The sequence below is a fragment of the Hibiscus syriacus genome, unplaced genomic scaffold (genome assembly GCF_006381635.1).
Source record: "Hibiscus syriacus cultivar Baekdansim isolate YM2019G1 unplaced genomic scaffold, ASM638163v2 tig00110890_pilon, whole genome shotgun sequence".
Lineage (NCBI taxonomy): Eukaryota > Viridiplantae > Streptophyta > Magnoliopsida > Malvales > Malvaceae > Hibiscus > Hibiscus syriacus.
The window spans coordinates 14557856-14629944 of record NW_024062900.1 but is presented as its reverse complement, the minus strand read 5'-3'; the positions used below and the strand labels follow the sequence as shown (position 1 = coordinate 14629944).

Below are 72089 nucleotides of genomic sequence, written 5' to 3'. Positions count from 1 at the left end.
GTAGTGAACGTATCTTGAACTAATACATGGTGATGATGAACAAATTTTCTCTTAGATAAGTGAAACTAGTATTGAACTTTCTAAGATAATGTAAACTCATAACACACAATTAACCCCTTTATCCACCAAAGTCCTTGATGTGTCAGATTTATATACATGTGTATATTTGGCCATCTTACCTCTGGATTCTAGTAAGTGTATTAGAAAAATGACCCAATTTTTTTCATAGAAGGTGACTAATCCTTCTCACTTACGTAGGTTAACTCACCAGATTTATCTCAACATAAACTACCCTAATATCGAGCTATGAAATAATTAAGAGCCTTTTAGAACATCTCAACCTCTCATAGGTTATGGTGATTTTCTTCAAGTTCATTATAAATGAACCACCTATACTATGGGATATTAAATCATTAAAAATAAATATTCAACCTCATTAATCGATGAATTCAATATGTCATTCTCATTAGGACCATCCAAACTCTTGGATTTGAATTCGTTAAGAGTTTTCATAAAACTCAACCTTTTCAGCAGTAAGTTCATCTTGTCTTTCTCAATTAGGACTACCCGCTCAATACTGGGTTACGAACTTATTAAGAATAAATATTCAACCAAATTTTGTAAATTGATCAAGTCATTCTCACTAAGACCACCCAAAACTTAGGTTATGAATTTATTAAGAGCAATCAAGCTTATCATGTGCACTCATAATATGTATGTACATTATTCGTCATAGGGATAGGTAGGTAGAAATGTACACTACGAGTCTTTCCGTGGTTTCGTTTGACCACATTGAACTTAGATAATTAAGTTGGGTATCCACCATGAATTCCTTAACCAATGTGCTTTAAACTTATCCCTTTCGACGAATTTATGACCAGTTTCCTGCTTAACCCTTTGGTAAGTGGATCTTCTAGGTTCATTTTCTACTTCACATACTATAAAGAGAGTACTCCATTCCTTATTAAGTGTATAACCGATTCATTTCTTATATGAATGTGTATTTTCTTATCATTGTAAGCTTGGTTCTTAGCCATACATATCGCAGATTGTGAATCACACAGTAAGGAGACTAGAGGAGTCAATCTTCCCTATAATGGAATTCCAACTAATAAATTTCTGAGCCGTTCAGCTTCTTGCCCAGCTAAATCAAGAGCTATAAACTCTGACTCCATAGTGGAACGAGCAATACATGTTTTCTTCGTTGATTTCCACGAGATCGATGCTCCACCTAAAGTAAACACATACCTTCTCGTAGAGCTTACCTCATCATTACCAGAAACCTAGTTAACATCACAATATCCTTCTAAAAATGCAGTATAGCCAATAAACTCAAGTTTCCAATCCATCGTACCCTTAAGATAATTAAGTAATCATCGAAGAGCAACCCAATGTTTACCACTTGAATTATGAGTTATCTACTAAGTCTGCTCACAACGTAGGAAATATTAGGCCTAGTATAACTCATTAAGAACATTAGGCTTTCAATTATTTTAGCATATTCGGTTTGGGAAACATTACTTCCTTTATTTTTAAAGAGATGCATGCTAGGGTCATAAGGGGTTCGAACTGGGACGACATCAAAACTGTCAAACTTCTTTAACATTTTCTCAATGTAATGTGTTTGATTTAAAGAAAATCCCTTTTCAATTTTGGTAACTTTAACCCTAAGATTACATCGGCTTCTCCCAAATCGGTCATATTAAATTTAGTAGACAAAAAATTCTTTGTTTTGTTAATGGACTCAATGTTAGTTCTGAAAATCAATATATCATCAACATATAAACTTATGATGACGCAATTAGTACTAAACATCCTCGAATACACGCATGCATCCAAACTATTCACAACAAACCAAAACTCAGGATAGTTTTGTGAAATTTGTCATATCACTGTTTAAGAGCTTGCTTCAGGCCATAAAGTGACCTTTTCAGTCTATACACTTTGCCTTCCATGCCAGGCGCCTCGAAGCCAAGAGGTTGCTCCATATAGATTTCCTCATCTAGATCTCCAATCAGAAATACAATTTTTACATCCATTTGATGTAAATCCCTCTCGGGTTAACTTCTCCAATTTTAATGAGATTTTAGCTTTCAAAAAGTTTAGGGGTTAACTTCTCTTTTGGTTCTTCCTCATTCATCATTCTTTAAAAAACACCCCATGTTACACCTTAATGGGCTCTATACATGCCCAACTACTCTATATTTGGACATGAGTTTCTCACAAGCTTAATGGATTCATCTAAATCACTCTCGGGTTAGCCCAAAACTTTTAACCCAAAAATCAAGGCGTTACACAAGAAAACTCAAAAAAATATTAGAAAAACAACCGTTTACCTTTCGTTTTAGGCCTTAGATCGAGAAATTATTTGGTCAAAACTTTCACTGGTAGGTGGGGAACAACATATTTTGACGAGGGCTTAGGATTAACGGTGACGAGAGATATATTCTTTGGCTTCTTTTGTTAGATCTAAGGCTTTGGAGTTATTTTAGGATAAAAGTAGTTTGAGTTTAGAAAAAAGATGAACACTCCAATGGGTTTAGATCTTTTCCAGCCACCATCGATGGTGGTAGCCAACACCGATGAACGACAATCGATCAGGTTGTATCTATCCCAGATGAGACAGAGAAGAGAGTTATGTTATTTTTTACGACTTAAGAGTGAAAATAAGGGTAAATTACGTCGTTCCTCACTAAACTTTACTTTCTCTTCTATTTTACTTGGCGTACTTTCAATTTTTCTATTTTACTCACTAAACTTTACATGTTGAATCATTTTACTAACTCTGTAATTAACTCTATGACGGTGTGATGACATATAATTTTTATTATTATTTAATATAAATAATTGAAAATATAAAGGGTAAATTACACCGTTCCTCACTGAACTTTACTCTCGCTCCTATTTAGCTCACCTAACTATAAAATAAAAACAGAAGTTGGTTGGATGCCACCATCGGCTCCGTCGGCCACCATTGACAGTCGTAGATGGGGGTCGTTCGGTCTTAAATTTTATGGGTCAATTCGCCTCGACACCTTAAGTATGAATCCAACCTCTATTTTGTCAGAACTTTCTCTGAAGTCCATGAATTGGAGATTAAAAATGAGGAAGTTGAAACATTTAAATCAAAATTCACAGATTTTGGGACATTTTCCGGTGAAACAACCACCGGATTTGGACTCAAGGGGTCGAGACGAACCGACCCATGAATTTTGAGATCGAACGACCATCATCAACGATGGTAAACGATAGCCGGAATGAAAAATGATGTGGTGGCCGCTAGCGGAAACAAGTCATCTTATTTGCAATGTAGAGAAAAAATAGGAGAAAGAAGAGGATTCAAAACGACGGTGTTTTGGTGTATATTTGAGTTTTTCAAAACGATGTTGTTTTGATACTTGTGTCATGTCATAAAACCTTTGAAAAGTTAACAACAGATTGAGCAAAATGATTCAACCTGTAAAGTTCAATGAGCAAAATAGAAAAATTGAAAGTCGATGAGTAAAATAGGAGAGAAAATAAAGTTCAGTGATGAACGATGTAATTTACCCTACAAATAAAGACTTCGGCTTAATTTAGTCTTAATTCTTTGCTTATATATGTAACTCTAAGCAACATAGTTTAGGGTCGAAAGTTGTGTGTTTAGTGCCTGGTCCATTTATTTATGGAGGGTCTCATGTTTTGTATGATTTTCATTTCAATCATTAGAGAATTTTCTTCTTATATTGAGCCTATAATTTATCAATGCTTGCAGTTTAGTCTTGTTTATTTGATCGTTCTCATGTTATGATATCCATACATTGGATGCATCAATTTGATAATTTTTGTTTTGTTTTGTATATTGTTCATGATTCCAATACTAGTGTCATATAGCATTTATTCTCTCTTCATTGAGTCTTTTGGGTGTGCTTAGATTATTATTTTGCCATGTTCTCTTTTTTTACGTACTTAATTTATGCATTCATATCCTGAATCATGTTAACCCCATTTTTTTTGTTACAAACGAGAACTTAAAACCCTATGGGGAACGAAACACCCCTTATGTCCGCCTCCAATAATTTAGAAACTTCTGAAGTTGGGGAGTCAGAGACAACAAGTTCTTCCTCAAGGGAGCATCCCATTTTCCAAAGCACATCGACACAGAAGTTGCCTTCACGGTAGGTACGCTGGAATTTTACAAACCAGTTACGATCTCTAAGACTTTGGATATTTTCAATGGTAGTTCCCAAGGGGTGTAAGAAGCAATCGCCACTTTCAATAAATCGAACAACCGCTTTAGCGTCCACTTCGTACACGATGGAACTATAGCTATACTTCCAAGCAAGCGATAACCCAGTTCATATAGCAAGAAATTCCGCTGCCATGCTTGTGCATATTTCCAAGTGAGCCGCAAATCCCAAAATCCAAAACCCGACTTCGTTTTTTATAATGACGCCTGCCCTTGCAGCACTCGGGTTCCCTTGACTAGCCCCGTCTGTATTAATGTTCAAAAAGCCGCTGCTCGGAGGAACCCAAACAACCAACAAAGAAGATTTTGAGCTCCCTGTTACATTTTTATTCACGCTGGAGAGCTCCTTACTGGATGCTGCAATGGTTCACCAAAGTCTGGCCTCATCATAAGAGTAATCATCAGGTTCAAATATCTTTTGCATCGCTCAATCCAGAGATTCCAAATAGTGCAGGAGAAGCGAATAACCCACAAGCGAGAATTAACCGAAGTATTCAAGTTATCGAACATCCAAGGTTGCATATCTTGGACAAAGAAAGCACCCGGTCTCGGTACTTCAACACTTCGATTCTATTTTAGGTTGCCTGTATTATGAAATTGATGCTGCTTTATGTCTTTTATGTTAGTTAATTACCAGTCACGTATTACGTTACAATTATTGGATTATTTATCTTTTTTATTATAAAATTATTTACCTTATTTTAATATATGTTTATATATTAAATACTTTCAACTATCATATTAATATGTATATATTTTACGTTTTTTAAAGATTCAATATTCATAAATTTTAAAAAGATATTTATGCTAGTATATATTATAATTTCTTTCATCGAATAAATTCAAGAATATTTATCATATAATGATCATGAAAAGTCTCTTAATAATGGTTGTATGATTTAATATGACCATTCAAATGAAAAATAAATTTGGAATGAATCGAGTCTCTTTAATACGAATAGCTCGTAAAATTATAAGATGAATAATTATTTTTTAAAACAAAATTTATTTAATATTAAACACGCATTAATTCCTTGATATCATGCCTATATGCTTTATTTGATTATTTGGTGTTTTAATACGTGCTTACGACCACATCATTCCATTTTCAAGAATAAAAAATGGTGACGTTGTTTTATCAAAATCATGGTTTTCAGAACCGGACCGGTTAGCGAACCGGTCATGCTATCGATTCACTGGTTCAACCGGTCGAACCAGTCAAACCGGTCGGAAGAACTGGACGACGTCATAATTATTTAAAAAATTAAATAAAAATACCAAACATATTTAATAAAAAATAATTTTGTATATCACAAGTCATATTCAAAGCAAGTCATGCCATATATGAGTTAAAAACCATAAAATCAAGTGAAACAAAATGATTCAAATTAACTACAACATAATATTTAAGGTAAAACATATTAAATAATAAATATAATTATATAACTATAATTAAAAAATAAATTTGGAGCTAAAAAATCATAACAAAATGATATTGTTTGGTTTAATTTTTTTAAAAAAAATAATCTTGCATGGCTAAGAAACATAGAAGAACATCCCAAAAGTCTAAAAAGTAAAAATATGAGAACAAAACAATCCCACATGGCTAAGAAACATAGAAGAGCATCTCAACTAACTTCTATAAATAATAGAGGTAATTTGACATTCAAAATCATGAAGCCTTTTGGTGAGCATAGAGTGAACTATTCTTTCACTTCAATCAAGCTCGAATTTTATTCTTCAATCGAGCTTCTAAATTTTTTTTGAGTTCAAGCCTTTTCGAGTTCAAGTTTCAATATTATATTTCGAGTTCGAGTTGAACTTGATAATTTTTAGTTCGTGAGTTTGAGTCGAGTTGAGCTTACTTTTAAAGTTTGAGTCGAGCTTAGCAATAATCGAGTTCGACTTGGCTCGTAACAAACGACGTCGTTTGGTTTAATTTAAAAAAAAAAAAACAAAATTGGCGGTTTTTTTCCGATTTTCAGTCGGTTTGGTTTGAACGGTTCAACAGTTCTGGCCGGTTCACTAGTAGCGGCTCAACCGGTTTAGTTTGAACCGGACTAGGCAACGGTTCTCGGTTGAGCCGGCCGGTCCGGTCCGATTTTCAAAACAATGATCAAAATGGATGGGATAGTTTTCTTAAGAGCAGGCGGATGTGCGAATCCCATTGGTCCTTTTTAAAATAAAATAACATCATTATTTTAAACAAATCAATCAACGTTTAATAATATGGTCATATTTTAAATTTGGATTCGAATTCACAACATATAATTAATTAGGTATTAATTTTGGGTGTTGTGGGGTGTTAATCCTTCCCCATATGTAACAAACTTTCAAACCATTTTAAAAAATGAGTTTATGGTTAAACACAAACTAGTTTTTGTCTTTTAAAAGATTTTCTTAAATTTCTTTAAAAAAATATTTTTATGTATTCAACCAACCTAATCAAAAGGACGACGACGACTTTAAATTGACAAAAAAATTAAATTTTATAAAATAAGTCAAGAACATTGGTTTTTCCATTTAAAAATAAACTTATGAAAGAAAAAGATTACGAAAGTTTAGTAACTTCATTGGGGACTTAAAGAGTAAAACCATTAATTATTTATATGTTATCATAATGATAGAAATTATGCATTGGAGTTCATATTTAGTTTATAATCTTTTGTTTATTATGCATCTGTTTATGTAAATATTTGTACTAATGTGTAAAATCATGTTTTCAGTTTAGTCAAATCTCTTTTCGAAAGTGTTTATGTTTTTGTTTATTTTGTCGAAGGTTTGTAAGTTTCTTCTCACACACAACACATGTATTTTCATAACATAAACTCTATACATGATCTCCATCCCAATTAAATGGGGGTGAATGCTTTGCTCTCGTAAGAATTTATTCTTCGCATAAGCCTTAGCAAGTAACCTTTGAGGTACACATGCCTTATACCTTTGTAGTAATTTATTCATCGTATGTGTATAGGTAAATGTATCTCCTCGAATTGTACAAACCTATAATGGAGGAGAATCAAAGCTTTGCCTGGCCTAAAGGGACATTAACAAGGATAATTCGAGTACAATTTTGTATAATTTTATCTCATATGATATTTGATTTAGTCATTGTTTTTTTTAAATCATATTGTAGGAAGGACAATTAATTAACACACAAATAGATATTAAAAAACGTTTTGAATGATCCCTATAACTTTTAATATTTACAATTTAATCTCTAAACTTTTAAAAAATTTAAAATCGATCCCTAATCGTCATCAAAGTATAACATTATAAGGGTAAATTACACAAATGGTTCCCCTACTATAGGATAATTCTTTACTGAGTCCTTCGACTATTAAAAGTAACAAAATGGTCCCATGACTATAGAGAGCTTCTTTGTTGAGTCCTTTGACTATTAAAAATTATAAAATGATCACCGACTATTCATTATGTTCCAAACTCATCATTTTTTGTTCAAAAGTTAACGATCATCTGAACACCGACTAAGATATGATAGTCTTTTGATATTATGATATTATATTTTATCATATCTTAGTGAGCAGGTTAACGTCCAACTCAGACTTCCTTTAATTTTTTAATAGAAAATAACATGTCTGGAATATAATGAATAGTTGATTGATCATTTTGTAACTTTTAATAGTCGAGAGACTTAAGAAAACAACTCTTTATAGTCACGAAACTATTTTATAACTTTTAATAGTCGAGGGACTCAACAAAATGATATTTTATTGTCACTGGACCATATGTGCACTTTACTCTTGGTATAATGAGGAGGGGTATGTTTAAAATGAATCATTAAATGTATGTTTAATAATGTATGATGCTTATTTGGAAGCTTTCTAATTTTGTATTTGACATAATGCAACAAAATAACCCTAAAGTTTAAAAGTAGTGTCAAATATACTGTTATCATTTTTTGACACATTTTTCCACTCAATGTTTAATTTAGGGTCAAAAATCACCCTCAGTGGATGGAAACTGTGTTGAGTTAATCGATCGGATGAATCGGCCAAGAGGGGTGAATTGGTAATAAAAATTTCAGTAGAAGCTTTTACAGAAAATTTAAAATATTTGCACAGCGATTTAGAGTGATTCAACTTTCTCAACCAAAGTCTACGTCCACTACCTTAGCTATCCACACTAAGGATTTTCCACAAATTCTCTAATTTGTCTTTCTTTTGAGGACAAAGAGTAACCTTAGAACTCCCTCAAGAATTATACCCCAAATTCTTGAGAACAATCTCTCCCAAAGAGAATAATACAAATTTCGCAAACTTACAGAAAAACCTCACTAGGCAAGATGTTTGCACAATTCTAGAACAAAGTAAGAACACTCAAGAATGAATACAATTGAGTACAAATAGTGTTCTTGAAAGCAAAATGAATTTCGAATGGAAATAGGATTGAAAATGCTCAAACTTGAGGATTGATGCTTTCTCTTTGATTCTCTTTCAATTCTTGTTTTTTCTTTTATATCAATGGCTCCTGAGCTTGTTTAAATATACGTTGGATTGATTCTAAACGTTGGAGATCATTGGTGAAGTCAATAGAGTCGTTTTTGTATGTTTCCCATTTAAAACATCTGTTGGGAGCGTACGTGTATTAGTACACTATCAAGGTGTATCGGTACACACAGTGTAAAATTCAAATATTTCGACCGTTAGTTGACCTAGTGTATCGGTACATCCCAGGTGTATCAGTACACTAATTACATTCGATGTTTCTCGGAGCCAGGAATGTATCGATACATTGGATGTGTATCGGTACACTAATTACATTCCAAATATGGGGTGTATTGGTACATATAGGAGTGTATCGTTACATCCCTTTGTAAAAATTATTTTTGGCCCGATTATGGTTCGAAATACTTTGTAAAAATTGTTTTAAGATTAAAACACAATTTTACACTTAAGTAAGGATTAAAATTATCATTTGAAAACTTGGAGTAATATTTTTTTATATTCGAATAATTTAATTGAATATTATTTTCAAATCGAATATAAAATCTTAAAATTCATTTATACTTTATTTGTTATATCAAAACATCAAAATGTTTTCAACAATCTCTCATTTTTTGATATAACAAAACATTTTAGTAATTTTAAGATTTTCATTTTAAAAATCATTTTTGAAATCAATTTTGAAAAATTACTCCCCCTTACTTTATTCTTCCCCTTTTTGTTAAATCAAAAAGATTCTATGAAAAACGTTTTTAAACAAGTTTTTAAGAAAATAGTCAATTGATTTAAATAGCTTAAGCTGCTAAGATCACAATCAAGAGAAAGATTAGACATTAGTTCTTAAACAATATTCATAAATGTGTAATGGTAATTGGTCATAATATGTCTAAAATGTGAATGATGCATATTTTATCATGAAAAATAAGTTCAAATAACATTCAACCAAACCAAAAACCAACAATTAAATCCAAATAACCATCGTATATATAAACATCCAAACATCCAAATCACACAAATCCAAAACATTCAAAATGTTTTAATAATAAGTTCAAATTCAACCTATGAAAACTAAGCAAGAAAATGTCTAATCATACGTAGGTGGATTGGGAGGAGGAAAATGTGCTCGCATAGCAGCCATGTCAAGTGTAAGCGCATGTAGTCTTTCGTTAATAGCTTCTTTATTAGCACGCATCTCCCGTTGAATCTCTAATTGTTGAGCTCTCATAGCGGTTAACTGGGACTCTATGAATGCAAACCTCAAATCAAATATCTCCATGAACAATTAAAAGTATGAAGGCATTTGGATCTCTTGCTGGACCAGCTCATCCTTGGCTAGGTTGACGAGATCATCGAAATCCCGAAGAAGATCTTCAAGTTCTGGATCGTCATCAGTCGGTGCCGGTACTGCTCGTGAAGAACTAGCACCGATGTTTTCTGGGTTGATCGAACCAATTGATCTTTATCCCTGGACCATCCCAATTTACGCAAGGTTTTGAAATTTATTTGGCTTTTAAGAGGGATGGTTGCATCAAGCTAACCCCTAAACTCATATTTAATAAACAAATTACTAAGAAGACAACCGTAAACTAAGGTTTCAATGTATTTAGAAGGAACGTTGTTTACGGTTTCAACTAACTCAACGAAAATGATTTGTGGCAAATTTATTTTCTTATTATGTTGGATACAATGTATCCACCATAAATCTAAGGCTTTGAGGGTGGAGTATCTACCTCCGGATGGTCTAAACCGCCAAGAGATGAATAATGCTCGTGGTGAGTTAATAATGTACTCTTAGTTGCCTTGGCTCTATAACGGGTAGCCACAATTTCTTTTTCGTTACCTAAACTGGCGTTATCTAAACCGAATGTCCTAGCAATTTAGTCAGAGTCAATATGAATTTATTGGCTTAAAAGATAAGACCAAATACTGACACTGGCAGTTTGATACTCGTTTTGGACACAAACCGCATTGGAATAGAAAATTCAGACGAGTTGGTGATAAACGACAGGTTTAAGCTGAGAACGTTTATCAAATTTCCAAGATCGGAGGGTTGAAAGATATTCAAAATTCATATCGATCTTGGCTTGGATTAAGGGATATGCTCTTCCCGGATTCTATATGACTCGAATAGGTTAAGAAACCTATGGTAGAGATTTTCTCGACGGTTAGGTTCGTTAAAACATGAATTTAGGATAGTAATTTCGGGAGCGTTTGGGTTTGGATTTTGAGATAGAATAGGAGGTCGATTTGGTGGTTGGTTTGACCGACTAGTCGATGACCTAGGGTGTTTAGACATGATTATAAATCGAAAAGGATAAGGATACCTGCAATTTGAAAACACATGTATGTAACAATATCAATCCCAAAACTCAATATGAGTCCTCAATATTTAAGGTTCTCTAAAATTAATCCTAATGGGCAATTTTGAAAACTATTTTGAAAAACAATGTTTGAAAAATCAAAATATGTATAGTTTTCATGAAAACAACATAATTAAATCAAAACAACAATTTTAAAATCAAAATCATTTTTTTATTTCAAAAATTAAGAAAGATGTTGAAAAATATAGTGTTTTTTATTAAATTAGTTGTAAAATCTAGTTTAGAAACATAATATAAGCAATGCCCGATATCTATTTCGAACTAGAACTAACTAAAACTAGTTCTATGTTCAAAAATCAATAAAATAGTTTTTAGAAAAGTTTACCTTGAAAATTTGAGATTGAGTGGAATATGTTGTTGTTTGCACGAATTTGTTGATGCTAGCAGGATTAGAAGTTGAAGAAAGAGTGAAATCCAATTTAAAAACGCCGATTTTGAGCAAAATGGAGAATTGGTGTGAAGAGGGGTAAAATAGCGGAGTGTTTTGGTGTTAAGGGTTTTGATAAAAATGTTATTTTTTAAGGATTTAAACCCAAAACCCGAAGGGTGTATCGGCACACTTGTGAGTGTACCGATACATATTCAAGGAATGTATAGGTACACATTCATAGTTGTTGAAAACATTTTGATGTTTCGATATAACAAACTAAGTTTAAATGAATTTTAAGATTTTACAAATGATTTTCTAAAGTGTATTTTGATATAATTATTCGACTATCAAAATATTACTCCAAGTCTTTCAAAGTTCAATTTCAATCCTTACTAATGTGTAAAATTATGTTTTATACTTAAAATATTTTTGAAACAAATTTTCACAAAGTATTTCGAACAAAAAAAGAGCCTAAAATAAATTTTTTAGGTAAGTGTACTGATGCATGAATCAATGCATCGATGCACCCTTGTTTTAATTGAACATCGAATGGATTTTGTGTAACGATGCATATACCATGCATCGATGCACTTCATATATATATATTAAAACATCGAATTGATTTTATGCACCGATGCACAAGCCATGCATCGATGCACCCAGGCTTTTTTAAAACATCGAATCATATTTATGCATCGATGCACTATCAGTGTATCGATGCACTAAGGCTTGTTTAAAACATCGAATGTATTTTATGCATCGATACACCCTCAATGTACCGATGCACTAAGTCTTCCAATGGTCAAAATATTTTAATTTTACACATAGTGTACCGAAGCGCTAGCCTTATGCATCGATGCACCAGACGCTCCCACTGATTTTATTAATTATTTTCACACAATAACTACTCCATTGACTCCATTAATCATCCCCAACGTTCAGAATCAATTGAAGGAGTATTTAAACAAGCTTAGAAGCCATTGATCAATAATAAGAAACAACAATCAACAAGAATCAAGAGAGAATCAAAGAGAAAGCATCAAACCTCAAGTTTGAGCATTTTCAAGCCTATTCCATTCAGTATTCATTTTTGCTTTCAAGAACACTTATTGTTCTCAATTGTATTATTCTTGAGTATTCTTTCTTTGTTCTAAAATGTTGCAAACATCTTGCATTGTGAGGATTTTCTTGTAAGTTTGCAAAATTTGTATTGTTCTCTTTGGGAGAGAGTGTTCTCAAGAATTTGGGGTATAATTCTTGAGGGATTTGTAAGGTTACTCTTTGTCCTCAAAAGAAAGATAAATTAGTGAATTTGTGGAAAATCCTTAGTGTGGATAGCTAAGGTAGTGGACGTAGACTTTGGTTGAGAAAGTCGAACCACTCTAAATCACTGTGCAAATATTTTCAATTTTCTGCAAAAGCTTCCACCGAAATTTTTATTGGCAATTCACCCCCCTCTTGGCTTATTCCATCGATCGATTAACTCAATAATTGGTATCAGAGTCTCACTCATTTGAAGGTTTAATCACCTCTTGAGTCGATTCGGGAAGAGTTACATCGATAATCAAGTCATCAATGGCCTCCACTTTAAACTCCGACTTCGGTCTTGATTCATTTACCGTTAACAAACCTCATTTCTTCAATAGAGCTAATTATGCTTATTCGAAGAATAGAATGATGTATTTCATTCAAGAAAATGACATGGGAGCATGGAATATTATAGAAAACGGATACTTCAAACCTTTCACTCATCCAAGATATTGGAGTGAAGGAGAAACAAGAATGTTCCAGCTCAACTCCAAAGTCATCCATATTATCTTTTGTGCTCTTGGACCGGATGAATACGGGAGAGTTTCATCTTTTACAACCACCAAGGAAATATGGGACAAACTACAAGTCACTCATGAAGGCACAGATGAGGTAAAAGAATCTTAAATTAGTCTTTAACTCATAGCTATGAAAATTTCAGGATGAAACCGGATGAAGATATCAAAGCTATGACGGATAGATTTTCCACGATTTTCAATGGTCTCAAATCATATGGAGAGATCATTCCAAATGAAAAACTTGTGAGGAAGTTGATTTACTCACTTCCAAGATCGTGGCAATAAAAAAAGATGGCTATCATCGAGGCTAAGAACTTAAAGTCCTTAACCCTTGAAGAACTAATCGGTTCACTCCTCACTCATGAAATGATGCTTCAAGATGAGGTAGACCTCAATAAGACTGATGAGATACCAAAGGAGAAGGAGAAGGAGTAGAAGAATAATGTTAGAGTTGCTCTCAAATCCACAAAAGATGAGAGTGATTCGGATGAAGATGACGATGACGAGGAAATGGTATTATTTGCCAAACGTTTCAGAAAATTAATGAGGCCCAACCGAGGAAGAAAGTTCAAATGAAATGAAGGCTTCAAAACTGAACCAAAGGAGAAGGACCTGATCATTTGTTACGAATGCAAAAAGCCGGGGCATGTCAAATACGATTGCCCTCAATTAAATAAAAAAGGGTCATTCCAAGAAGAAGCACAAGGCTCATGTGGCAATATGGAGCGATGAAGAAGGTTCCGATGAAGTGGAACAAGAAGTAGCAAACTTGTGCTTGATGGCATTCGGGGAAGATTCTCAAGTAACCTCTAGCTCATTTAATTTTGAAGATTATTCGTTTGATGAGCTATTAGAGGAATATAATGGGTTGGCTTCGAATTATGAGAAATTATTTTTAAAATATAAAAATGATATTTTGAAATTGAAAAATGAAAATAATCTTATATCCAAGACCAATAATGATCTTGAAAGTAAAATAAAAAATTTGCAAGTCAAACTAGAAGAATTTGAAAAGAAAAATTTTGATTTGCAAAATTTACTTTCAAAGGTCAATGATGATCATCAAAAGCAAATTGATGATCTTAAAGCTTCTTTTGATAAAGTTGGAACAAAACATTTTGAAAATGGAGAAAATTCAAAATCCAACTTTGTTAAAAAAAGTTTTAAAAACTACAATCATAGAGGTCCCCGAAAAATCTATAATGGAAAAATCGTTAGAAGTATATGGGTTCCTAAAGAACTCATTACTACTAAAGATAAGGATATCCTACACAAATGGATACCTAAGGGGACTAGGATTTTGGAAACTAATGAATATAGACCCAAAAGAATTTGGGTACAAAAAATAAAAAATTAATCTATGTTTGTAGGAAAATGAGCATTGCTACAAGGCACGGGAAACAAAATCAAACTCATGGTACCTTGATAGTGGATGCTCAAGACACATGACCGGAGACAAAAGCCGGTTCATAGAGCTCAACACTAAAAATGGAGGAGAGGTGACTTTTGGTGATAACTCAAAAGGTCACATTGAAGGTATAGGCATTATAGGTAATACCTCTTCCATACAAATTAATAATGTTTTATATGTGAATGGATTAAAGCATAATCTATTGAGTATTAGTCAATTGTGTGATAAGGGATTCAATGTCATGTTTGATATTAATGGTTGTAAAGTCATTGACATTGCATCTAATTGGATTATGCTTGTTGGTCATAGAATAAGAAACATTTACATGGTGCATTTAGAATCTATAGATATGACTAATTTATTCCTAGTTGCTAAGGATGAGCATGATAGTTGGTTATGGCATAGGAGACTATGACATGCTAGTATGAGTGTTTTGCAACGGTTAATTCAAGGAGATTTAGTTCGAGGGTTGCCTAAACTAAAATTTAATAATGATAAAATTTGTGATGCTTGTGCTAAAGGAAAACAAAAGTGAGTTTCTTTTAAATCCATTAACGACGTATCCACTAGTAGAGTATTACAATTGATACATTTAGATCTTTTTGGGCCATATAGAACTACTAGCTTGGGTGGAAAACAATATGCATTTGTATTGGTAGATGATTATTCTAGATATACTTGGGTTCTATTCTTAAGTACTAAAGATGAAGCATTAGAAAAATTTATCACGTTTTCAAAAGTAATCCAAAACGAAAAAGGTTACTCTATAACTAGTGTTAGGAGTGATCATGGAACTGAATTTGAAAATCTTGGATTTACTGAATTTTGTAATTCTAATGGTATTAGCCATGATTTTTTAGCACCTAGAACCCCTCAACAAAATGGAGTTGTTGAGAGGAAAAATCAAACTTTAGAAGAAATGTCTAAAACCATGCTTTGTGAAAACAATTTGCCAAAATATTTTTGGGCGGAAGCCACAAATATCGCTTGTTATGTTATTAATCGAGTAATGATTAGGCCTATTTTGAAGAAAACTCCATATGAAATTTTAAAAATAAAAAGCCTAATATTAGTTATTTTCATCCTTTTGGATGTAAATGTTTTGTTTTAAACAACGGTAAAGACAATATTGGCAAATTTGATGCTAAAAGTGTTGAAGGAATTTTTCTGGGTTATTCCTTAAATTCTAAAGCTTATCGAGTATTTAATAAAAGAACTTTTGTTTTAGAAGAGTTTATATATGTTGTTTTCGATGATAATCCCCTTCCAAGAAAGGATTCTTGTGTGAATGATGATGTATGTATTATAAACATAAATAACGTTGGACATGACGTTGGAGAACCATCATCAAAAGAAGAAACGAAATATCAGGAAACTCAAGATCCTCTCGAGAATCCAACCATTGAAGAAAGGGAAGTCTCTTACCGAAGGGAATACAACTATGTCAAGGATGGTGAAATAATAGGTGATCCATCCAAAGGGGTAAGAACTCGATCTTCTCTTGGAAATATTTGTAATTATGTTGCATTTATCTCATGCATAGAGCCTAAGAATATTAAACAAGCATTAAATGATAGACATTGGATTATGGCTATGCAAGAAGAGTTAAATCAATTTGAGAGAAGTAGAGTATGAACATTAGTTGAAAGACCTAGTAATAAGTCTATTGTAGGTACTATATGGGTATTTAAGAATAAGCTTGATGAAAGTGGTAATATAGTGAGAAACAAGGCTAGACTTGTTGCTCAAGGGTATACTCAAGAAGAGGGCATAGACTATGATGAAACATACGCTCCCGTAGCTAGGATGGAAGCAATTAGAATGTTATTAGAATTTGCATGTTTCAATTAATTTAAATTATATCAAATGGATGTTAAAAGTGCATTTTTAAATGGTTTTATAAAAGAAGAAGTGTATGTGGAACAACCTCCTGGTTTTGAAAATTCAAAATTTCCAAATCATGTTCTTAAATTGAAAAAAGTGTTTTATGGTTTAAAGCAAGCTCCTAGAGCTTGGTATGAAAGATTGTCAAACTTTTTAATTGAAAATGTTTTTCAAAAGGGAAGGTTGACACTACATTGTTTTTAAAGGATAAAGGTAAAGATTTATTAGTAGTTCAAATTTATGTTGATGATATAATATTTGGTTCTACTAATGATGTTCTTTGCCAAGAATTTTCTAAGCTAATGCAAAGTGAATTCGAGATGAGCATGATGGGGGAGCTCTAATTTTTCTTGGGACTCCAAATCAAGCAAAGAAAAGATGGTATCTTATCAATAAAGCTAAGTACGTTAAAGACATGCTCAAGAAGTTTGGACTAGAAAATGAAAAACCTCATCACACTCTAATGAGCTCATCAACAAAGCTTGACATATATGAAGTAGGTAAATGTGTGGATGTTAAATTATACAGGTCAATGATTGGCTCTTTGCTTTATCTAACCGCAAATAGACCAGACATTATGTTTAGTGTTTGCCTATGTACTATATTTCAATCATGCCCTAAAGAATCACATTTACTAGTTGTTAAGAGAATCTTTAGATACCTTAAGGACACTCCTAGTTTATGACTTTGGTATCCTAGAGACTCTAGCTTTAGTTTGCATGCCTTCTCTGATGTGGATTATGGAGGATGCAAATTAGATAGGAAAAGCACCTCTGGTACTTTCCAATTCCTTGGAAATATATTGATTTCTTGGTTTTCAAAGAAACAAAATTGTGTTGCATTATTTACCACCGAAGCAGAATACATTTCAGCCGGTAGTTGTTGTGCACAAGTTTTATGGATGAAACAACAACTTTTTGATTATGGAATTGAATTAGGTACCATTCCTATCAAGTGTGACAATACTAATGCTATTTGTCTAACCAAAAATCCCATCCAACACTCTAGAACTAAGTATATTGAAATTAGACATCACTTCATTAGAAACATGTCACTAAGAAAGATGTAGTTCTAGAATTTGTTGATATTTTGCATCAATTAGCGGATATCTTTACAAAACCTTTAGACAAAGAAAGATTTTGGACACTTAGGAGAGAATTAGGTTTAACCGACCTATCTTCACTTAGTGTTTAAAATAAGTTTAGCACTTTTAAATTAGATTTGAAAATGCTTATAATAATAATATTGTTTGATTGCATTATTTGCTATTAGTTAGGGGGAGTTTATGATTCTTCGGTGAAAATTAATTATATGTTCTAATAAAGTTTAAGGATAAAATTGATTGATTGAACATGATTAATTTTTCATATATGAGTTGTCAATACCATTAGAGGTAAATTATTTAGCATTTTAAATGTTTAAAACGGATTTTTGACATTTTTGTGCATAATGCATCGATACACTATTAAGGTGCATCTATGCATTCCTTTGAATGTGCATCGATACATCATGAAGATGCACCGATGCACTCCTTGAATGTGCATCCATGCACACTGCCAAGCATCGATACACTCGTCGGGTTTTGGGTATTAATACCATATTTTCTCATTCTTTCAAAATCCCAAACTCTCCAAGCCTGCCACCATTCGCTCCTCTTCCTCTAATCACTCTCAAAATTGCTCTAAAACCTACGTTTTTTTATCAGAAATCATTCATATTACTTCTACAAATCCTGCTAACATCATTAAATAGAGCAAAACATCATCATATTCCACTCAATCCGAATTTTTCAAGGTATTTTTCAAAAACCTCTATTTTATCAAATTTTGATTTTAGAACTAGTTTAGATTAGTTCTAGGATGAACATTATATCGGGCATTGATTAGAGTATGATTATAAACTATATTTTACAATCAATTTCGTCAAAAACAAACAATTTTTTCAAAAAAAAAAAATTAAATTTCAAAATAAAAAATATATTATTTAAAAAATTATTGATGTTTTTGATTTAATTGTGTTATTTTCATGAAAAATATACGTATTATGATTTCTCAATTATTATTTTCAATTAGTTTTCAAAATCTTTCCTATTAGGATTCGGTTTAGAGAATCTTGAATTATTGCGAACTCTTTTGAGTTTTGGGATTGATTATATTGCATACATGTTTTTAAATTTGCAGGTTACCCATCCAATTCCGATTTCTAAACCATGTCCAACCTGAAATGCCCTAGGACTTCTTTGAGTCGTTATAACCGACCTCCTAATCTTATTCCTCATCACCCTCCAAATCCAAACGATCCCAATATGACCATTCTAAACTCCTGTTTTAATATGTCTGGTCTTCATAGAGAAGAACTCTACCATAGGTACATGGATTCTTTCCGAACATATAAAATCCGAGAAGAACATATTCCCTCTATTCAAGCCATGGTAGATATTAACTTTGAATACCTTCCGACTCTCAAATCCTGGAAGTTTGATAAACTATTTCACCTTAAACCAATTGTCTATCATCAGCTGGTCCGCATTTTCTACTCTAATGCGGTATGTATTCAAAATGAGAGTCAATGTGGGACTATAGGAATTAGATCCCACCTTTTAGTACAATATATTCATATTGACTCTGAAACTATAGCTAAACAGTTCGGGCTAGATGACAGTGGTTTATATAATGAGAAAGAAACTGTGGCATATCCTTATCTTCCTAATGCTAGTGTCAGTACCTACGTACACATCACGATCATTTTCTTCATTTAATGATCTCTTGGTGGTTTCGACCATTCGGAGATAGGTACTCCACTATTCATGTCAGAGATTTATGGTGGATACATTGTATCTAGCAAAATAGAAAGATAAATTTGCCACATATCATTTTTAGTGAACTAGTAGATACCATAAATGTAATCCCATCCAAACATGTAGAAACTTTAGTTTATGGGTGTCTACTTAGTAATCTTTTTATCAAACTTGGTCTTAGAGTCTCTCTAGACAATCTCATTCCTCTTTAAAACCAAATCAATCTCACTTCCTTGAAGAAAGCTGACTGGAAACAGGACGAGGAGACTGACCAATGGGTTTATAGACCCAATAAGAAAACTCCGGGAGCTAGTTCTTCACGAGATGCTCCTAGCTCTTCTCGTGCTCTTCCTCCTCCTATGGCACCGGCTGCTGACGACGATCCCGAGCTTTAACAACTTATACAAGATATTGACGATCATGTACCAGACGATGAGCCAGTACCGGATCTAGTACAACAAGAAGATCAAACGCCTCCATATTTTCGATATTTCCTAGAATCGTTTGATCTGAGGTTTGCTTCCATGGAGTCTCAGCTAACTGAATTTCAACGGGAGATGCGTGAACGTATGGACGCTCTCACTCTTGAAGTACGAGCACATTATCCTCCTCCTCCCGACCCTCCGATGGAGTAGATCTTTATTTTTCCATGCTTTCTTGGTCTTAAAACTTTGATTGATAAACATTTTTATGTTTTTAGATTATTTTACTTTGGTTGTTGAATGTTTGAATTTGTTTGGATGCTTGGATTTTAGAACTTATTATATATATTTGATTGTTGAACTTATATTGTTTTTTGTATCATTTACCATATATGACCAATTTTCCATTACATATCTATTTATGAATATTGATTATGAATTTAATGGCTAACCTTTCTCTTGATTGTGATCTTAGCAGCTTCAACTTTTAAATCAATCGGCCAAGTTTTTCAAATCCTTGTTTACAAACCATTTTCGAGTTTTTTTATTTAACAAAAAGGGGGAGAAGTGTTAAGGGGAAAGTATTAAAGTAAGGCGGAGTAATTTTCAAAACTTGATTTCAAAATCTTAAAATTACTCAAATGTTTTGTTATATCAAAAAGGGGGAGATTGTTGAAAACATTTTGATGTTTCGATATAACAAACTAAGTTTAAATGAATTTTACGATTTTACAAATGATTTTCTAAAGTATATTTCAATATAATTATTCGAATATCAAAATATTACTCCAAGTCGTTCAAAGTTCAATTTCAATCCTTAATAATGTGTAAAATTATGTTTTATACTTAAAATATTTTTGAAACAAATTTTCACAAAGTATTTCAAACCAAAAACGAGCCTAAAATCAATTTTCCAGGTAAGTGTACCGATGCATGAATCAATGCATCGATGCACCCTTGTTTTAATTGAACATCGAATGGATTTTGTGTACCGATGCACATACCATGCATCGATGCACTCCATATATATATATTAAAACATCGAATTGATTTTATGCACCGATGCACAAGCCATGCATCGATGCACCCAGGCTTTTTCAAAACATCGAAGCATATTTATACATCGATGCACTATCAGTGTATCGATGCACTAAGTCTTGTTTGAAACATCGAATGTATTTTATGCATCGATGCACCCTCAATGTACCGATGCACTAAGTCTTCCAACGGTCAAAATATTTGAATTTTACACATAGTGTACTGATGCACTAGCCTTATGCATCGATGCACCAGATGCTCCCACTGATTTTATTAATTGTTTTCACACAATAACGACTCCATTGACTCCACTAATCATCCCCAACGTTCAGAATCAATTGAAGGAGTATTTAAACAAGCTTAGAAGCCATTGATCAATAATAAGAAACAACAATCAACAAGAATCAAGAGAGAATCAAAGAGAAAGCATCAAACCTCAAGTTTGAGCATTTTCAAGCCTATTTCATTCAATATTCATTTTTGCTTTCAAGAACACTTATTGTGCTCAATTGTATTATTCTTGAGTGTTCTTTCTTTGTTCTAGAATTGTGCAAACATCTTGCATTATGAGGATTTTCTTGTAAGTTTGCAAAATTTGTATTGTTCTCTTTGGGAGAGAGTGTTCTCAAGAATTTGGGGTATAATTATTTAGGGATTTGTAAGGTTACTCTTTGTCCTCAAAAGAAAGACAAATTAGTGAATTTGTGGAAAATACTTAGTGTGGATAGCTAAGGTAGTGGACGTAGACTTTGGTTGAGAAAGTCACTCTAAATCGCTGTGCAAATATTTTCAATTTTCTGTAAAAGCTTCCACCGAAATTTTTATTGCCAATTCACCCCCTCTTGGTCTATTCCATCGATCAATTAACTCAATAATAGTGTATTGATACATAGAGAGGGGGTATCGATACACTTTACACAAAAATGTCAAAACATGTTTTTAAGCACTTAGAATGCTAAATTAATTAGCTCTAGTGGTATTGGTAACTCATATTTCGACAATTAACAATGTTCAATCAACAAAATCTACACTTAAATTTTATTTAAACATATTATTAATTTTCACTCATGATCATAAACTCCCCCTAACTATTAGCATAGAATGCAATCAAAAATGTCATTTTTATAAGCATTTTTCATTTCTAATTAAAAGTGCTAAAATTATTTTAAACACTAAGTCAAGGTAGGTCAGTTAAACCTAATTCTATCATAAGTGTCCAAAATATTTATTTATCTAAAAGTTTTGTAAAAATATCCGCTAATTGATGCAAAGTATCAATAAATTCTAGAACTACATCTCCTTTAGTGACATGATCTCTAATGAAATGATATCTAATTTCAATGTGCTTAGTTCTAGAGTGTTGGATAGGAATTTTAGTGAGACAAATAGCACTAGTATTGTCACACTTGATAGGTATGATACATACTTCAATTCCATAATCTAAAAGTTGTTGTTTCATCCATAAAAATTGTGCGCAACAACTACCAGCTAAAATGTATTCCGCTTCAGTAGTAGATAATACAACACTATTTTGTTTCTTTGAAAACAAGAAATCAACATATTTCTTAGGAATTGACAAGTATCGGAGGTGCTTTTCCTATCTATTTTGCATCCTCCATAATCTGCATCAGAGAAGGCATGTAAGCTAAAGCTAGAGTCTCTAGGATACCAAAGTCCTATACTAAAAATGTCCATAAGGTATCTAAAGATTCTCTTAATGGCTTTTAGATGTGATTCCTTAGGGCATGATTGAAATCTAGCACATAAGAAAACACTAAACATAATGTTCGGTCTACTTGCGGTTAGATAAAGCAAAAAGCCAATCATAGACCTATAAAGTTTAACATCTACACATTTACCTTCTTCATCTTTGTCAAGCTTTGTAGATTAGCTCATTGGAATATCTAGGGGTTTTACATTTTCCAAGACGAACTTCTTGAGCATATCCTTGACGTATTTTGCTTGATTGATGAAGATGTCATATTTTCTTTACTTGATTTGGAGCCCCAAGAAAAATGAAAGCTCCCCCATCATGCTCATCTCAAATTCACTCTGCATTAGCTTAGAAAATTCTTGGCAAAGAGCATAATTAGTAGAACCAAATATTATATCATCAACATAAATTTGAACTACTAATAAATCTTTACCTTTTCATTTCAAAACAATGTAGTGTCAACCTTCCCTTTTGAAAAACCTTTTTCAATTAAAAAGTTTGACAATCTTTCATACCAAGCTCTAGGATCTTATTTTAAACCATATAAAGCTTTTGTCAATTTAAAAACATAATCTGGAAATTTTGAATCTTCAAAACTAGGAGGTTGTTCCACATACACTTCTTTTTTTTATAAAACCATTTAAAATGCACTTTAACATCCATTTGATATAATTTAATTCATTGAAACATGCAAATGCTAATAACATTCTAATTGCTTCTATCCTAGCTACAGGAGCATATGTTTCATCATAGTTTATGCCCTCTTCTTGAGTATAGCCTTGAGCAACAAGTCTAGCCTTGTTCCTCACTATATTACCACTTTCATCAAGCTTATTCCTAAACACCCATTTAGTACCTACAATAGATTTATTACTAAGTCTTTCAACTAATGTCCATACTTTACTTCTCTCAAATTGATTTAACTCTTCTTGCATAGCCATAATCCAATTTTCATCATCTAATTCTTCTTGAATATTCTTAGGCTCTATGCATGAGATAAATGCAACATAATTACAAATATTTCTAAGAGAAGATCGAGTAGTTACCCCTTTGGATGGATCACCTAAAATTTCACCATCCTTGACATAGTTGAATTCACTTGGGTAAGAGACTTCCCTTTCTTCAATGGTTGGATTCTCGAGAGTATCGTGAGTTTCCTCATCTTTCTTTTCTTCCTTTGATGATGGTTCTCCAATGTCATATCCAACGTCATGTGTATTTACAATACCTACGTCATTATCAACACAAGAATATTTCCTCGGAAGGGAATTATCATCGAAAACAACATGTATATACTATTCTACCAATAAAGTTCTTTTATTAAATACTCGATAAGCTTTAGAATTTAAGGAATAACCTAGAAAAATTCCTTCATCACTTTTAGCATCAGATTTGTCAAGATTATATTTACCGTTGTTTAAAACAAAACATTTACATCACTTTTAGCATCTAATGTTAGGCTTTTTTTTTAAAGTTCATATGGAGTTTTATTTAAAATAGGCCTAATCATTACTCAATTTATAACATAACAAGCGGTATTTGTGGCTTCCGCCCAAAAATATTTTGGCAAATTGTTTTCACAAAGCATGGTTCTAACCATTTCTTCTAAAGTTCGATTTTTCGTCTCAACAACTCCATTTTGTTGAGGGGTTCTAGGTGCAGAATAATTATGGCTAATCCCATTTGAATTACAAAAGTCAGTAAATCCAAGATTTTCAAATTCAGTACCATGATCACTCCTAACACTAGAAATGGAGTAACCTTTTTCGATTTGGATTATTTTTGAAAACGTGATGAATTTTTCTAATGCTTCATCTTTAGTACTTAAGAATAGAACCCAAGTATATCTAGAATAGTCATCTACTAATACAAAATCATATTGTTTTCCACCCAAGCTAACAGTCCTAATTGGCCCAAAAAGATCTATATGGATCAATTATAATACTCTACTAGTTGATACATCATTAATGGATTTAAAGGAAACTTTCTTTTATTTTCCCTTTGAGCATGCATCACAGATTTTATCTTTATCAAATTTTAACTTTGGCAATCCTCTTACTATGTCTCCTTGAATTAGTCTTTGTAAAATACTCATGCTAGTGTGTCTTAGTCTCCTATGCCAAAACCAACTATCATGTTCATCCTTAGCAACTAGGCAAAAATTAGTTATATTTATTGTATCTAAATGCACTATGTAAATGTTTCCTATTCTATGACCAATAAGCATAATCGAAATAGATGCAATATCAATCATTTTTGCAATCATTTAAAATAAGACATTGTATCTTTTGTCAAATTCATTATTCAAAAGATTATGCTTTAACTCATTCACATATAAAACATTATGCAATGTCGATTATCGAGATTAAGTGCATATGCATAAAGTTTTAAAGATGTTATGTATTAAAAGTTGATATCAATTGTTAGAGAGATATCATTAAAAATTTGAATTCTATGCATAAACATTAAAAAGTTTATGGTAAAAAATTTGTAAAACCAAAGTATTTGAAAAATTGATATAAATTGTTAGAGAGATATCATTTACATTTAAAACAATTTTGACCAAAAATTATTATGATGAACTAAAGTTATGAAAAAATACTGAAAAATTTAAATTGTTCATCATAAAGCATTTTCAACATACATGAGATAAAGCATAATTATTTAAGATTAAAAACTCATGCATGCATAAACTAAATGAGCAACCAAATAAAATAATAACATTAAGTTTAGAGGTTACCCATTCCTTTTTCTTGTGTGGCTAGAGCATCTTGAATATCATCACTTTCATCACCATTGTTCCCACACACCTTCAAGAGACATTTAAGTAGATTTTTTTATCCAAATTGCTTTGGATCCTTGAACGTTAGTTTTAATGCCCCTTGTTCCTTTTGAAATCCATACTTGTCTAATTTTAAATTGTTTTCCTTTCTTTAAAGGACAAGTATGTTCCTTATGACCATGATAATGACAATGCGAGCATTTTTTCATTATTGAACTAGATGAATTATTTAAAATGATCTCTTTTTCTTTTGTTAAGCGTTCAAACTTAACTTTCAAATCGAAATTTTCTTTTTTAAAGCTTTCAAATTTCATTTTTGAAAGCTCTAAATCCTTCTTCAATATTTCATTTTGATTTTCAAAATCCATTTTAGTTTCTAGAAGAAGTTTATTTAATTAGAAAATTTCTTTTCAAAGTTTTCAGAGTTCATTTTTGAAAGCTCTAACTCCTTTTTCAACATTTCATTTTTATTTTCCAAGTCTATTTTAGCTTTCACAAGAAAATCATTTTTAACTATAAATTTAGAAATCAATTTCTTATATGCGGAGATCATGGTCTCAAACTCCGAAAATAATTCATCACATGCATCTTGTAACTCATTAAAAGAATATGAATCTAATTTGTTTGAGTTTGAAGATACTTTGGGCTCTTCTAGAGCTAATAGAGACATCACTGTTATTTGTTCTTTTTTCTAATCTCTATAGATTTCCTCAAGCTTATCCCATAACTCCTTGGCATTTGAACAAGAGGAAACTCCTTTATAGATGTCTGGATCAATTGCACAACTCAACATGTGCATAGCCTTATCGTTTTGTTGAGCTTTCTTCCGTTCTTGAGCACTCTACTTCTTTGCCTTCTTAGTAGAAGAAGAATATCATTTCTTGATTATTATCCATGCTTCAAGATCATGTGCTTGGATAAATACCATCATTAATCTCTTCCAACGATGATAGTTTGTTCCATTGAAGTAAGGAGGCATGTCAATTGGTCTAGAGTCTTCCATGGAGAATGAACCGGAAGTGGAAGTCATATTTCTCGATTTAACTCTTCTCGGATCTACTCAAGAGGTGGTAAAACCTTTAAATGAGTGTAGCTCTGATACAAATTGTTGAGTTAATCGATCGGATGAATCGGCTAAGAGGGGGTGAATTGGCAATAAAAATTTTGGTGGAAGCTTTTGCAAAAAATTTAAAATATTTGTACAGAGATTTAGAGTGGTTCGACTTTCTCAACCAAATTCTACGTCCACTACCTTAACTATCCACACTAAGGATTTTCCACAAATTCACTAATTTGTCTTTTTTTTGGGATAAAGAGTAACCTTACAACTCCCTCAAGAATTATACCCCAAATTCTTGAGAACACTCTCTCCCAAAGAGAATAATACAAATTTCGCAAACTTACAGAAAAACCTCACTAGACAAGATGTTTGCACAATTCTAGAACAAAGAAAGAACACTCAAGAATGAATACAATTGAGTACAAATGGTGTTCTTGAAAGGAAAATGAATATCAAATGGAAATAGGCTTGAAAAAGCTCAAACTTGAGGTTTGATGCTTTCTCTTTGATTCTCTCTCAATTCATGTTTCTTCTTTTAGATCAATGACTCCTGAGCTTGTTTAAATACACCTTGGATTGATTCTGAACGTTGGAGATCATTGGTGAAGTCAATAGAGCTGTTGTTGTATGTTTCCCATTTAAAAAAATTTGTTGGGAGGATAGGTGTATCGGTACACTATCAAGGTGTATCGGTACACACAGTGTAAAATTCAAATATTTCGACCGTTGGTTGACCTAGTGTATCAGTACATCCCATGTGTATCGGTACACTAATTACATTCGATGTTTCTCGGAGCCAGGAGTGTATCGATACATTGGATATGTATCGGTATGCTAATTACATTCAAAATATGGGGTGTACCGGTACATATAGGAGTGTATCGGTACATCCCTTTATAAAAATTATTTTTGGCCCAATTATGGTTCGAAATACTTTGTAAAAATTGTTTCAAAAATGTTTTAAGATTAAAACACAATTTTACACTTAAGTAAGGATTAAAATTGTCATTTGAAAACTTGGAGTAATATTTTTTATATTCGAATAATTTAATCGAATATAAAATCTTTAAATTTATTTATAATTTATTTGTTATATCGAAACATCAAAATGTTTTCAACAAACCATCAGTCAACTGACGGTCAGTGCCTGATGCTGACCAAGCATGTACATATGGACGTAGATGCCGACATGGCGTGTCCATGTAAGAGCTCATGATGACATGACATTGTCACGTCAGAATTTTTAAAAATAAAATAAACAATTATTATGATTAAAATTATTTATATTTAATTATTTATGACCAAATAGAGAGTGACACGTGTTTTGCTATGGAATTGAACCTGGGTAATTACTATGGAATGTAACGAGTTTTGCCATTAAACCAAGCTTATTACTTGATTAAATAATGTACTAAATGCTATTTAATAGATACTTAATTTGAATTTAATGAAAAATAAAATAAAACGTGTTTATAATCTCACTTATACCTGATTATTCCCAAAACTCATCTTCTCATTATCGATTATTTCCAAAATAGATTGGGGTTTAAGGTTTTGTTACCACAGTCCTCAATTTTTTTTCAAAATCCTTATAGCAACAACTTCCAATCGACTAATATGATGCAATACATAGTAATTCTGATGACAAAAATAAAACATGTATGATGCAATACATAGCAATACATAGTAATAATTTGTTTTATAAGAATAAGAATTGTTTATAAAGGATTCTGATGACATTCCCGATTATAAAATTGATCCAATTAATCATCCAATTAATTTTTTCTTAAATAAAATTGGTCTATCTTCGCCAATCTCACATTTCCCAAATTTGTTTCATCTCTGAAGCTCTCTTCTCCACACAAATGGCTGCCTCTTCAAAACCCCCCCAATGCTTCGTCGGCCACCGTACTTTGGTGGCCATATTCGCTCTGGCCGGCTTCCACGATGAGTGGGTGAACCTGAAAGCAAACCCCAAACGATGTAACCCTTATCTCTTCTTCTAAACAAACAGAAACGTGATCTCAATACCCCAAAACCTTTACTTCCATGGAAACAGACCAAGGGAACTCCATCGTGGGATTCAAAAACTAGAGGTAAAGCCCCCAAACCTAGCTCCTTATTTTGAAAATAAAATCACCACTGGAAGTGAAAAAATTTCGAAAAATACCTCTGAACATTTTGTTTTTCCATTGTATCCCTAGGACCTTTCGAAATTAATGCAGAGAATTGTGATTCGGTGACCTTTTGTATTGCATCTTCATAAGAGTGATGAAGGAAACACATAATACGCTGAGGTGGCGTTTGATTCGCATAAATTCCTTGGAATTAGGAGGAATTAGAATCCAATTCCACCACTTTCTCATATTTGGTTTAAGTTTTTCAAGGGAATTGAAATCCCTCATGATTTCAACTTTCTATCAAATGAGGGAAAGTGAATTCTATCTATTCTATAATAGAATTCAATTCCCTTGTTGGAGGGAATTGAAATTTGACCATACTACCCTCATCAATCTTTTGGTAATTTATTTATATATTGAATAAAAATATTTTTTTTATTATTTCAGGTCGGGTCGGGTTTCTAATTCATATATTCGAGTCGAGTCGGGTGAAACTTTATTTTGGTCGGGTCGGGTCTCGGATGGAGGTTCCCTTATTCTCGGGTCGGGTCGGGTGGACCAAAAACCCGACCCTACCCGACCCATGATCATCCCTAATTGGGATGATTTTAACTTATGATGTTTATTAACATGATTTTTAAAATTTATTAAAATGAATAATCAATCAATAAAATTAAAATTTAATTTTTTTAAAATTTTTATAGTATATTGCTACATGTAATTTATAAAACAAACTAAAATTAAGCAAAAAAACAAGAAGGATAATCATGTCATTTTACATTACTAAAATCAAATTCATTTGACATGTTTGCGAACCAAACAGAATATGAAATTGGATTCTAATTCAATTCCTGTCAACCAAACAGAATATGGAATTGGATTCCAATTCCAAACAGATTCCAATTCCTTCACAGATTCTAATTCTCCCAGAAACATTCCATCGAACTAAACGCCACCTGAGTTCCTTCACCTTCCAAGAAAAAGATTCACTGATTTCGGATATGAACTCCCAAAACAAATTATGAGAGGAGTTTTGGGAATAATAGAGTATAAGTGAGATTATAAACATGTGTTTTATTTTTTTCATTAAATTCAAGTTAAGTATCTATTAAATAGCATTTAGTACATTATTTAATCAAGTAAAGTTAAATATATATTAAATAACATTTAGTACATTATTTAATCAAGTAATAAACTTGGTTAAGTGGCAAAACTCGTGCTACTCCACAACAGTTACCCATGTTTGATTTCTCTTTCAAGTTATTTTCCTTTTAAAGGTTTCTTTAAACAAACATCAATCAAAGAGTGACATATGACATTCTCTGATTGGTTATAAATAATTAAATATAAATAACATTAATCATAATAATTATTTATTTTATTTTTAAAAATTTAGACTTGACAATGTCATGTCATCATGAGCTCTGACATGGACACACCACGCCGGCATCTACGTTCATGTGTACATGTTTGGTCAGCACCAGGCGTGGACCGTCAGTTGACTGACGGTTTCTATCAATCGAGGATGATTTTTGAACCAAAATTAAACGTTGAGTGGACAAATATATCAAAATAATAGTAAAGGTATGTTTGATACTACTGTCAAACGTTAGAGTTCTTTTATTGCATTATGCCTTTGTATTTTCCATTAGTATCTTCCATCTGATTTTTGTCTTGACCAGGTTAGAGGTGTTACAAAGACTCTTAATGTCGACGCCTCAAACAAAATGAAATACCACTCAAAGTACAAGACCACCCCAACAACGATGAAGCACGAGAATGCTAGCAGAGTAAGACTTTCTGGATTCTTACCTTTGATTGACCATCATAACATAAAAATGACATGGACAATTCATGCGTGGAACCCTTCCCCGCAAATTATTTTTTAAGTATTAATTAATATTAAAAAATATATAATATTTTTATAAAAAATCTCAATTAATAAAAATTTATTTATGAAAAATAAAAAACATTTTTAGCTTCGCTATAATAAATTTTTAGTTTTGCCTCTGCTTGACATTACACACAATGGCGACAGTTGAGAGACAATGACGACTACTCTCGTTGGCAAACTATGGAAAAAAAGGCGAGAGGAACAGGGCAGGAAAAAACCAAACCGTAGAAAGGCAACAACCCTTTTTATACTTGGGGTTTTTCCAAAATCTAGATGCACCTTAAACCTAGTGGCTAAGTAAGGCACTCACGATGAATGGGGCACAAGTTTGAGTAGGAGATGCTTATTGAGTGAGTCGATCGAAAGTTATATAGTGTTTGATTTGATCTAATTTAAATAATTTTGTTATTTGATTTAACTCATTGTTCGTTAAGCTCATTAAAGTTTCACTTGATTTATGCTCGTTTAAAAGAATTTGTTGCTCAACTTAACACGTAGCTCGTTAAACTCATTAAAATTTTGTTCTACATGTGCTCTTTAAAAAAACTTATTGCTGAACTCGACTCATTGCTTGTTAAACTCACTAGATATTTTATATTTTTTTAACTATAGATATAACCTATTAATACTATATAAAACTTAAACATAAATTAATAAATTTAATCAAAAAATTATCAAAAACATGTTGAAACAATTTTAAAATTTAAATTTCAAAGTAACAATTTATAAATATACCAAACTAAAAAGTAGTATCAAAATTGAATACAATTTTTTTTTAAATTAATAAATTTAGACACTAAAAATAAATTAACATTTTAGGCAAGTACGTAGGTAGTGTATACACCACAAATCAAAACCCTACTAGAGATAGATCAATACGTGATCTCGAGATACGGGCCTACATTCTCGTCGAAGAGATCAAATAGAAACCCCGGTTTACGACGTGGTACTCAATTTGTGACCAATTTTTCAACAAACCACCCTCAACCTTTCTACTTATTTACCATCCTAGCCACAGCCCGACCAAACCGGATGACCGCAATAAAATCATATGTCCACGTCGTCCTAGAGTATCAACATCCACAAAACTAACATCGCACCACGTCGCTCTCACCCCAACGAACCTCGGACAACAAATGTAATAAATAGACCCATTTTGCTCACTGAGTTCCAGTAACCGACGCTGACAGCTTTTCACTGTTTTAACCTTTTCCTTCGCCTATTCTGAATTGTTTCGCTAAAAATTCAAACAATGTTTGCTTTCTCTCGATGAATTATGGGGTTATCTGGAGGCTGGGATTTGGTGCTTTTCACTGAAGAGGTAAAGCCTAAGCTCATTTTTCATTTCCTATGATCTTAAAGCATTCTAATGATTCAATTCATTCCTTCCATGTACGTCATTTGGGTACATTTTTAATGGGTTTTCTTTTTTGTTAATTTCAATGATGAAGGGTAGTTTTCGCTAGGATTCCCACCCACGAGCAATAGTTTTTATTGGAAAAGTTAAGAGAACGAGATGGAACCTATATGCGATTTTTGTTGAGGGGAAAGAGCGGTGGTTTACTGTAAATCGGATTCGGCTCGGCTTTGCTTGAGCTGTGATGGGTGCGTTCACTCGGCGAATTTGTTGTCACGTAGACACCCTCCTTCACTTTTGTGTGAGAAATGCAATTCTTAATCGGCGGTAGTTAGATGCTTGGATGAGAAATTGTCACTTTGTCAAGAAAATAATTAATAGAAAATATATAGAAAAAAAAAACTTAAATTGGGGAACTTAAAAGGGAATTTAAACTTTTTTGAGGGGTATATCCTTCGGAATAATATTTTTTAGGGTAAATTTTGTGTTTAGTACTTAAATTATCAGTTTTGGTATATTTTTATACTTAAACTTTCATTTTTTTTCAAAATTATACCTAAAGTTTATGTTTTGTTTCATTTTAGTACATGTTTGAAATTTAACATTAAGTTTTGAAAAAAATTGAAAGTTTAGGTAGCAAAACGGACCAAAACTGATAGTTTGGGTATTAAACGAGTTAAGCTTTTAACGCGGTGTACTAAAATGAAACAAAAACTAAATGTTAGATATAATTTTGAAAACAATTAAAAATTTAGGTACTAAAACATATCAAAATTAATAATTTAAATACTAAATATGTAATTTATCCTTTTTTTAAGTTACTTAATGAGTTCAAATGTTACCTTCAAGGCTTATTTAGTTTCTCTTTTAATAAAATTATACTTTAATCTTTGAACTTCTTGTTTTTAATATGGCTGATTTAAATCCAAAACTAACGTGAATCATGGTTATTAACTATATATGAATCATAATATTCATTAATTTAGTTTTCTTTAACAAAATTGATATTTTATCCCTCGTACTTTAAAATTTTAACAATTCAATCCAAATATTAAATTTGGCATTTCTTCACTAAAATTAAGGCATTATACCTCAATTTGTGAAATAGTGTAGTCTATATTAATAATGAACTTGGTTTTGATATTAAAATAATATAAAAAATATTAGGATAGTAAGAATTCTAATTATAAAGTTTTTGAGGTATTGCAGTATTGTTATTCGTTAGACAGTATTAATACTGAAGGGATAATATTAATATTGATTTGATATTCTATTTTATGAGTCTAAAGTTTGAACACACATAAATATCGATACTAATATAAAAATATTAATATTTATATTTAATATCAACACTCAATGTTCAGAAAAAAATATCAACAGTCGATTTTTTTACAAAATTAAAATTTGGCCAAAGAGTATTGATTCAATCGACTTATTATCAATCGGGATTGCATCTTGGTATCACTTAAATAAGATCTCGAGTTCGAGTCTTTATATATGAAAAAAATTTATTGAGAAATTCTTTTATCAAAATCTGATGTACTTTACAAGTTGATTCAGATTAGTCAAAATAAAACCTTAAAACACCTTAAAACACCGGAAGGACAACCAAAAGAATCCATCAACTTATTGAATTGTATCCATCAACCATGCCAAGTCTACAACTATGTAACTTCATGGCCCCAATTTGGTCTTTTCGATATAATTGCATGAATGCTTGGTTTGGGAAAGTAGGTTCTTAATTATTTTCAGATGCTTCCTTGTTTAATCCACTGATCTCCATATTATACTTGAATAGTATTGGTTGACATCCATTTCTTTATTAATTTCTATTAGATAATAAAGCCTTGAGCGGTGCAACTCCACAAGTGCCTAAACAATAGTAATATTATATAATCATTTCTTCTTTTAAAAACAATATTATATTTATGGAACTTCTTTATCATATTTTGATGGAATTATTGCTATTGTTTTTCCACTTTAAAAAGTAAAACGGCACATGTGTCATCAACCCATGAAGCTGCCCTTTTATCTGTTGATTTTCTTGTGAATTTTATCAAGGCAAAGGCAATTAATTTGTTAGAAGCAATAATAATAATTCTTTCTCCTGCACTATCTTAACTATTCCCCCCCCCCCCCTTCATAGAATGTTCCATCCACGACCCAAAGGTAGATGCAACTACTAAAATTCTTCGTATTTTTATTAAAAAATAGGTAAGTTATATATTCAGTCATTCAATTATTCGTGTAATTCTATTTTGGTCATCAAACTATTTTTTATTTAAAAACTATCACTAATATTACATTTTGATCACCCATTGTTAGAAAATTACTAATGATGCTGACATGTTGTCATAAAATAATAACACATCATCATTGAAAAAAATAAAAGTACCACATCAGCAGTTCTGTTAATTTTTTAACGATGGATGACCAAAATGAAATCAAAACGTAATATTTTAATGATGATTTAAAAATTAGTTGGATGATCAAAATGAAATTAGAGTGATAATTGAGTGACTAAATACTTAGTTTACCCTAAAATAATTTCAATTGTAAATTCTCTTTTAAGTAGGCGTTGGCTTTAACTTGCACATTATGACTTTGTCAAAAAAAAAAGTAAAAGGAATTTTATATCCTCGAAAAAACAAGCTGTCATTTGCAAGTCTTCATGTTCATAAAACAAACACCAACTCTTAAACTATTAATAAACTAATCAAATGATCCTCTTCTTACTAAGAATGCATGTTCTTGTTCTTCCATCTCTCTCTATATATAAAACCAATCTGAAATTCATCATTTTCCCATTTATGTTCCATAATCGATTTGAATTCCAAACACCACCTTTCATGACAATGCTGAAGAGGTTAGTATGTTTGGCTGCCATAGCCATGCTGGTTCAGTTAGTCATGGCTGCAACTTACACTGTTGGAGGTGCTACTGGAAGTTGGGATTCAAGCACTGACCTACAATCCTGGTGGTTTAAAAGTGTTTTGACATACATATTATCTGCAGTTTTCCAGTATACTCCGAACCATGATGTGCTTGAAGTTACAAAGGCAGACCATGACTCGTGCCAAACAAGCAACCCGCTTAAAACTTATAGCGATGGCAACACCGTGGTGCCTCTTACTTCTCCTGGGAAACGGTACTTCATCTGTGGAACACTTGGACATTGTAGCCAAGGGATGCAAATTGAGATCAACACTTTAGCAACACCTCCTTCAACTCCACTATCGGCGTCTCCACCTCCTAAAGCTTCTCCCTCACCGGAAAAAGCTCCGGAATTGGCTACTGGCTCTTCATCTCAATCACCCGAAACCTCTCCTTCTGCTGCACCATCCGTGTCCCCGGTTCCTGAAATGTCTCCCTCGCCGGCAAAAACATCAGAATCAGCTCCTTTCAGTCCATCTCCGGCTGATGTTACGGCAGCGGAATCACCTGAAACTGCTTCTTCTCCCAGCGGTCCACTTCCATCACCAGCTAACAGGAACAGATTCGGGTTTGGCCTTCTGCTAGTGGTGCTTTTGGCCCTCTAAGCCTATGAGGTTTCCTTTCTTCGGTAGAACCTTCAAGTAACATTATCTTTGTGATTTTTATCTCTTTATTTGCTGTTGTATCCTGTGTAAGGCTCAATTGTCTGGTTCATTCCAAATGTATTATTGAAAATATACTATTCAGAGTTTTTGCAAATAGCACTGTTACTGCACAGGGCTCGAAGACTGAATATACTCGACAAGAAATAATAAGATGGATTTCTATATTTCTCCTTCCCAAAAGCCTCATGTGGGGAAAACAACTAAAACACATAACACTAACTCATGGAATGATGATGGATGTAACTGTTACCGACTAATTTAATCCAGATGGTTTAACATTTTATGAATGGTATTTGATGGTAATAATCGAGTTAGATCGGTTTTGCGCGACTTACCCCTTTTAATTTAAACGAAGAATTATTGTCGATAGTCAAATGGTCGATCGATAATAGTGATTATATAGAAAGAAAGATATCTCTCTTCTATCTATTATTGGAGCTTATATATGACTCCCTTTGCATACTTGTGTAAGGTATACTTATGTAAGATTTAGGATCATAATTACTATGTATAGACTGACAAAGTGTATAATATAATCGTCAATAGTAGATCTAATCTTGAAAAGTCTCTTAAATTTCTTAGAGATTTTATCAAATGTCTTGTTAGAAATCTTGATATTTATCATGTTCTTCCAGAGGTTAACTTAGTGGGTTGGCAGAGGAGTTATATTTTTGGAAATGAGGTTGCATCTCCGGAGATGTTATCTCTAAAGGTATAACAAATTGTTCCTCTATGATCGAGAGAATATCTTAAAGTGGTTCGATTTAAAATTTTTGCATAGGTAGCGTTTGACAGATAACGCTGAGGTCATTTGTTGCTTAAAATTTCTTGAGGTATATTTTGAAGGAAGAGGGAAATAAGCGCGAGTGTGACTTCGGAGGATTTTGGACCTCCTTTAAAATGTTTTGTTTTAGTTCATTCGAGTGGAGGTTATGACGGTTATGGGTGATTCATCCACTACTAGAAAAAATCCTTTTAATGACGCGCATTGTGCGTCATCTATAGGTGCAGTGTGTGTCATTGAAGCCACCGTCATAAATCTCAGATAACACGCAATTGTGTCATAAATCTATAACGCGCATTTATGAAAGATATTTATGACACGCATTTATGACGCGCATTGCGCTTCATTGAAGCCCCCGTCATAAATGAAGATGACACACATTTGTGTGTCATAAATTTATGACACGCATTTATGATTTACATTTACGACTTACATTGCGTGTTATTGAAGCATACGTCATTAAAAAAGATGACACACATTCGTGTGTCGAGATTGTATCTCACAAATTATATATATATATATTGTAGATTGGCAAATAATCAAACTAAATCACATTTAATGCTTCATAATACTAAATATATATATCATATTATATATAAGCAATCCATTTGCATACAATATATTAACATTAAGTTATCAAAAATATTTTAATCATATGTCGATACAAAATATCACGGCATAATAAAGTTTGTCACATAAGATACCCATTCTTTGCGAATATCATCAATGTCATCATCCGTGTATTCTTCCTTCTCATCGCCAACCTAAGTAAAAAATATGAAATAAGTATATAATTTATACTTATTTAAAGTGAAGTATATATATAACTATCAAAGAGTACTAAAATGACCAATTTTACATATGCATTCTTTGAAGCATATGTAAAAATAAATTTTACACAATTAAATAGTAAAACTTCCCATATATATTATATACATTATCACGGCACGAATTCACAGTTTTCAGTCTTGCTAACAATACTTGCATTAATTTGTTTAGAATAGCATCCTACTTCAAGTCCATATGATAGTTGCATTAATTCTTGCAATTTTAATGCCCCTCCCCCCTTTTGCTCTAACCTTATTAGCATGATAAATGGTTCTAGTTGTGTTTGAAATTTGATCAAATATTATCTGGCTGATTTCAATTCAAATTGCAAATAAGGTTAGAGCAAAAGGGGGGAGGGGGCATTAAAATTGCAAGAATTAATGCAAATATTTAATCGATGGAGCTTCAGTAATAATGCGTATTTGATCAATGGAGCTTTAATTCAACGCCAAATAAACGGATAAAAGAATAATCCAATAGCAAAATTTGGTACAATTTGGATTGAAATTAGCCAGATAACATTTGATCAAATTTTAAACACGACTAGAACCATTTATCATGCTAATAAGGTTAGAGCAAATGGGGGGAGGGGGCATTAAAATTGCAATCATATCGGAGGACCTTCCGGATCACTTAAAAGTGTGTCCCATATATGAAGGCTTTCCGCAAAATTGAATTCTTGCGTCAATAGCAGAGTAATCCACCTAAATGCATAAAATTGGGGGTTGACCTGTGATATTTATTCACAGTAGTTAACATTAGACTGAAATAATTGCCACGCCAAGAAATGACAAGGGAGGAAGGGGACTGGAATTATAGAGAAGTCGAGGCTTACAAGGGTAAATGAGACACTTGCACTTACAAGGTATTCAAATTTGGCTTATAAGAAAAAACATAATATGGCTCAGTCATAGTCTAATCAAAAGCTCGAGCCACTGAGCCAGTTGAATTCAAGTATCCTAATGCTAGACTCAAATATCTTGCAAGCCTAACCAAGCTTTTCTAATTCAATATTATACTATTCTAATGAATATTGAAAAATATAAATTCTAACTCGAGCTTAAGTATAAATAACCGAGTTTGAAGTCAAAGCATCGGATTAAACTTATCTTTTACTAGATAAACAAGATTAATTGAACAAATTTGAGCAAATCAATTTTTATTTTGAATCAAGCTTTAAACGTGAAACTTTATTAAGCTCAAGCCAAACTTCGAGGTCTGGAGTTTCAAGTAGAGCTCTAGAGCTTTTACAGTTCAAATTGACTTAATTGTCCCCCTAGGTGGGGTTTTTGTAATAGGTAAGCATGACCCAGATACAGAAGATGACAAGAAATGTATGAAAAGATAAAATCTAAACAATACAACAAGATGTTTGGATTTTCCAATGATATTTTACTTTAGTTGTGATCTCTAGATGACACCAAAACTCTTCATCATGTTCCTTTCAAAAATTGTGACAATCGGGTAATTGTGGCACGAATTCCAACATTGTTGTTGTCAAGTTGCTTGCAGAAATGATCACGGAATCCACTCAACAAAACAAAATAATGAGTCAGCTTCAGCAGCAGCCTGCAAGAGTTCAATACGGAAATGTATGCATCAGTTTTGGAGCATATAAAATTTTTTGGCTTGTATGCATCAATTTGTTACTCAAGACTCAAATATGATGTCATGTCACATGCGAATATGTATCTGAAATGGGTGTGTTAAATTTTAAAAAAAATCAAGTAGTATTTGGATACACTTTGTAGGGTGATATCTCCTAAGTTCAAACCCATGTCTCTATATGCGTTAAGTATAGGTGTTTCAAGAAGAATAAAGAGTTTAAGCAAGTGTCAACTAAGTAAATGAAAATTTTCTTCATCATGTTGCTTGAGACAAGAAAAAAGTGGGAGTTGGTGGCAATAGTGTTGCAGATAGAAATGGGCAAAGACAAGTTTGACAAGAACACCAAACGATAAACAAAATGTAAATCTCAAAGCTGAAAAAAGTGGAAGGTTCCGGAAGAAGAAAACACTTTTTTGGTTGCACCAACAAGTTTTGCTTAAAGAAAAACATTAAAACAAATAATACAGACTAGATAGGAAAGACAATGAGATCTTTACCACCATTTCTTCATCGGGATCATTTCTGAATACATAAAATAGATGTGCCAAGATTTCATTCATCCCTTGAACATATCTTATACATGGAATTAACTTGGCAAATACAATTAATATGTCCTTCAATGCATCCTGAATGAGCAAGGTATAAGTCAGAAATGGCTTTGTTTCTCATATCAAAACTTAAGTCCAAAAGGTTAAACAACAAAATCACAAGAAAGAAAATGCATACCCGGTTAGACTTTGCAAGCTGCGAGTTTCCGGAAAAGAAGTTCATGTCTGGATGAATGCGTTTCAAATCTCGGTCAATCTGTTCTATAATTTCTGAGTCCTTGAAATACCACCAGCCCCAAAAAAAAGTCACTTAATCTTTATCTAGAACTTAAAAGGAGGACATTTCAAAAAAAATCAGCTCATCAACAACATGACTAACATCGCAAGAAAACTAAGCAAACAAATGGGAAAAAAACCTCTTCCTAAATGCTTGCTAAATCAGGAAAACTTTAAGGACTAGAGAATAAAATAAATGACATATTCAATTAATAATTGAAAAATCAGAACTCTCCGTCACTACTTTCATGTATAAACTGGTATACAAATACAGTTGTAAACTAGTAATGCTCAGTTCATGTTCTCTCAACTAAGTATTGACCAAAAACTAGTATGTGTAGCATGAATTGTTTTCCTCTCGTCCAACTTCTTGGATTTCTTACTATAATGCTATATAACACTGACAATTATAAATACCAAATATCATGATCTAATAATAACATAGATAATCAGATAACACATTATAAAACATATGATTATTTTTAGTAAATTAAAGCTAAAGATAATATATGGGATAGATATTTTAATGCTAACAACATCACAATTGTGCAAGAAACTATTCAATCTTGTAATTATATTTCAGTAGATTTTACATCAAAGTGTAATACCCCTTCAATGTTTTTTCACTTCTGTCCATATAGTTGTTATCCTTCTTTCTTTCTTCTATCCTTAACATAAAAGAAAACACCACAGATGCAATACAGTTCCAATAACTGATTTTCAAATAAGCCTAATAATATACCTAAAAGAATTGATTCCATATGCTGCTTTCTCCAAGGCTTAAAGGATGCTCTCCATGAGTTACCTGTGATCTTGAAAGCAGACCACTTCTTTCAGATTCTGAATGATCATTGTCACAAATCGCATACTTATCCAACTTCCTTGCCATTTCTTTCTGACTAGCCACAGAACATTCAAAAACCCAAAACTCTCACAGAAACAGAGAAAGAGATCGAACACACAAGATAACCTTAAAAATACTGTTAAAATTTTACCATGCCAGTAAACAAAGGAACTTATAATATCATACTTGCCCATAGTGTATGAATCATTATAATGTATTATTAATACACTATTTGGTTAAAGTATCTAGACAGTCTTGGTAAAATAGTCAAACTACAGTTAAAGTGAAATTTAGCCCTTGCACACAAGATAACCTTAAAAATACTGTTAAAATTTTACCATGCCAGTAAACAAAGGAACTTATAATATCATACTTGCCCATAGTGTATGAAATCATTATAATGTATTTATTAATACACTATTTGGTTAAAGTATCTAGACAGTCTTGGTAAAATAGTCAAACTACAGTTAAAAGTGAAATTTAGCCCTTGTACAATATAATTGTGTAATTCAATCTTTGTATGGTATAAACAAGCAAAATCTATAACAATGTTCGTATAAAATCATCTAAATGTTGACATGAACTTCTAAAAGTTAACAAAGCATATGAGTCAAAAATTGACACAACCACTGTTTTATAATAGAAGAAACCCATTTGCTACTTAAGTTAATCTACAAGTCTGCATTTTCATATTTCAGAAGCCCATCTTAGCATATAGACGGCTTTCCATCAATGCCAATATCAATTTTACTCATACTAAAGAATTGTTTTTCGTCTTTTTCAATAAATAGGACTATTAATTTAATCTTTATATGGTGTAAACAAGTTTTACTAATAACAGTGTTCATGAAAAATCGTTTAAATGTTGACATGAACTTCTAAAATTTGACCAAGTATATGAATTCAAATTTCACAATGCATGTGTTCATTAATAGGCAAAATTATTTTGTTGCATTAGTTCCATCTACAGGCACGTATTGTCAGATTTCAGAAATCTGTGTCAACATTTAGACATTTCTCAAGTAACCATTATTGATTTTACTTGCCTCTGATGAAATCAAATATAAGATTAAATTACATGGTTTTATAACTAAATTGCAGTTGTGACCTATAGGGATTCATCTATTACACTATTTTAACACACAAAAGAAAAAGAAAACACTTACAGGATTCATCAATAGCTCTTCTTTAAATTGTTTGTACTCGGACCTTTTCTTAGCTAATTCATACGACCACTGCACACGATCTGGTGGTAGATACCCTAATAATAACTGCCAGAGCAACCAAATAACCCTACCCTCAACATAATCCAAAAGAAAAAGAAAAGCAACTTTCAATGCATGGGAATTGACAATTCATTCGATTCAGAGACTAAAAATATAGGAATCTCAACAAATTTCAAAATTTCTTAGCAACCAAACAGAAAAGACAGAGTCACCACCTTCCACGCTGTAGACCTGATTCATGCACCTTCAGGAATTCCCTACGACGCAATCTGCCGCAGTCCCTGCAAATTTACTACCTTCTTTGACAACTGACACGAAGAAGATGGGAATTAGAAAGAAAGAAAGAACAAAAACAATAAAAAAATGGAGAAACAATTAAAAACCTCGGTTAAAAGCTGAGCCTGGTGAGAGATATCATCCGGAGAACTGTCGGAAGAGCTAGCGTTTTGGTCATTATCATTGTTATTATCGTCACTATTTTTATCAACTCGATCTCTGGATTCAGATTTGGGGGAAGTAGCAGTGGACTGAGGACTCGAGGCCGCAGCGGGAGGAGGCACGGGAACCGGAGGCTGAACAAATGGCTCAGAGACGGCATTGGAGGAGATGGTGGGAGAAGGGGAGTGACGGTGAATGCGGTCGTCGCCGCCGCTGAGAGTTGTGGACCACAACGAACTGTTGAGCCAATCAGGTATTCCATCCTTCCCCATTTCAAGGTTGGAACCGAGACTTGTTCTTAACAGAAATATAAATAATTTTAATATTTCTTTTGAAATGTTTGAATTCGATCAAATTGATGAATGTTTGAGGGACTGATTTCGGAGTAGAAGGATTCGATTTACTATTTATTTGGGTAAACTAGAACGAGTTTATTTTTTATTTATTTTAGGATAAAATATATAGTTCCCGAATTAAAAGACGACTTTTAGAGATGACACACAGTGAAAAGTGTACTTTGTGTGTTTGCTAAATTTTTTGGATTATGACTATTAAATATGACACATATTATTGTAAGTCATAAATCGTTCAGATTTTAAGAAACATGACATTTTTTTATGGTACAGATTTTTTGCAAGTCATAAATTAGTGTGTTTCATCGTTCGTGTGTCATTAAAGATATGTTTTCTTGTAGTGATCCATTTTAGTTTGGATGGAAAGTCACAGTTGATGGTAGATCAGTCGGTTGGTGGTATAAAGATGAATAGGGTGAGTTGTTTCCATCTAGGTCTCATCTATTCTCTTGATCTTATTCGGAAAATTTTATATTGACTTTTAGAGTCAGTGTCAGAGGTAAGATTATTATGATTACTAATTAAAAAATAATTAATTTATTAAATTTATTAGAGTAAACTATATGAACCCCTTTATTTTTTTGTCTGACCAAATTTGGTCATTGATTCAAAATTTAAGTGTATTTGGTCCCTTATGTAATCAATTAGTCCCTTAGCTGTTATCTCATTAACCCTTTAATGAAAGTATTTAGGTGCTATCTCATTAAGCTTTTAACGAAATTATTAAGTGGAAATTAAAAACAACTTTAAATATAAATTTAGAAAAAAGTACTAATGTATTATCAAAGATCAAAAGTTTAAATATCAGAAAAATAAATTCAAGATTACAAAATAAATAAACAATCATTATACATATTATCATTAAAATGCATAAAGGATCTTGCAACAGATCTTTCAATAGTCATCACTATCACACTAAAATTAATTTTAAAAACATTATAAAAATCAGTTACGGTAGAAAAAGTAGATAAATGATCTGATTCTGGGGTAATCAAAAGACGGTCTTCAACCATGCAATCCTCGATGGAATCTCGACTTGGCATTTCATGAACTCTTGGGCTCAAATCTGTAGTGGTTCAAGTTCCACCCTCGACTCGCTGTTCTTGATCGGACCGAAGCTCGAAACATCCACCTCGATGGATTTTTTAAACAAAAGCTATGGATTCGAAGCTCAAGTCTATTTATGAAGATTTGGAGGTCCGCACTGAATGGGTCATGAAACTGCAGGCGACACTTTGATTGTACATTTACCAGGTTCGTTTTTTTAATCATGTTTTAATGATTTTTGATATTTTAGATTTAAATCAATTGATTCAGTTGTTTAGGGTTTAGGGTTTAGTCCATGCATGTGACTCATGCAACGAGATTTAGGAAGGATCAACTTAAAGTCCAAGTAACAAGTAGGGGGAACTTGGGGATATCCAGAGAAAGATCTATCGGCGACGACAAATTCAGTCGTTTCTTCGAGGAAGTCCCCATCCCCTCAAATTGTGACCAGAATAAGATCAGAGCAAATTATAAGGGTAATATGTTTCATGTTAAGCTCCCGAAACTGATCACCCCCGATCGACGAGAAGCCAAAAAAAGTGAAACCATCGGCCGAAGACCCGATTCGAAAGGTTGTAGATGAGCCAGAGAAACAAAACAATGAATCTGATCCCAGGCAATTCAAAAATGTCATCCCAAGGAAAAAGAGGCTGACAAAGTTTCAGAGCAAACAAAAGAAAATGGAAGTTAACAACAAAAGTAGTGCACTTAATGAATATGATCCCAGGCTGATGGAGAAGGAAAAAAATGGTTCGGTTCAAGAGGAAGAGAGTAGCCCAAGAAGTGAAAAGCCTTCTAATTCTGTCCCATATGCTGCTCAAATTACCACTGAAATGGACAACGGTCAGTAACTACCATAGCTTCTTATTTATCTAACCTCTCAATCGTATTGCATGCAGTTGAAATATATAAGCGAGTGGAACATTTATATTCTATTTGTTTCTAACATAAATTTCGTATATGGATATTGGTTATGCAGGTGAGCTGGCTAATGAAACGACCAACGCTGAGCTTGGAGATGACAAGAATCGGTACAGTTATGGTGGACATGGAGGATACGGTGGACGATGAAGTTTCAGCGGACGTGGAGGGTACGGTGGGTATGAAGAAGAAGACACTCGTATTTTTTTATTGTATTTTTAATTGTCATATAAATTTTTTGTTAATGTATTAATAGAAGTTAATGGCTCAACGACTTAAACTGCACGGACCGATAAACAAAAGGGACTGTTCGTATAGTTTATCCAATTTATCATTATCAAAGAAAACTAGTTAAGAAACTATATCAACATTTGCTCCCTTAAACTATCTAAATGGTGTGGAGGTGGAGGAGGAAAAGAGTTATATATTTTGATTTAACATTCATTGAACGATGAAGATTGTAGATCAAAATTGTTTTCCTATGAGTTTTGGTTTTAATTTTATGAGTTTTACAATTTGTTTTTTTTAATAAACAAACTAATAGAGTAGTATGAAAAGATGAGTCAAACTTATCAATTTCTTAAGTAGTCGGGGAAGATATTAAAGAACGATGATGCTGATGCGACATAAGAAAGAAACTCCTAAAATTTCATCTTTATATGAGAAAAATGAAACGGACACTACGATTTCAATTCTATGTCAACATAAAATAGTCCACGTCATACTATAATTTTTTATTTAAACATGTGAGTGACCAAAATAAAAGTAATTGAAAAGTTAAAGAATTAAATTGAAATTTTGTAAAATTAAGTGATGAAAAACATAATTTACCTTTTATATGTTGAAGAGAAAACAAATTAAAGTTTTATCTTTGTAGGAGAAGATGAAATTAAAAAAGAAAAGAATGAAGTGGGACAACACATGGTTTCTATTTTATGTCAGCATAAAATCGTCCATGCCATTCTATTAGTTTTTATTTAACACGTGTGACTGACGAAAACAGAAGAAATTAAAAACTTGAATGATCAATTGAAAGTTATTGATATAATAAGTAAGAAAACGTAGTTTACCCTTTTTTTAAACTTCAAGCAGAAAACAAAAATTATGGAGATGCGGGGCATCGATCCCCGTACCTCTCGCATGCTAAGCGAGCGCTCTACCATCTGAGCTACATCCCCGTTGACCTTAGCATTTCATTTATAGATATTAAGGAAAATGTAAGTTCTGGATAAACACCAATTCATTGAAGTCGCGCTAAACTTGATTCAAGGAATCTGAAAAAGGAAGAAACTTTAAAGCAGTTTGTTCAAGCGTTTGGAGTTTTCTTGAGTTCTTTTTCCGATCGGTTCTTGGTGTGGCGAGTTTTATGTAACGCTTCCCCTTTTCATGTTATGGTGAGATTGCATGCTTCCCCTCTTTACAAAATGACAAGTAAAACGTTTGTTTGATTATCTGAATTAGGTTGTTGGGTCATTATTGAAATTTGAAAACACCCCATTCCTGATTCCTTATGTTTATCTTCTGTTACTGTTTTTATTCTAATTTACGTTTCTTGTTTGCTTGCTTCAACAATTTCCGTTTAGTTTTCGTGATTTGTGGTATTTTATATGTGCAATGAGCTCTTGTGAGGTTTAAGAACTGTCCAATTCAATGGAAAAGATTGATGATTGTGTTTAATGGAGATGGTCATAGTAGAGTCAGATATTCCAATATCTTAATCATTGGAAAACTGGGTCTGCTCCAGTTTGCTTGTTCTCCCTTTCTAATTGCATACTATTTATTAATGAAATACTGGTTCTTTGAATTATATGGTTTACTCAGATGAGTAACTGAAGTATAATTAAGGAATTATAAAACATCCCAACTACTACTCTTAGTTATATTAATGCTTTGACAATCAGCTCTTATATTCCGAATCTTATTCGATCTCGTTTGTATATTATCTGCATGTAAATCTCTAAAATTCCTATGAGGAAATGACTTTATGGCCTTCCAAAGTTATCTCTTGACTTTAATCTTTGATACCGAACGTGGATTCCGTCGGTTGGCCAAATGGTACTTATTTTGCGAAGGACGGATCTTGTTTTACAATTTGTACGAGTTCGTCATGGAAATGCCACGCGGAACATGTCAATCTGTCGTTTTGGTTGGCAAACATGGTTGCAGTACCTTCTTGGACTACTCCCATCAATGCCTTGAACCATTCTAAGGGTATTATTTTATGTTTGCTTTAATCAGTCTCTAATTTTAGGTTTGCATCATTTAAAATTTATATTCGGCGTAGTTAAAGAATATGTACAATTTACTCTATCTAGCTTTATCAGACCAAAGAAAATCCCTTGGTGATTATGATCAAGGGACTTTTTCTACAGTTGTCATATGACCATGCCTATTTTACCCTCTTGCATATCCCCAAAAGTTTAATCCATATTCTTCCCTTCTTATATGAACTCCATTTCTCTTAGTAGTCTACACCAGTTTTTCTTCTTTCTTCATTTTCTCATCTGATTTCCTTTGATCATGGGTCACAAGAAGAAGATTGACAATTCTTGGTCTCGTCATATGACTTATATAAAACGCAGGGATAGCATTCTCAGGAGGGCCGCTGACTTATCTATGTTTAGTGATACTGATGTTGGACTTATGATGTTTTCTCCTACAGGTCAATTTACTAGTTTTGCCAGCAAGGGAAGGTGATGAAGAGTCTCTAATCGATGATTATGTTCTTTCCATATTCTTGTGTTTTCGAGTTCTAAATGCATCTTGTGATAAAATATTTCTCATGCCCTCTATAGGATTGAGGATATCTTTCTTCGTTTCTTGGACTGGTGTGATGAACGTGGACAGTATGTTTTGATGACCATTGCTATTTTTTCCCATAAAAGATTTCACAAATAGTGAAGCTAAGGGTTTACTAATACATTTGTATCTGTCCTTGTTTGTGTTCTGCCCCTGGTTATCCCCGAATTATGTCAGACCACTCAAAAACCATGAGGTAGCCTATCGCTCTTCGTTCTCTCATTTTCCCCATTTTCTAAGACTGTTTTTGTCTCCCTACTATGCTGTATGTTGCCTGTGCTTACAGTTCTTGCGCAAAAGCTTGAAGCATTTGAAGTATGAAGCTGAAATACTGGCTAAAATAGGACGGTAACATGTTGTCTTTCATTCACTCCAAACATGCACATACTTATTTTATGATTTACTTTATTTCTATCTCACCATCATTCTTTCCATTTTATTGTATGATCCATCGGCTGTTAACCCAATGCATGTTCAGCATAGAGGTAAACAAACTCTGAATAACTTGCTGTTCTTTTGCTCCTAACAATGATAGTTCCCATAACTTTGCACTTGTCTTTTTTGGTTTCATAGGAACTTGAGAGAAAACTCGCTGACCTCAACAGGAAGAAATATGAAGCTGAGGAAAAGATGAGGTCATTATTTTCTGCATAGTTATCATCAGTTTTTTTTATGAGTTAAGGCTGGGAATCTTGACTACTGCTTGTGAAAACTTTGCTCGTTTGATATGTTTTCTGCTTCATATTGTTATTGGAAAGTACAGGTCTTATAATCCAGAAACGATTCAGAAGCGCTCAATTTATGAAGCTACTCATCGACAGCAAATTGTTATGGACGCAATTCGACGAATTGAGAAGTTGAAAGTGAGTATATTTTCACCAATGAATCTTCTCCTCATCTAATGAAGTTCAATCTCAGCGATCTTTTTTTCCCTTTAGCATGAAAAGCTGCTTGAGAAAGAGATTTCACCTTCAAATCCTAATAATGTCGAGGTAACGCAAAGAAAACGGGGGGAAGAAATGGGAAGGAATATTTTCTACTTATTGTAAATATTCAATTATTGTCACATGCAGTAATTCCTTCCATGTTTGATTCATAGATGCCTTCACTAGAGGTGGGCTCAAGTTCGGCAGCGGCAGAAGTTACAAACTCGGAAACACAAAGGTATAGTATTTTGTCTTTTGCAAATGGTTCCATGAAATTCTAAACCATCTAAAATTTTTTACAGCCCTTATCTAATGAAATCCAGTTTAAAAGTAAATGAAGGAATTTAAATTATCAACTCAGATGTATGAATGCTGATTGCTGAATAAGTTTTGCCGTTGTATTATGTAGGAATCAGTTACCAAATGATCACAACGAAAAAAACATCAAAGAAATGGAACCTTCGACAAGCTGAGAACATGGCAGATAGCAAATGTCATATGTCGTTTCAAGGAAAGTGCAGCATCATTGTGGATAGACTTGGGTTGCTCAAAAAGTTCGTGGTTTTCGTATAAGTAAACATCGTTAATAACTTTAGCCTAGTCAAGCAGTTCCCTTTCTACAGTATTGGGGTTTAAGGTTCAACTATCCAGTTCTCCTACCTTGGACTTGTTTGCATGTAAGGAATAAAGAGAAACTTGTCCGTGTGTGCCAGTAGTAGTTCTTGCAATCTTGTACTCCTTGTTTGAAGTCTTATACTTATCTGAACTGTTAGGAAATAAACCGAGTACGAGTAATTTTCCTATAACCAGACCGAGTACGAGTAATTTCTCTATAACCAGATTAGTGAGAATGGGAAATAAAAGCGGAAAAATATAATATCCGAAATTAATAACGGAGTTCAGCCAATTATGTCTACGTCTCCGGACTGTTGCAGATCTTTTACTAAGAGAGAAAATTTACAGGTGTTTACAAAACACTCACTACTCACAAGAGAACTCTCTAAACTCTTTAGTATTGGGAGGAAGAAATGATTTGGGATGATTTTGAAGCTAAATGAGCTAGGGTATTTATAGTTGAAACTTAGGGACTAATCTTATAATTAACCCTATTTCTATTTCAATAAAAAATTCCCACTTGCACCGAAAGATCCTTCTTCCAGCAACCCACCGAAAAATGCTTAATATTCAACAATTGTTGGCGCATACCAAATTGACTTTAACAATCTTTCACTTGAAGACTGATTTTAATCTGTCTTCACATCTTGATCAATGCAGTAGTATTTCTGGTCTTATTACTCTAGCATGCCAACTGAAGGTGAACACAACTTCAGCTTGTCCGTAGTCACCGTCTTTGTTAACATGTCTGTCGGATTTTGAGCTCCACTAATCTTTTCAAATTTCAAAATCCCATCTTCCAAAAGAGACCAGATAAAATGATATCTCAATTGTATGTGCTTCGTTCTGGAATGAAAAGACGGATTCTTTGCTAGATGTATAACACTTTGACTGTTGCAATACAATACATTGTTTTCTTGTTTCTTGCCTAACTCTTCCAAGAAACTTTGGAGCCAAACCATCTCCTTGTTGGCTTCCGTAACAGCAACATATTCTGCTTCAGTTGCGGAGAGATAAACTATCTTATGTAGTTGAGAAAACCTAACTCACTGCAGTACCTCCTAGAGTATAGACATACCCTGTAGTGCTCCTTCTGATGTCAACATTTACGGCTAAGTCAGCATCTACATAGCCTGTCAGTATCATATCTCCACCTTTGAAAAAAAGTGCTTTGTTTATGGTATCCCACAGATATATGAGGATCCATTTGACTGCTTCCCAGTGTACCTTGCTCGGATTATTCATATACCTGCTAACAACTTCCACTGCATGAGCAATATCTGGTCTAGTACAAACCATGACATACATCAGACTTCCAATTGCTGAGGCATATGACACCTTCACCATGGTGCACGTTCTTTCTCCATCTTTGGTGACTGTTCTTTGGAGATTCTAAAATGAACACCTCAAGGTGTACTTACTGGTTTAGCATATTGCATATTGAATCTGGAGAGTACTTTGTTGATGTACTTAGCCTATGATAACATCAAAGTCCCCGACTTTGTGTCTCTCTTGATCCTCATCCCAAGAATCTGCTTTGCAGCACCCAGATCCTTCATAGTAAACTGCTTCAACAATTTTTTCTTCAAGTTTATAATCATGTCTGAACCTGCAACAAGCATGTCATCAACATACAACAATAAAATAATGAAGATGTTGTCGAACTTCTTGATATAGAAACAATGATCTGTTTGGCATATGGTAAAACCATTGCTACCCATGAAACTATCGAACTTCTTGTACCACTGTCTCGGTGCTTGTTTTAAACCATACAAGCTCTTCTTTAACCTGCATACCAGATTTTTCTTGCCTGCCTCTATGAAGCCTTCTAGCTGCCTCATATAGATTTCTTCCTCCAAATCACCATGAAGGAAAGTTTTCTTTATATCTAACTGCTCAAGATGTAAATTTTCTGCAGCTACAATTTTCAACACCAGTCTGATTGTAAACAGTTTCACGACTGGAGAGAAAATTTCATTGTAGCCAATACCTTCTTTTTGCTGAAAACTTTTGACAACCAATCTCGCTTTGTAGCGTTTGCTCCCATCGTGCTCTTCTTTGATCATGTAAATCCACTTGTTGTGGAGCGCTTTCTTGCCTGGTGGTAATTTAGCTAATTCCCATGTCTGATTTGACATAAGCGAGTCCATCTCATCTTTCATGGAAGACTCCCACTTGACTGAATCCTCCACCTGCATTGCTTCATCATAGCACTCTAGTTCACCATTGTTAGTCAGCAACAAGTAGTGCAAAGAAGGCGAATAACGCTGGGTTGATTTAGGAATTCTGGAGGAGCATCTCAGTTCTGGTGTGCGTGGTTCTTCTTGAACTGCTTCAGGATTGATCTGAACATCATTTCCAGAAATCTCCTCAAACTTAGCAAATTCTTTTGTTTCAACTTTGGTATTGGAGCTACTTGATTATATGGTTTCCATATCTTTGTACATCACATTCTCATTGAAAATGAAATCTCTGCTTCTGATGATCTTCCGATTTTCATAGTCCCAAAACCGGTAACCGAACTCATCACCGCCATAACCAACAAAGGCACATTTGTTGGCCTTAGCATCAAGTTTACTTCTTTCAGCAGAGTCTATGTGTACATAAGAAATACAACCAACAACTCTTAAGTGTGAAAGGTTTATTTCTTTCTTGCTCCAAACTTCCTCTGGTATTCTGCCATCCAAAGGAACTGAGGGCCACGGTTGATCAGGTAAGTTGTAGTGTTGATAGCTTCAGCCTATAAAAATTTGGGCAATCCGGCATGTATCTTTATGTTTCTGGCACGTTCATTTAGAGTTTTGTTCATGGCGCTCTGCTACGCCATTCTGTTGCGGTGTCATAGGAACCGTTGTCTCCATCTTGATCTCATTGTTTGCGCATAAATATCTGAATCTACTGTTTCTGTACTCTCCTCCATTATGAGACCTCAACCGCTTGATTTTCAAACTAGTGTCATTTTCCACCAGGGCCTTCCATTTTTTAGAGGTATTAAAGACTTCTGCAGAAAATAGACCCACACCTTCCTTGTTGAATCATCGATGATGGTGACATAATATAATGAGCCTGCAAGAGATGGAACTGGAGATGGTCCACATACATCAGTATAAACCAACTCTAACTTTTTTGCCTTGGGTGTCTTGCCAATCTTTGCAAAACTGACTTTCTTTTGTTTGCCAAAGATGCAATCTTCACATAGTTCGACATCTAAATTCTTTAGATCCGACATCTTCCCTTTTGACAAAAGTGTCTTCATCCCTTTCTCGCTCATATGACCAAGCCTTTGGTGCCATAGGTTTGATTTTCCATCAGCATCTGCTACTGCAATGATATTCTCTAAATTTGAGGTTACATAGAGAGTACTAGTCTTCTTACCATGAGCAATGACGAGTGCTCCTTTGGTAATCTTCCATTCACAGCCTGAAAAGGTTATACTATAACCTTCTCCATCAAGCTGTCCTATAGAAATCAAATTTCTTTTGAAGCCAGGAATATGTCTCACTCCTTTCAACGTCTAGGTGGTCTGGTTTGGCAGCTTTAATCGGATGTCTTCTTTTCCAATGATTTTCAAGGTTTCATCATCAGCTAGATTAACCTTCCTAAAAATCACCACTGACATAGTTCTCCATGATTTCTCGGCATAGGGTGGAGTGGAAAGATGCCCCTGAATCCAAGATCCATGATTCAATCGAACTGTTGACGCTTAGAATCATGGCATCACCTGTCTCCTCTATCACGTTGGTAGATTCCTGTGCGCCGATATTTTTCTTCGGTGCTCGGCAATCTCTTTTAAAGTGACCCTTCTTGCCGCAATTATAACAGGTAAAATCTTTCTTTCCCGTTCTTGATTTTCCCGTTCTGGATTTGGATCTGCCACGATTTGAATTTCTTTATGAAGTTCTCCATCTGGACTTCGTGTGCAAGGATGAGGAGGTTGATACTTCACCCGATTCTCTCCGTCGAATTTCTTCTCTCAGTACCAGATCCCGAACATCGTCGAATTTCAATTTACTATTTCCTGAAGAGCTTCTAACTACTGTAACAATATCATTCCAACTGTCTGGTAGAGATGATAAGAGAATTAAAGCTCGAACTTCATCATCGAATTCAATTTCCACGGAACTCAATTGGGTTGTAATTGTGTTGAGTTCATCTAGGTGTTGAGCCACTGATGCCCCTTCCGTCATCCACAAATTGAATAATCGCCTCATCAAATGAATTTTTTTTGAGGCTGATGACTTCTCATACATACTGGAGAGAGCCGCCATAAGACCCGCCGTGGTCTTTTCCTTTGCTATGTTGAAAGCAACATTTTAGGACTACGTTAGTCGGATAACTCCGAGGGCTTGTCTGTCGAGAAGAGCTCAGTCTTCATTCTTCATGCCCTCTAGTTGCTTTCCTGAGATAGGTTGATATAGATTTTTCTAACACAAAAAATCTTCAATCTGCATCTTCCAAAAGCCAAAGTCCGCACCATCGAACTTTTCAATTTTCACATTCCCTTGGTCTGTAGCCATCGCTCCCACTCGAATCTGGCTTCGTTTGGATCGTTTCTGACAATTCTTGCGAACCACCGTGTATTAGAACACCTCCGTCGACAAATTCGTATCGCCGATAATTTTTTTTACTATTTACGAAATTTACTATTCACGTGAATAGTAATGGATAGTAATGAATAGTAACCTCACAAAAAATTGACAAAATTCACAACCAAAAGCTCTGATTACCAGTTGTTAGAAAATAAACTGAGTACGAGTAATTTCCCTATAACCAGATTAGTGAGAATGCGAAATAAAAGCAGAAAAATAATACCCGAAATTGATAATAGAGTTCAACCAATTATGCCTACATCTCCGGACTACTGCAGATCTTTTACTAAGAGAGAAAATTTACATGTGTTTACAAAACACTCACTACTCACAAGAGAACTCTCTAAACTCTTTAGTATTGGGAGGAAGAAATAATTTGGGATGATTTTGAAGCTAAATGAGCTAGGGTATGTATAGTTGAAACTTAGGGACTAATCTTATAATTAACTCTATTTCTATTTCAATAAAAAATTCCCACTTGCACCGAAAGATCCTTCTTCCAGCAACCCACCTAAAAATGCTTAATATTCAACAATTGTTTCAACAATTGTTGGCGCATACCAAATTGACTTTAACATGAACTGCTTGGTCATTCCAAATTAATACATATCTGAACCTATTCAATGGACTCAATGATGAAATGAAATATTATTCTTTACTAGTTAATCCATTTCAATGTACATGCTTTATAACTTTACCACTCTTTATATACCTTTTTCCCAACCCCTTCACTCCTCAAACAACTCACCATTTGGCTTTGGAAACAATCTCCAAGTGCATCTAAAGAACCGAAAATGGTGAGATTCGGAGGTGTTGTCATTTGTCTTTTGATCGTGGCCATGGATGTTGGAGCTGGGATCCTTGGCATCCAAGCTTAAGTAGCACAAAACAAGGTCCCTTGAAAAGTGGCAAATATTGTTTGTAAACGCTATCTATCAAGTACTAAATCATGAGGGGTTGTGATGGTTTTTTTGACAGGTGAAGCACCTGAGCCTATGGATATTCAAGTGCAGAGACCCGAGCCGTGATGCTTTCAAGCTAGCGTTGGGTGCAGCGGCGTTGCTCACTCTAGCCCATATTCTTGCTAACCTGCTCGGGGGGTGCATGTGTGTTTGTTCTCAGCAAGACTTCCACAGATCATCCGCTAATACGCAACTCTCCGTCACATGTCTCATCTTCACTTGGTAAGACCAAACATATTTTCCTTGGAAAGCTTAGTTTAACTAGATTTTACCATGAAAAATTGAGATCCGAACTCCGAATGCGTTCAAGCAGTGGCTGATCAGGCTGTAAACAAGTCAAGTGAATTTAAGTATTGTTGAATTCGAGAAGTAATTTTAAATTCATCTCTGCGTTTAAGTAACTCTAACCCGAAATGATAATATTTGAGGGTGATCAGGATAATATTAGTGATGGGATTGTCAACGCTGGTGATAGGGATACTATCGAACGAGAAGTCCAAGGCATCGTGTGGTCTGACGCACCACCATTTCCTGTCCATCGGAGGGATATTGTGTTTTGTTCACGGCCTGTTTCGGTTGCATATTACGTTTCTGCCACTGCAGCTATTGAGGTAAAGTAAGAAATGCCACCTCTTTAAAGTAATTTTTTTAGAAACCCACAACTTTAATGATCTATCACTTTCGTCCTACACGTTAAAACATTTGTAAAATCATCTTTTGATGCCACTATTAATGACTGCTGATATTGCTAAAAGCTTCTTCGTCTTTCTTCAATTTTGTTCTTCCCTTTTTTTTTTGGCAATTATTGAACTACACATATTTGTCACCATTTGCTTGTTATATTGGCTTATGGAATTGCTTTTCTAAAACGAGATTTTGTTATGAATGCCAGCCTACAAGCTTTATATGAGGATTCATAGGGAGGAGAATGTCAATGAAAGACATTATCTTTTAATTTAAATTTTGTTTTCATTAATATTAAATTTGGATTAATAAATTGTTTAATGATTAAAAAAAACATATTGGATGGGTTGACGTTGAAACACAAAACAAGCGTGTAATTAGAGAGGATCATAGGTTAAATTAGGTCGAGTTTTTGACACATTCGAATTTGATCTGAAAATTATATTTCTTCATCTGCATCTAACTTGATCTTAATATAAGAATATGCTTATAAACGAATTGAACGTTCAGTAAACCATTCGTGAACTGTAGAAATTCGTTTATGTTTGTTTATTTATTCAACGAATGAACATAAAGAAGATTTCGGTTAATTCGGTTAACTTTTATTATATTCAAATTAATCTAATTAAAAATAAATCTAATCATATTCAAATTCATCTAATTAAAAAATTATAAAAAAATCGATTATTTCTGTTAACCGACCGAAATAATTTAACTTTATTCGGTTTGGTTAATATTTAAAAATAATTAGTTTGGTTAACGGTTAAAGAAAAAAAGTTCGATTATTTCGATTAATGAAAATTCGGTTCGGTTTATAATTATTTGAAAAAAAAATAAGGTTAACTACAGTAATCACTTATGTTTTTGCTTTGTCCACTTTTCTTTATTGATTTTAAAAAATATTATATATGGTCACTTTCGTTTTTATTTAATTAAGATGTGGTAACCATGAGTTAATTGTCATTAGTTAAATATTTTGGTATAATCACATATTTGGTCCATAATATTTACACATTTTCTTAATTTAATCTTACTTTTAATAAATTAAAATAAATTTATTCATTCAATCGAACGATGTCACGTATCACTGGTGTCATATATCGTCGTTCAATTGGATGACTAACTTTATTTTAATATATTTTAATTTCATATATTTATTTTTCACCAATTAGAGGGTGACACATGTCACTTTCTGGTTAAAAGAAAATAAAACAAAACAAAATAAATTGGGGTCAAAGAGATTCAAATCTATGTCTCTTGGAAAACCAAACATGTACCCAATCATTAAGCCAAGAACGACGCTTAATCTAGAATAAATAACATGATATATAAATTTTGTATCATAGTGTATAAATTATTTAACTTAAATTCATAATATTTTATATATATATAAACTTTAAAAAAATTATATTAACTGATTAAATATACTTTATTATTAACTAATTTAAAATATTGTTTTTATTTTAATTTTTTTAAAATTATATATTTTATTCCTATCTAAACTTTTAAAAATATAAAATAATTTTAACTTTTCGAGTATATATTTTATCTTAATTTGCTAAATATATTATATTATTACTTCAATTTGCTTTGCTTTATTTTCTTTCAACAAGACGGTTACACGTAGCATCATTCAATTAGAGAATTAAATTTATTTTAATTTAAAAGTATGACTAAATTGAAAGAATATGTAAATAACAAGAATCAAATGTGTGATTATATCAAAATACAACGTCACCTAATATGTTAACTATTAACGATAGTTAACCCATGGTGACCACATCTTAATTAAATAAAAACAAAAGTGACTTTATGTTATACACTTACCCATATTCAATTCCTAAATAAGAGTTAGAATGTCACAAATTGAATTACTTACATTTACTAATAACCATTTATCCAAATATTACTCATTACTACATTTTTTAATATAAGTTTAAGCACCATTAAACAATTAATCAATTTATCATGCAAAGTCACTTTCTAATTTTTCAACATTCAAACTAAATTCAATTTCACACAACAACTTAAAAGTTAATAACTATAACGAAAAAAATAACCTCCTAAAAAAACTACCTAAATTCAACCTTAATAAAATTTTCCATTTTTATTCTATTATTTACCGGATATTATATATATAATTCATTTAACTAATTTCAACACTAATATAACTGTCAATCTTTTATTTTAATAAGGCTTAAATGCTCCATTGCCCCTGGACTATATAATTTATACCAAGTTGCCTCTTAAAATATTTTTTCGGAATGTTTTCTTCCTTAACTATAAATCGTTACCATATTTGTCCCAAAACGTTAACATCGTTAAAAATAAAATTCATAAATCAATCAAAACACGCCATGTCATCCTTTAATCTTTATATTTTTAACTAAATAAATAAAAATCAATTAATAAAATAAAATAAATACACTTCCGAGATTACCCTTCTTTCCTACCCCACCCCCAAACCTTTACCGTATATATATATATTTTTTGGTTATGCCATTGCTCTAGAATGTAAAATGGAAGTGAGGATAAGCACCTAACCATTAAGGACGACAAGAGAACAACGTAAAATAGAAATTGAAGTTAAATTTTCTTTTTCCTAACCAACACAAATCCAATTTGGAACCCATATTTCCTTCTATAACATCAGTTTGGTTCACGAGAAAATTAGACAAAAACAAAGTCAAAAAGGAAGAAATTTCCAGAACCCTTTTATAACGGGAAGTTCTGCTGTGCGGCGGTTAAAAAAGGCTAAAAAACGGCGTGACTGGTTAAACAAGTGACCGGTTAAAATTTAGACCGATTATGTTATATCATTTAACCGGAAATATCATCAAGTTCAATAACATATTAGGTAGCGCTTATATAATAAAATACGCATTTAACCGGAAATATTATCAAGTACAAGAACATATTAGGTAGCGCTTATATAATGTAATAGGTAGTGCTTATATTGACCTATTTTCTAACTAAACTGGTTTATTTATACCGGTAACATTGCAGATTTACCTATCACATTATAATTATCGGTTTCGATATTTTTAGGATCGATACAATTTTAAATGTATCGACACTTTATGCGTGCACCTCGTTGGGCATTCATTCTGGAAAAAAGTATCGACACATATTTAAAAAGTGTCGATACATTATGTTGACTATTCTCTCATAAAACCGGTATATTTATACCAGTTACATTGTAAATTTACCTATTACATCATAATTATCATTTTCGATGTTTTTGGGATCGATAGTTTTAATAAATGTATCGGCACTTTATGCGTGCACCTCGTTTGGGCATTCATTCTGGAGAATAGGTATCGACACAAATTCCACAAGTGTCGATACATTATGTTTAACTGTTTTGTAATTAACTGGTATATTTATATCGATTACATTGTTAATTTACCTATTACATTATAATTATTGGTTTCGACGTTTTTGGGGTCGATACTTTTAGAAAATGTATTGACATATATTTTTACCTATTCTCTCATTAAACTAGTATATTTTACTTATTACTTTATAATAATTGGCTTCGATGTTTTTAGGATCCATACTTACAATAAATGTATCGACACACTTTTTTGGAAACTTTATGTTTGGGAGCCATACTGGACAAAATTTTTTGCCATGGATCATATCGATGCAGGCAATGTTAAGCCAACCGAGGAATGGCATGAAGTACATAATGTTGATGAATCTGACAGATTGGTTGGTCAGCTTTTCTCTTCACGTGATCAAGCTTGGTACTTTTACGAGGGATTCGCATGGGAACATGGGTTTAGTGCATGTCGGGGAACAACACGGATTGACGTGGAAGGGAATGTGAAGACACAATAATTTTGTTGTTCCAAAGAAGGTTTTCGAGTATCAAAAGTCAATATTGTTGATCGTCAACATGCTCATACGTCAGTCACAAGAACAGGCTGCAAGGCTAGAGTCGTACTTACAACAACAAATACAAACGATCACTGGGTTATAAGTAAGTCTTATCATAAACATAATCATGCATTGTGCACACCTGCTATGACACCAATTATGCGTTCTAATAGAGCTGCAAGTAATGCTGATATCGATGAGGAAACATCATTGAAAGAGGTCGGTGTTGGCACGTCACAAGTAATGAACTATTTAACGCAGCAGGCAGGGGGCTATCATAATGTTGGATTTATACATAAAGACCTATACAATGCACTTCAAAGAGGTAAAGCAAAGGAAATCATCGATGGGGATGTGAATGTGCTTATTGCTTACTTTGATTATAAGAAACATGATGATCTCGAGTTTTTTATGACATACTCGGTAGACGAATCAGGGGTATTGCATAATCTTATATGGTCGGATTCTATATCAAGATCAGATTATATATACTTCAGTGATGTAATTGCGTTCGACACAACGTACACAGATAATTTGTATGGTCGACCAATTATGCTTATTGTCGGTGTCAATCATCACCATAACACAATTGTGTTTGCTACTGCCATAATCGTTGACGAGACGTCCCAATCTTTTGAGTGGGTGCTACAGAATGTTTTAGAAGCCATGATGAATAAATCGCCTATTTCAGTTGTCACCGATGGGGATAGGGCAATGCATAGGGCTATCAAATCTGTTATCCCTTATGCTAAGAACAAATTATGTTCTTGCCATCTTTCTCGCAATGCATAAGCTAACATTGGTGACCCAAAATTTACAGCAACATTCTCAAAATGCATGGCTTCCTGGTGGAAAAACGACGAATTTGATATTCAATGGCGTTCGGTTGTTTCAGAATTCAACGTCGAAAAGCATTCATGGGTGATTGAGAAGGGAAATACTCGACACTTATGGGCACAAGCATATCTAACCGGTCATTTCTTTGCCAATATTCGCTCAACACAAAGGTGTGAGTCTATGAATACTCCACTCGCGATTGCACTGAAACACAAGAAGACATATTTAGATGTTGTTCATGTAATTGAAGATGGAATTAGTAGAATGCGTATGAACGAGTTGAAAGCGGATTACTTAAGTTCCCAGACGAAGCCCTTCCAGATTACAAAATTGGTTGACCTTGAAAGCCATACTGCTGAGATTTATACGCACGAATCTTTTTGTGCGTTCCAAGATGAACTTCAAAGGGAGACATTGTACCAAATTCAGGAAGAGATTCAGTCTTTATCAGATGAATGTCAAAATTATATTTTGACAAAGTACAAAGAAAAAAATAGGGCATTTGAAATTAGTTTTGATTTTTGTACGAAAACCCTAAATTACTCCTATAGAAAATTCGAGACTGTCAGACTTCCGTGTCGCCATCAACTTCATGTTTTGAAGCACTTGGATTACACATATTTGCCTGGGTCTTTGATTTAAAGTAGGTGGACTAAGGACGTGAAGGCTTCTTCACCCAGTTTTGTTGACTTGAATGTGCCTCCATAAGTAATGAAAATGGCAAGGTTCGTTGCTCAACGTGCAACGTCAAGTAGGTTATGCTACATTGCATCAAAGACAGACGGGTCTTTCAAAACCGCAAGAGATGAGATGAAAAGACTAACAGAAGAATTTGAAAACTTGTTTGGTTTGAATGATTCAGTCAACCAGAGTAGTGTAGTGAACAACGTTCGCGACCCTCAACGAAAACAACGCAAGCGAAAAGAAGTACCAAAGAACAAGGTCGAGAAGAAAATTAGGTGATGAGGGTTCTGCAATGGTGAGGGACATTACAAACTAACACGTCTTCCAATGGGGTCGATTTTCTCCATCTCTTGATCTAATATTACATCCTTGACACGCTTCCAACCGACCTTTTCAACAAAATCATATCCCCTATGGTAATAAATAACATGTCAATCTTGCGGGTTAATCGAACATGGGCGTCAAGCGAAAAATCTACTTTTTTCTTATTCAACAGATGAGTGATGACACATCCATATGGTAGTGAAGTTGAAATTGATGCTCCCTTTGTGACCATATATACAATTGAATTATATATCAGTTTAGCAATGTTTGGAGCCATTTTGGATCTATACTTTGCTATCCACCAATAATCGCTGTCTCGAATCGTTGAATGTTTTCTCCCAGTAGGCCGAATAAACTAAGTGAGTATTTTGTGAAACACTCTCGACTCTACATCTAAGTGAATTGGGATATTTCTAGTAACCCATTGTATTGTAGTATCTAAATCATTTTCATCTGAATCCCCTTTATTATCTACACCTATACCCTCCGCAATAGTATCCGGAGATATATATATATATATATATATATTCTTCCCCATGACATGGGTATTAATTCCTATTATATTACTCTTATTAGGCTCAAGCTGGAAGGAAGCATTGTTGTAGAATACTCTAACTAGGTTGGGGGTAATATTTTGGTTCTACACCAAGGAATTCAAGCCAACCTCAAGATGTAAATATGGATTTAAAACTAAAACCATATTTATCATCGAACAAGAAACCCAGGTCAATGACACATTCGGGACGAATCTTCCTTACTTTGAAACTCCTTTACCATCTATCTTTCTCCTCATCGGATCTAAAGTTCAGAGTTTCAAATGACTTGATTTGATCAGATGAAGTGATTGGTTGAGAAGGACGTTGTCATTGAGAAGAGATTGGTTGAGAAGAGCTTGGTTGAGAAGAGCTTAGTTGAGAAGAGCTTGGTTAAGAAGAGCTTTGGCAAATACCGCGCCTCTGACGCTAACGTTTTGGAGCCATTTTGGTTGTGGATGTTGTTATATTGGAACACAAACACATTAACGAAAAAACACAAACACATTAAGGAAAAAAAGTTAAATATGGAAATCAATCAAACCCTAATTTATGGCAAAACATCGATAAATTTACCTGAATATCTGATCGTAACTGTTATGAGAACACTGGTATTTGTTGAAGTCGAAGAGTTCTCTTTTTCCTTTAGGTTTAGTGTTTTTTGATTTGGAGGTTGTATCGATTATAATCTATAAATAATGAAGGGAAAACATAAACTCGAAAATTTTAAAAGTATCAACACAAATTTAAAAAGTGTCAATACATTATGTAGACCTATTCTCTCTTAAACATGGTATATTTATACCGGTTACATTGAAAAATTACCTATTAGATTATAATTATGGGTTTCGATGTTTTTGGGATAGATAATTTTTATAAATGTATCGACACTTTATGCGTGCACCTAGTTTGGGCATTCATTCTGGACAAAAAGTATCGACACAAATTTAAAAAGTGTCGATACATTATATAGACCTATTCTCTATTACAACTGGTATATTTATATCAGTTACATTGGAAAATACATATTATATTAGAATTATGGGTTTCGATGTTTTTGGGATCGATACTTTTTATAAATGTATCGACACTTTATGTGTGCACCTAGTTTGGGCATTCATTCTGGACAAAAAGCATCGACACAAATTTAAAAAGTGTCGATACATGATGTAGACCTATTCTCTCTTAAAACCGGTATATTTATACCGGTTACATTGAAAAATTACCTATTACATTATAATTATGGGTTTCGATATTTTTGGGATCGATACCTTTTGTAAATATATCGACACTTTATGCGTGCACTTAGTTTGGGCATTCATTCAGGACAAAAAGTATCGACACAAATTCCAAAAGTGTCGATACATTATGTAGACCTATTCTCTCATAAAATCGATATATTTATACCGGTTACATTGAAAAATTACATATTACATTATAATTATGGGTTTCGATGTTTTTGGGATTGATACTTTTTATAAATGTATCGACACTTTATCCGTGCACCCATTTTGGGCATTCATTCTGGACAAAAAGTATCAACACAAATTCCACAAGTGTCGAAACATTATGTAGAACTATTCTCTCATAAAACCAATATATTTATACCGGTTACATTGACAAATTACCTATTACATTATAATTATGCGTTTCGATGTTTTTGGGATCGATACTTTTTGTAACTGTAGCGACACATATGTTTACCTATTCTCTCATTAAAGCGGTATATTTTACCTATTACTTTATAATAAATGGCTTCGATGTTTTCAGGATCGATACTTACAATAAATGTATCGACACACTTTTTTGGAAACTTTGCCTTTGGGAACCATACTGGACAAAATGTTGGAAAAAAATCTGTGTTTATTAATTTTGTCATTAAAAAGTCTATTTTTACCTCCTACATTGTAAATTTACCTATTACTTTAAAGTTATTGAATTTTGTAGTTATTGTACATACCTAAATATGGAATGACCATTCAGTTCCTCACATAAAGACTATTATATTAGTGACATTTGGGATAATGCAAACAACGATCTCCATATATCGTAATTATCAACACGACTCCTACTGTGTATAAGAAACATGTACAACAACCTATTGCTAACTTTTCTCATCTCATACATAATTACATTCACATATAAAATTATAAATCATATACAAAATTATAAATGTTATACAAAATTAACCCTACATTTACATCATTGCTTCCTTTTGTTATTCTTGTGTGTCATGGCCGTTTTTGTCATCTCATCTCTTAGTTTATTTTGATTGTGGCTTACGAGATCATTTAATATTCACATACGATCCCAATCTCCAACAACCTATATTCAAATTGTCAGTATGTTAAATATTGTAAACCACAACGTTCAATCTACGACTTTTAACAATTTAACCGCAAACTAATTTTTAATTCCACTTACAAAATCACCAGTTGCCCCTGTAGAACTGATCGATTCCATCCGCATCATCACATAAATGCTGCAATCATATCTGTTACAAAATTTGAATACCACACATGCCAATTATGAAACCTGCATAAATTAAGCTTTCTATTTATGATAACATCTCATACCCATTCAATTGCTCATTCATCTTAGCTCCACAAATTGGAAATTTTTCAAGGGGACCTTTCCTAGAGAGTCACATGCTTGTACCCAATTGCGTTTCTTATTATAACAATATGATATTTTTATATGCATTAAAAAAATATGAAGTTATGATCCAAACAAATTATGCATTATAATTTACATAATTTTCTTTCATACATATCAATCTCTTAGCATCATTCACTATCTGTTTAGCTGTTTCAGATGTAAACAGACTATCATATACCGTTGTAACACGTTCTACCATATCCAACACCAACAGATACCAATGTGAATTATTGTAGTTTATTGTGATCATGATCTGCAACAAATTTCACACCCAATTTGACAAAATTCAATATTATATATCCGAAAACATCATTTGCAATTCGTATGGTGTCTTACCTTCTCACAGTCGGTGAATTTCACATAGTTACAATATGGGACCCCAAAAGCTCACAATACCCTCAACATTTACTTTGCTGTTAGTCTCCAACATTACGCGAAAATCACTATTAATTTACCATCTATAACACTACTTTTTAACATTTATTAATTTAACTCACCGCTAAGTGGTATGGAAGGTAGCCAATCCTCCGGAGTGACTTTTTCGCATCGTGGCATACTTTGCAGGCGAGCAAATCAATAACCTAACAAAATTAATTACACAATCATAACATATTCAATAGGTTTTAACATTTTGTACTTTCTACTTATCACACTGCCTACCCATTCCGTAGGATTCAACGTTGCAACGTCGGATACACTAGCGTATTGATTTCCCATTGAGATTACAGAAAGACTGTATGAATCATTAGGATTAGTATCTTGTCATGAAATATTTAAATATAACTCACAAAACAATATATTACACTTACTCCGATTCTAACCCACTATTCTATAAATAATCACACATTGCAGCTTCGAGCTGATTAATTCCTCTTGGAATATCCGCTTTTTGCAACCTACAATTTTACATACAAATTTTTGTCACAATAACATGAAAAAAATCAAATTATGTTTTATTTTATTCAACTTACCTTCTGCTTCTTCTTATGGGGTGCAGGACATTCCGAATCCAAATTATGTGTTAACTCTTAGGAGTGGAACACAAATCAATCAACAAGTCAAAGCTAGTGGGGCACAACATTATGACTCTATTCCACTAATAACAAAGGTGAAGCTGAATTGCATGATGATAGCAGTACTGAGAAGGACAAGGAAGAGGATTCTGTTAAGGCACCAGATTATGATGCCACGACAAAATCAATTCCTATTACTGCAGTTAAGGAAGATAGACCTCCCCCACCCTTCCCGCAAAGATTGAAGAAGTATAATGATGAAGTTCAGTTCAAGAAGTTCGTGGATATTCTTGATCAGCTCCATATCAATGTACCTCTCTTGGAAGCTATTGAACAGATGCCAATGTATGCCAAATTTATGAAGGAAATATGTACCAATAAGAGAAAAGTAGAGACTGTTGCCACGGCAACAGAATTTTTTTCTTCATTGAGTAAGTTGCCACCAAAGCAAAATGATCCAGACAACTTCATTATTCCTTGTTCGATTGGAGCTAATTTTGTTGGAAAGTCATTGTGTGATCTTGGCTCAAGTGTCAACTTAATGCCGAAATCTATATTCTTGAAGCTTGGCATAGGAGATGCAAGACCCACCTCGGTTATTTTACAACTTGCTGATAGATTCCATTTGAAACCTGAAGGGAGAGTCGAGGATGTCATAGTGAGGGTGGATAAGTTTGTGTTTCCAGTCGACTTCTTAATTCTGGACTGCGAAGTTGATGCCAAGGCACCAATTATTCTGGGAAGACCTTTCCTAGCCACTGGAGGTATATTGATCGACTGTGAAAAAGGTGAACTCACCATGAGAGTGGCAGATCAGTGTGTGACTTTCAATGTGTTTTGAACGCTCAAATATGTTGATGACACTGAACAATGCCAAGGAATTTCTGAATTGAACTCAGTGATTGAAGAAAAAGCTAAACATCTTTGCCAGAATAATTTCATTCAGTTAGCAGAAAATGATTATTGGGTGGATGATGAAAGCTTAGTGAGGTCCGACAACTTTTCAATTTTGGAGGAGCAGTCTAGCTTACTACAAGCTAGATCAGGTATGAATTTTGAACCTCTGAATTTTAATGAATTTATTCCTCCTAAGCCTTCATTATTGTTTGCACCTACTTTAGAACTTAAAACTTTTCCAGGGCATCTTAATTATGTTTACTTAGGTAGCAATGAGACTTTACCGGTGATTATTTCTGCTAACCTTACTGCTAATCAAGAGCAAAGTTTGTTAAGTGTTTTGATGCAGCATAAGAAATCAATTGGTTGGACTATGGCCGACTTGAAGGGCATTAGTCCCACGATCTACATGCACAAGATTCTGCTGGAAGATTGCTACGGAAATTCAATTGAACCACAAAGAAGACTCAACCCTATTATGAAGCAAGTAGTGATGAAATAAATACTGAAATGGCTTGATGTTGGAGTGATTTACCCTATCTCCAATAGCTCATGGGTGAGCCCTGTCCAGTATGTTCCGAAGAAAGGAGGCACGACTGTGGTTACTAATGAGGATAATGAGCTATTACCCACTCGCACTATTACCGGACGGAAGATATGCATGGACTATAGAAAACTCAACAAAGCTACGAAGAAGGACCATTTTCCTCTACCTTTCATCGACCAAATATTGGATCGATTGGCCGGCAAAGCATTCTATTGCTTTTTGGATGGGTACTCGGGGTACAATCAAATTACCATCATACCAGAGGACCAAGAAAAGACTACATTCACTTGTCCCTATGGCACTTTTACCTTTAGGAGGATGCCTTTTAGACTCTACAATGCCCCGATAACATTTCAGCGATGTATGCAAGCCATATTTTCAGACATGGTTTAGGATTTTCTGGAGATCTTCATGGAGGATTTTTGTGTTTGTGGGGATGATTTTGAACGATGCCTCGGCAATTTAGAAAAAGTTCTCAAAAGATGCGAAGAGGCTGAATTGGTCTTAAATTGGGAATAATGTCACTTTATAGTGACTGAAGGCATTGATTAGGCCACAAAATTTCACACAAGGGTATTGAGGTGGACAAGGAGAAAATTGAAGCAATTGAAAAGTTGCCACCACCAACTTTGGTCAAGGGGATAAGAAGTTTACTTGGACATGCTGGATTCTATAGAAGGTTTTTCAAAGACTTCTCAAGATTTCTAAGCCCTTGTGCACATTGCTTCAGCAAAACCAACCCTTTATGTTTGACGAGTTATGCCTCGGAGCATTCACTGAGCTAAAACGACAACTGATCTCGGCACCCATTGTAGTTCCTCCCGATTGGACATGACTCTTTGAGTTGATGTGTGATGCAAGCGATTATGTCGTAGGAGCTGTTTTGGGGCAACGTCGAGGTAAAATTTTTCATGTTATTTATTACTCTAGACGCACTTTAAATGTAGCATACTTGAACTACACCACCACTGTGAAAGAATTACTTGCCGTAGTATTTGCTTTTGATAAATTTAGACCTTACCTAATAGGCACAAAGGTTATTGTTCACAGTGATCATTCGGCCATAAAATACTTAGTGAACAAAAATGATGCCAAGCCTAGACTTATTAGGTGGATCTTACTTTTGCAAGAATTCGACTTAGAGGTGGTAGATAGAAAAGGAACTGAAAATCAAGTTGCTGATCACTTATCTAGGCTAGAGAACAATTCTGAATGTCATGACACTGTAGATATCCAAGAGGAATTTCCTGATGAGAAACTTTTATATGCCGCGGCAATTCCGTGGTACGCTGACCTTGTTAATTTTCTTGTTAGTGGAATTCTGCCTTTTGATTTAGATAGTCAGGCTAAAAAGAAATTCAAGCACGATGCAAGTCACTATTTTTGGGATGAGCCATATTTGTTCAAGCATTATGCCGATCAGCTCATTAGACGATATGTACCCGAAGAGGAGCAACGTGATATTTTGTACCATTGTCATTCGGCCCCATGTGGAAGCCATTTTGGTGGAGCAAAGACTGCTGCTAAGGTTCTGTAATCAGACTTTTACTAGCCAACTTTGTTTAAAGATGCCCAAGCATTTTACAAAGCTTGTGATCGATGCCAACAGACTGGAAACATCTCCGGACATCATGAAATGCCACTGTAAAGTATCTTGGAGATAGAGCTGTTTAATGTGTGGGGCATCGATTTCATGGGACCATTCCCATCTTCTGAAGGAAAATTATATATCTTGCTTACTGTGGATTATGTGTCAAAGTGGATGGAAGCAATAGCGACATCAAGGAATGACTCCAAGACCGTACTCAAGTTTTTGCATAAGTATATTTTCACTCGGTTTGGAGTACCTCGTGCTATTATTAGTGATGAAGGAACTCACTTTGATAACAAGTTGATTGCCAAGGCATTGAAGAGATATGGAGTTCGATACAAGATTGCCACGGTATATCATCCGCAGACAAATGGCCAAGCAGAGATATCCAATCGAGAGATCAAGCAGATTTTAGAGAAAGTGGTGAACTCAAGGCGTAAGGATTGGTCACCAAAGTTGGATGAAGCACTTTGGGCGTACAAAACACCGTTCAAAACTCCTTTGGGAATTTCACCATTCAAGCTAGTGTATGGTAAAGCTTGTCATCTCCCGGTTGAGCTTGAACATAAGGCGTATTGGGCCATCAAGTGATTGAATTTTGATGCTCAACTAGTTGGGGAACAAAGATTACTGGAACTTAATGAAATAGAAGAGTTTAGAGCACAAGCATATGAGAATGCTTGGATATACAAGGAGAAAACCAAGAAGTGGCACGACCAGAAACTGATGCCACGACATTTTCATGTGGGGCAACGAGTCTTGCTTTACAACTCTAGACTCAAACTCTTTCCTGGGAAGCTCAAATCTCGATGGTCAAGGCCATTTGAGGTGCATTATGTCTACCCCTATGGAGCTGTTGACATCAAGAGAATAGACAATGGGACGATCTTCAAGGTCAATGGCAAGCGTCTGAAAGCCTACAATGGAGTTCCACCACCGCACAACAAGGACGTGTTACGTCTGCACGATGCTGAAGCGTGCTAAGAGGAGAACCAAAATTCGATGCCAATGCATGGAATTTGTGTCTGTGCATAAATAAAATTTAAAATTTAGGCTTTTCTTTATTCTTATTTTATTTTATTTTGTAATTAATTTTTGATCTGATTTGTAGGGACCACATTGCTACAAACCATGCAGGGAGCGGTCACCCAAATGGAGGAAATGACAACGTATTAATGGGAGAGATATTCTTTGATTTTGTTTCTTTTTAATTTATTTTATTTCTGAAATTTATTTTCTCTCTCCAACAGTTTTGTCCCATCATCATCATTTCTTTTGGTAGTTTTCCTTCCCCATACACGCATAACCCCTCCTCCACCCACTAATTTCTCTCTTAACCGTCCTATCACCCCTTTTCCCTCTTAAACTTTTAACTTTTTCTTTTCTCTTTCTTCCTTAAATTTTCTATTTCATTTTTAACTTTTACTTTTTATCTCTCATATTCTTCATCTTCTTCACTCTTCTCTCCATAGCCGAAACTTCATAAAGCTTTTGAAAGATACTTTATTTTCCATTTTTCTTACTTCATAATTGTTGAAAATGGTGCGCACAAGACCGGCTGCACCCGAAGGTTCCAAGTTCCAATAGTTTGAGAACGAGGAGGCCAAGGCTTGGTTCCAAAACTTCAAGAACTGCAAACTCTTCTTCGAGTTGGGTTTCATTTTTACAAGGATACCGATGGTGGCTTTTGACCCGACGTAATGGACATTGTGACACCGCTCAAGTGGAAGAAGTTCGCGCGCCATCTGGGCTCCGTGAATGCCTTGTTGGTTAAGGAGTTTTACGCAAATATTTCCAAACCCAACCAACACTCCATTTTTCGTTCGAGGTAAGCAGATCTGTTTTACACCCACTACGATTAATAGGTATTTTCATTTGCAGGATGTAGTGGACGGGCATGCCGCATTTGAAAATGAAGCCGATAGCCACACTTATGATGACATTCTTGAGGATTTATGCTTTGTAAACACTGAGTGGAATGGGCGCCAAACAAGTAGATAATCGGTCAACCGAGAATGCCTTCAGCCGTGTGCCAAGTTATGGAATCACTTCCTTAAGCATAAACTCATGCCTACTTCTCACAATACGACGGTATCACTTTCTCGCTTACTGCTTTTACATTCGATAACGGTATCTCGTCCTATTAATGTGGGTCGTATTATTGTTCAGCAAGTTCATGACTGCTTGAGTAAAAAGGCAAGTGCTTTAGTATTTCCTAACTTAATTACTGCTTTTTGTCATAAGAAAAAGGTCGAGGAAAATGTTTTTGATGAAATTTTACCTGGATTATCGGGCATTACTAGGGCTAGACTTCCACTGCTATTAGGAATTGAAAATCCCAAGTCTAAAGACCCTGTTCATGAGCAATCTGCAGGAACTACACAATCCAATACCGAGGCAAGATTGCTTACTCTCGAGGAAGCTGTGATGCAGACTCAGACTCACCTGCATGCTTTACACGGTGACATCCGTAATTTCTTTCGATATGTGAAGCATAGAGATGCTGTGGTGGAATCGATGTTTCAAGAAATTATTCCCCACGGTCAACAGAATTTCCCTAGCTTCCCAGACAAAATTCTGTCGGCATTCAATACCGAGGCATCTCCGAGCCCGAACAAGATGAAGAAGATCCTCCAATTGATGACCCGACTCTTGATCAGCACCGTTCTGAAACCCCTAAATATCCGCCCCCTATCCTTGTCGAAGAAACACCCAGTCCCATTCTTGCACCACGTAGTGGTCGACGCACCAAGACCACGGCTGGATGTAAGAATATTGCACATTATTACTCTACTTCTTCAGAGTCTATCCCATCACCCCTTCGTAAGTGCACCCAACGAGGAGTTGCTAGCACCTCCAAGGCAACACCACCACGAAAACATTGAGGTACCTCACTTGCATTCATTTTCATTTAGTTTGCATTTCATTGCATGACATTTAGTTTATATGTAGTTTAGTTCTCTTTAAGAATTGAGGATAATGCTTCCCTTAAGTTTGGGGGAAGTAGTGTTCTTGCTAGGACATATGCATGATAGCATTAACATAGTATTATGCCATAAAATCAGTAATTGGTAGGATAGTTAGAAAGAATGTTTTGAGGATACCCGATGATGATGATCTTGTTAGGCTAGAATCTGAATGTAAATGACTGTTGAGAATGATAGAACTCATTCTAGGGCTTGGTGCTTTGTGAAAAACTTTTACAGAATTTGTATGTTCTCTATACTTAGAAAATTTGGAAAATTTTATGAAGGAACTATAGTTAGTTTTGGAATTGAAATATGGTATTGTGCTTAAAATAAAAATAAAAAACAACTCCCTTATATATGAAACTGTGAATAAATGCTTAGGCATAGCTGTAGAGGGACACTCCTCTTTTCCATGGCATTGCCTGCAACTCTCTTTAATAAATGGTAGCCATGTGCATATGAGTGAATGAAAGTAGTCACGGGATGACTCTACTTAACTAGCTCGGGGTGGAAGGTTTGCTCCCTTTCACCTAGAGTGTGGGAGAGTAGGTGTGATGACCTGACTCCCTTCGTAACAACAGTTAAAAAAAGGGAGTAAAGAAAATGTGCTTAATGAATAAGTAAATTCCTTGACAAAAACTAGGGGACTTGAGTATAAATTGTCTAAGTTTGCTAAGTATAGATTGAATACAATCACACACACACATTACCACAAAGGATCTTGACCTAGGGAAAAGTACTTGAATTCTTAATAAGTCTAGCATGTTGAAGACTATTTTGCTGAGGGCTGAAATCCAATTTTTTCCTACTGTCTTATTGTCGAACATTGCCATGACATTTTTCTTATGTAACTGCTATCCATTGCTTGAGGACAAGCAATAGCTTAAGTTTGGGGGTGTGTTAACTTCCTAAAAAGGCTACTTTTAAGGCCTTTTTCACTTAAGTTATTGTTTGTTTAAAAGCTCATTTTAGGTATTTTAGGATCATGTAGTTGCATATAGTTGCATTTGTGGTGGTAGTGCTATTTTATTTCTTAATGATGCTGCTTGACGGAGAGGTGCAGTTTGTCTGTGGTGTGTAGGGAATAACAAGCAAAAAGGACTAGATGGGAAATAATGTCACGGCATCACACGTTGCTGAAGTAGATTGAAATGTCTTAGCATTTCTGGCGTAGAAAACGACAAAAAGATACAGCTGTATGAGGACAGCTGGCTCCGTACGTGAAATGATTGTTGTAACCGCCTGCCAGAGCTGCTATGGGACCACTGCCACCTGGAGGATAAGGTTCACACACTACATGTGATTCTAGGGGTATGAGGGGTATTTTGCACCCAACAACCTCATCATTACCCCTAGA

The 72089-nt window shown here is 33.9% G+C and overlaps 2 protein-coding genes, 1 non-coding gene and 1 pseudogene across 7 annotated transcripts; 2 read left to right on the top strand and 2 right to left on the bottom strand.

The window, feature by feature from the left end:
- Window positions 1-34421: 34421 nt before the first annotated feature.
- LOC120144881 (uclacyanin 1-like) lies at window positions 34422-35386 on the top strand. Its single transcript, XM_039158845.1, has 3 exons — window positions 34422-34452; window positions 34598-34981; window positions 35063-35386. Exons 1-3 carry the CDS (start codon window positions 34422-34424, stop codon window positions 35287-35289), a joined length of 642 nt encoding a protein of 213 aa, XP_039014776.1. The 3' UTR covers window positions 35290-35386.
- Window positions 35387-37558: 2172 nt separating this feature from the next.
- On the bottom strand, window positions 37559-58394 carry LOC120144879 (annotated as a pseudogene).
- TRNAA-AGC lies at window positions 45328-45400 on the bottom strand. The gene has a single exon. It is a non-coding gene; the product is annotated as a tRNA-Ala (tRNA).
- On the top strand, window positions 45499-48723 carry LOC120144880 (agamous-like MADS-box protein AGL66). Of its 5 annotated transcripts, none has more exons than XM_039158842.1 (10): window positions 45499-46433; window positions 46885-46915; window positions 47018-47068; window positions 47199-47369; window positions 47500-47506; window positions 47595-47656; window positions 47785-47884; window positions 47960-48013; window positions 48121-48185; window positions 48357-48723. In XM_039158842.1, exons 1-10 carry the CDS (start codon window positions 46379-46381, stop codon window positions 48418-48420), a joined length of 660 nt encoding a protein of 219 aa, XP_039014773.1. In that variant the 5' UTR covers window positions 45499-46378; the 3' UTR covers window positions 48421-48723. The 5 variants fall into 5 exon arrangements, with proteins under 5 accessions (XP_039014773.1, XP_039014772.1, XP_039014775.1 ...); XM_039158841.1 differs by having other exon boundaries at window positions 45499-45616; window positions 46805-46915; window positions 48357-48721; XM_039158844.1 differs by having other exon boundaries at window positions 45501-46433; window positions 46805-46915; window positions 48357-48719.
- Window positions 58395-72089: the final 13695 nt, after the last annotated feature.

Bases quoted from the DNA above. Each gene is read 5' to 3' on its own strand.
- LOC120144881 (XM_039158845.1), top strand. From the start codon at position 34,422: ATGTTCATAAAACAAACACCAACTCTTAAAC. The intron at 34,453-34,597 runs TATTAATAAACT...AAACACCACCTT, and splicing joins ACAAACACCAACTCTTAAAC to TCATGACAATGCTGAAGAGG. The intron at 34,982-35,062 runs CACTATCGGCGT...CTTCATCTCAAT, and splicing joins AGCAACACCTCCTTCAACTC to CACCCGAAACCTCTCCTTCT.
- LOC120144880 (XM_039158840.1), top strand. From the start codon at position 46,743: ATGGGTCACAAGAAGAAGATTGACAATTCTTGGTCTCGTCATATGACT. The intron at 47,657-47,784 runs GTCATTATTTTC...TGGAAAGTACAG, and splicing joins GAAGCTGAGGAAAAGATGAG to GTCTTATAATCCAGAAACGA. The intron at 48,014-48,120 runs GTAACGCAAAGA...TTTGATTCATAG, and splicing joins CAAATCCTAATAATGTCGAG to ATGCCTTCACTAGAGGTGGG.